Source organism: Equus caballus, chromosome 9 (assembly GCF_041296265.1).
Source record: "Equus caballus isolate H_3958 breed thoroughbred chromosome 9, TB-T2T, whole genome shotgun sequence".
In the NCBI taxonomy this organism is placed as follows: domain Eukaryota; kingdom Metazoa; phylum Chordata; class Mammalia; order Perissodactyla; family Equidae; genus Equus; species Equus caballus.
Genome location: NC_091692.1, coordinates 79523238 through 79584185, shown reverse-complemented (window position 1 = coordinate 79584185; position 60948 = coordinate 79523238). Strand labels below are relative to the sequence as shown.

Sequence of the window (60948 nt, the reverse complement as noted above, 5' to 3'; positions counted from 1 at the left end):
AGAATTTTGGAAAACTTTATTTGCCACCATGACCGTGACAGCTTCTCAATATTTGAAGACTCTTTGGATGAGACTGGTGGTGATTTTAATGATTGTGAGTTTTTTTAATGAAATATATCAACATTCGGAAAATCTGCCTAACTTAGTAATCAATACAAATGATACAGGACATTAAAATGCATGAATGGTTGTAAAAGATGCATTTAAAGTATAAGATAAAGAGATTTTAAGTAACAGAGTACAAAAAGCTCATTCCTATTGTTTTAGATCCACCATTACAACTTAAGTTTAAAAAAACTACTATTTGTCAAGTTTTGACATAGTATCACAGAAGACTATCTAAAAAGACTATTAAAATACTTCTCTATTTCCCAATTATGTATCTGTTTGAAGCCAGATTTTCTTTATATACTTCAATCAAAACAATAGAATGATGAAGCAGCTATGAGAATCCAACTGTCTTATATTAAGCCAGATAGTGGAGATTTGCAAAAATGGAAAACAATGCCACATTTCACAAAAATGGTGACAAGTCCTTGCGTTTATTATTATTTTAAATTAATTAATAAATATTTTAAAACTTTTTTGGTCAGCTTTTATTTCTAATATGGTCTATTGATAGATATAACCCATATAAACACGTTTTTTGAAGTCCTCAACAATTTTTAAGAGCGTATAGAGGGACTTCACACCAAAAAGTTTGAGAACCATTTACACAGAGAAGTATGAAGGTACTGAATCCTTCTTCTGGAAACTTGGTCTCTCAGACAGGTGAACACTTGTTCTGTGTTGTGGGAAGGAGGTTAGCAAGAGCATGCTGCAGACTCACGTTGACTCAGGTCAAGCTCCTACCTCTGAAGTTCTTCGCTATGTTGTCTTGGATAGTTGAAACCATAACAAGCGTAGGTTGGAGAAGTATGTCTTAGGATGTCAAAACCTGAAACATCTGTCATCTTCTGATCCAAACAGCTTATGTTTAAAATAGAAAGGTAAAATTGAAATTGACAATCGTATGTTATTCAATTGGTTGAAACAAGCTATAGCTTGTTGGTGAAACTGAATCTCCCGTCTCCAAATATGATGCTTATTAATCAATACTAGATGGCTAGTAGCCGTAATTCAGGCCTGGAATCCAGAAAGGAATTTTGGTTAAACGTAAAGGTTTGGGGTGTATTCATGGGCACATAGAATAATTCAATCTATGAGAGACAGTGAGGGGACAGTAGGAAGCTGAAGTAGGTCAAACAAATGAGCCCAGGATGAAACTCCAGTTAATGCCTATCAAGAATAATATAACAAATAGAAAACCAGGAGAAGGGTACTAATGTTTTTGAATAGCGACAATGGTTAAATTAGGAAACGCTAAGTTACATTAGGAAGCTCTACCTAAGAGTAGAGCTTAGGCACTCTACTAATCTCCTAACATAGTTTCACACGTTCTATCATCATAACAACTTTGTAAAGCAGGTATTTTCTCCATTTATCAACTAGGAAATAAAGGTCTAGAGAGGTAAAATATGCTTCCAGGAACACACAAACAATCCCGCATCAAAGGTGGGATTTGAATTTATTCAATCTCTTATTCTGGATGCCCTGCCTAAGAAAATCTGATTGATACAGTATTCTGCTTCACCCCTGAATTTAAATGTAAACTTTCACCTCTAGCCTCTTTCCCATTCTCTTGGGGGATGGGGGAGAAACTGACAGAAATGCACGGATATGTAATTAGCTTTTACATTCATCCGCAGTGAGGAAATATTTTGCTTTTGCTTTATGGGCCATGAATTACAAGTTCAAGGGAACAAACAACAAATGTGTTTTTGATTAATAAAGAAACACAGTTTTACTAAATGTTTTCACTGCTTGAACCATTAGCACAGGAACAGTTAAGCACTACTAAGCAATAATCAGCAAGCCTGCATTACATATAATATTCATGGAAGTTTAGAGTGGATGTTAAGTGCCCCTGTGGGGTCCCACAGCCAGACACTTGACACTCCATGATGTCCACCCTCCCCCTAAATCAGTTTAATCCACATTATATGTAAGAGTACATCAGTTAGACAATATATTTTAAATTACAGGTTAGCATTTAAAAACTACCGTACAACTAAAAATCAAGAAGCAGGAGTCTGATTAAGTGGATGAAATTGTGCTCTGAAACTTAAGCCAGTTTCTCAAGAGTTGAACCACCTAAGGCAGGGTTCAAACAAAGGCTGAAGCCCTGAAGGTTTGTAGGGGAGAATTAGTAAGTGGGTTTCCCAGAGCAGTGTGAAGTCATCAGGCAAGGTAATGCTTCCCAGAGGTGTAACCGCTGTGGGGGGGTCGGGGGGCGGAAACGCGTAGTACTTTGCAGGTCGGCCCCCGGGGACCGGGCTGGCTGACTACCTAGTATTGCAATAAAATTCTTGCCCTCAAATCACATCCCCCAACACTACACCCTGCGCGACGTGTTGAAAAGCATCGCTCCCAGTTTACTCGACTTTTCTGTTTTGACCTGTTCATTATTGTCCCAGATATGTAATAAGGAGCAGGAACCCAGTTTTCAAGGCCTATCGAGCGCGAAAGAAGTCCAACCTCAGAGGAACCCTGGAAGAAAAAAAGAAAGAAAAGAAAAGAAATCTCTTTACCCTATAATAATTTCAGCGGAATCTCCCCAAACCAAATTAATTTATAAACTCTCTCATTTTTTCCTAAACAGTGCCACCTACTGTCCATTTTAAGTCACCAGGAGGCTTGTTGGCGAGGACCAGAGAGAAATAAATGGAAAAAAAGAAAGTAACCAAGAAAACTCTTCCCAGCCTTGGGGCTTTGGAAGAAAGATGAGAAAGGGCCATCTCGAAGCAAAAATAAGCATTTTGACTCGTTATCTTCTTAAAAGGCTCTCAAGAAAGCAAAAGTCATGTAAGCCATTCCCTTAGAAATGGCTCTTTTAAGCGCGCTACTTTCGAGTCCTCCAGAGGACGATTTTTATTTTATTATATTTTATTTATAATGCGTGGCGTTTGCTTATTTCTACGGTAGGGGACTAGGTTTAAAAACAGCACAATATTTTTCTACTTTTTCCGCCCACCCAATGTGGAAACTTCTGTGTAAGGGGGACTTTGACACTTGACATCAGCTCAGAAACTTCTGAGTTGGCGGGAAGTAAGGGTTAACAAGTGGTAGACCAGTCGCCGACTTTTTAGAGCCGGCTTTCGGAGGCTCCAGGTGTACGTAAACACACACACACACACACACACACACACACACACACACACACACACCGCCCAGCTCTTTCTCCTCCAGGCGGTTACTTAGCCTAAGGGCACCATTTGGCCTTCACGCAAATTACTTAGCACGGAGAGTTTATCGCGAAGAGGAAATCCCTGTAACTCCGAGAGGAGTTGGGATGTCTACAAAGCGTGGCCCCGGGGCTTCACCCCTGGAGGAAAGGAGGGAATCAGGTGGTGGCCAGCATGCGGGCACTGAGTTTCTCTGCACACGTTAGCAATCAAGTTAATTGAATTCATTGGCGTTTAGAACCGGCCTCTAGCTCAGAGAGAGCTTTGAATGGCCAATTTCTCTTTCTCCCTCTCCCCCTCCCCGCCTCCCGCCCGCCCCCCCCCGCCCCCCCGCCCGCGCTCCCAGTTCCCTCCCCTCCGGTTCCCCAGTCCGCACCTCCTTCTCCACTCCCCTCACCCCCCACTCCCTCCTCCGCCCTATTAAAAGACCCACCAGCTCACTTGTTAAGACCCCCTTAAGTTGGAGGAGGCAGAAAGGCAACAACAGCGAGCAAGGAGAAGTCAAGACGTCTGGAAAGAATTACCCAGTCCTGGCTTCCAGCAGCCCATTGAAGCAGGGTCTTGAACCAGCCCCAGCCAAAGACTTTCTCCCGATTCTGCGCTTCCTGGGTTCTGCAGAGTCTTCACCGGGCTTTTTTTGATACGAAAAAGAGAAGAGACTTTCCGGTATCCGGGGAGGGGGGACTGGAGCAAAGAAAAAAATAAACAGTTAATTTATTTTTAAAGCATACATTTTTCTTTTGAGAATTAGAAGACTGCTGTGCAACGGAAATATTAAAAAGAACAGCAGTGAAATTTCCTTTGAAAGTGGGGGAGAACCAAACATTTAAGACTCCCCCACCCTTTTTAAATGTTGTTTTTAAATTTTTTATTTTTTTTGGCCGGTCGTCTCAAATTCATCTGATCTCTTATTACCTCAATTTTGGAAACTGCCCGCCACCGACCCTCCGGGACCACACAGACAGGCTGAGGACAACTTTATGACCAAGAGCTGAACAAGGTACGTTACATGGGCGCGTTTTGGTGAAGGAGGAGGGTCCTCGAATAGGCCAGGGAGAAAGGAGAAATTATCCACATAAGTGTTAAATTTTTAAGTCAGTTTTTGACAGCCAAGTTTGAGGTCTGAAAATTTCCAACAGACTGAAAATCAGGGGATATTTCAGATCACTGTCAGGCTTAGCAATATAGCTCTGTCTTTTCCCATCCCTGTGGCGCTCTCCAGAAATCCGCTGCCTTTCTGGGAACACAGGTAACCTCTCTGCCTGGGAAAGCCTGCACGTCCCGGGATGTACTTTTCCACTCTGCATCTTCCGGAGGCGCAGAGGGGCTCCGGAGTTAGGAAACAAGAATTTCTGCAGTGTAGGGAAAATCCATGTCGCACAGCCTCTCCCATCCCCTCTACCTTCCCATCCCTTCCCTTCTTTTTTCCCTTAGGCTCTATGTAAGGAGGAAAACCCTGGAAGAGCCCACCGCGTTTTACTTCTAAGTGAGAAGCCCGCTTCTCACTTGGAATGCAAAGGGTTAAAGCGAGCCAGGCTCCCAGCTCCGCGGAGCTAGGACCCCAGAGAAGGAGGGTCCTTCGCCACCTCCTTGCAGCTACCGGCCTCGCTGGGCCACTCCCCCTCTTTCCCCGGCCTCCCCTCCTTTGCACTCTCTGCAACCTATTAAAGCGTCAGGCTGCGTCTGTCCGGGCTCAGCCAGGCTCCGGAAGCCTTACTCGGGCCAGGGGTCCCTAACGCTGGCAGTGGCACACGCAGACCCGAGCGGGAGGCGGGCGCGCATCCCTCCTCTCCGCACCCGGCCCGCCCGCGCCGCCCGGGGGCCGGCCGTGCGTGGGGACCGCGCGCTGCCTCCCGGCAGCTGCAACGTCCCGAGAGCCAATTCCGACGTGGCACCGAGCACGCTGGCGCTTCTTTCCGCAGCTGCATCGTGGGGCACGGCCGGGTGGGGGTTTGGGGACGCCGTCCCGAGGGCCTAGCCTGGGGCTGGGGGCGGGGGTTCGTGAGAATCGGGTGAAGGTGGGAGGCGAGCCAGAGGCTGGGTTGGGGTGGATAATCAACACCTTGGGCGGAATTCGTCACGCTGGTTCCCGCCCAGCGTGAGCTAGGGCTCCGAAATGGGTCCCTGTGAACAGGAGGGCGGGTCTGAAAGGAGGGTCTGTGTGAGGGCGAGAACGGGGAGGCGAGAGAGGCTTTTTCCCCAGGCCAAGGAAACGCGGCCGAGGGGAAACGGCGCTGAAAGGATAATTAAGGCTGGAAAGAGGCACTGGGAGCTGAGAGGCGGTGCCTGGGCAGGAGGGTTTACAAGACCTGGGTCCTATTACATAGCCTTAGGTGCCAGCTTCCCCTGCGCCACTCCCTCCATCCCCTAAACGCCCGCGCTGTGTACTTGGACTCACCGACCCTGCGCGCCTCCGGGGCGAGCGAGCTGCCACAGTTGTGTTCCCAGAAGGTGTGCGTAGGAGCCCTGTCTGCCCCTCCCTGCCCAATTCCCCACCCTTGCGGGACCGTTGCTGCCGGGTGTCTCCGGAACAGCTGCCCAGAAACGCTCCTCCAACCCACGTGGCTGGCCTGGGATTGCCTTTGACGTCACACCCAGGGGGGAGGTGTGACGCAATAGATCGGGAAGCCCTGATTGGCCGCGAAGGGCTTCCCCGAACTGGAGGCCTGAGTATATATAGACTCTTAGCTCAGTGTTAAGAGTCAAGCAAAGGAAGTTTGTAGTTGGGCTTCGCTGAAGAAATGAGGCGGCTGGTAAGAGGGGAACAGCTCCACTGCCCGTTGTAGAGTTCAAGGGTTTTTCCTCAGATTTCTCACTGCCGTGAAGGCGTATGATAATGTACCTTTGGAAGTGTTAAACGGGATTATGATTTTTTAAAAGTCATTTTAACAAAGTTTGTAAAGGTCCACACGTAGTCAAACACATGCCAATAATGGCAGATTTAAAATTAAAATGTGTATTTATATTGAATTGGCTAGAACAAATATTTACGCCCGTCAAACTATTTTTAGATACAATTTTAAATTTTACAGAATAAGGTTGAAAAGAACTTTTAAATTCTAAACTTTGTCTTTTCATTCCAATGTGTGCAACTTGACTCATTCATTATACTAGTTTTCACTGCGTTTTTCTAGAGGCTTATTAAGATTACTCATACAGATGAGGTACTGTTTTTGGAATACCCAGACACTCCATCAAAGGTTTTCCTAGTATTTTGGTTATTCTTTTACATTTTCAATAAAAGTTGAAACTCTTTAAAGTACAGATTTTTGTATGTATACTATGTTGTGTATGCATTAGCAATTTTGGCACAAATAATTCAGAATTCTAGGTAGACATTTCTGGATTATAGCATTGTAATCAGGATACCATCACACCTATTCTCTTTTTATTATTTATATATTACCTGAATTGGGTGAATAGAAAAATATATAGTAGATGTATTGACAAATGTATTTGCTCTGGGTTGCTTGTATTGTACCTAGAGCTGAATCCTTACTTGACCAGACAAAGTTACTCAGCATATAAAAATGCAAGATCTTAAATTATTGACTAGAATCAAATTTAAATGTCACTCTTCACAAAGCAAAGATGATAGATAGTTATCTTCCTGGAAAACAGAAATTGTGCAAGAAACGGGTAAGAGACTGTTAGTAGAAAGTAAATCACATTGGAACTGATCAATTTTGTTAGTTCTGTAGACTAGAGCCCCACAATATTGAATTTCATAAATACCTTTTCACACATTTTCCAACTAAGATCTCTTCTAAAACAATTTTTTCTTAAATTTTTAAGTACATTGAGTCATTTATTTTCCAGTATGGAAACTGTGGGGAAAGCCCTTGTCTATGGATCAATGTGGAGGTCCCTTTTGGCAAAGTTATATTACACAGGTACATTTTAAATCTATGAACAAGGAGTTTGTTACATTGTTAGCTCCCTGACTTTCAGATAATGAGAGAGTGATGAATTAGTGTATTTGGAGAATAGAGCATAAACCCCACTGTTCCTTTCTGGGTTCTCTTTTTTTATCCATGCACACCCAGGCTGTGTTTCACTGAGAGGCTGCAAGGACAGAGCCAGTGGCAGCTGGTATGACAGCTGAATGGGGGGACAGCTCCCTGTAGGAAAATCATTTCCATCACCCAGCTTGGTTTTAATCCTTTCCTCTCTGCCAGCAGTCTGCATAGAATAAGCGTCATCCTACCGCACATACCTTAAATTATTCAAGGATGTTTTGGATGTCGTCTATGTGGAGTTCGTACATATACCACCTTGCTCACGATCTAGAAAAATGTTACTGATATATGAGTCAAAATAAATATGAGGTCATTCTTAAATATTTCTTTAAATAAAGAGATTTATGAATATATGCCTCAAATGCATACATCTTTACTGCAGATTATTAAAAAATAAATAAACTGCAGTCACATCTTAATGGTATCCATCATAGAAAAACTGTACTCAAAGAAGTCTTTAAAAAACTTTAGTGTAAGGCAAAATGTGATTTGGCCCATAAAAAGAGTAAAATAATAGCTACTGTTTATTACATGTCTAATATGTATCAGACACTGAGTTAGATACTTTACATACATTATATCGATCTTCCCTTCAAAGAAAAATTTATAAATAAGGGAACTTTGCTTCAGGAAGGCTAAGCAACTCACAGAAAGTCACAGTGTTAGTAGGGAATGTGTGTGGAATGTAATCCAAGAATTCTTGAATATAATGCCCTTGAACCAGATTATGCTGCAGCTGGATTGGTCAAGTTTCATGGGGGCTCAAAGTGAGGAGAAATCACATCTGATTGAGAGATTGGGAAAGATTTCATGAAGAGACTTGGCACTTGTGGTTCATAAAGCGACATAGGGTTTTGACCTGTAGAAATAGTGCCCAAGAGCTGATGGAGGAACATGTGGAACTAAGATTCCATGCCACATCTTTTTGTAATTTTCCCCTTTGCCACCTGAACTTTAGGATGATGAAGTTCAGGAACCAGTAGTGCAGTTGGGAGAATTGGCATCCTAGGAGTAATTGATCAATATTGATGGTGCAAATGAAGAGGAATCTGAAACCTGAAGCTGTGGATCCAGACACAGCTAGGGTGACAGGACCTTTGAAAGGCTTATTGCCTAACCCTGCAAGCTTGGCTCCAGGCTCTCTGCTAGGATAATGGCAGTGGGGCTGGAGAGAAAAAGGCCAACTTCAAAAAAGCAGGACAGGAAGAGGAGATCAGAAGGGGACAAGGGGAGGGTCATATGATCTAATGTGTCCCAGAGGGTAATGTGCTCTAAAGAGACGACTATTGGGAGGGTTCATCTGGGTACTTCAATCTTGGATTTCTAGTGGAGGGCAGCAGCAGAGGCTATACACATATGCAATGAGATGATGAAAGCTTTCTTACACTTTAACCTGGTGATTGCCAAACTTTGTTGCAATTAGAATGGCTTAAGGAGGTTTGAAAGCTCCTGATGCCCTAGTAGCACTCCATACCAATGAACTCTCAATGTTGTAGGAGTCACACATCAGTAATTTTTACAGATCCCCAGGTAATTGAAATGTACAGCAAAATTTGGGAACCACTACTTTTTTTTTTAATTAATGAGGAAGGTTTGCGCTGAGCTAATATCTATTGTCAATCTTCCTCTTTTATTTATTTATTTATTTGTTTGTTTGTTTGAGGAAGATTCGCCCTGAGCTAACATCTGTGCCAATTTTCCTCTACTTTGCATGTGGGATGCCTCCACAGTGTGGCTGATGAGTGGAGTAGGTCTGCGCCCCAGATCTGAACCCATGAACCCCAAAGTGGAGTGCGCCACCAAAGTGGAGTGCACGGGACTTTAACCACTCTGCCATGCAGGCGGACCCAAGGAACCACTACTTTTTAACCTTTTGCTCACCGCACTTTCCAAATCCCCTATTAGCAAGCAAATGGCTACAAGCAGAATATATCTTATTACAAAGAAGCAGGGTCCCATATTTCTTGCTAGTGTCACCTGCCTAAGTTTATATTCCTACTTCTATTCATTCTACATAAAATTTGAGGTTTAGTCCCCCTTCCTCCATGCAACATGAGTTTAGGGGTAAAGAAAACCTATGTTCCAGAACTAGTTCTGCTATTTATTAAATGTGATCTTGAGCAATGCATTCACTAAACAAACACTCTTTAAATATCTCCTCTTGGCCTTTGTGCCTTTAGATATTGGCTACAAGTTAAAAAGACACTGACCTGGTCTTCAGTGGACTTTAGAATATAATGAGGAAGAGAGACAAGTGCACTTTATAACTTAAGTTACTCCCCCTTCATGTTCAGAAGCCATTAATATCCCATTGAAGCTGGGATAAATATGTATATTCCTTACCTAGTTAGAGTAACCCTACAAAAAGATATTATTCCCTTTTGGCAAATGAGGAAATGAGGCAATGAGGCTCAGAGAGTAGATTCCAAAAGCAATTTATTCTTTGTACTCGTCCTTCAGATGACTGTGATGAAGAGCATGCCCACATTGCGACCTACATTCATCCTTCTTATAGACACTCAGATATGGGTGGTAGGAAGATTAAAATTAATAAAGTCTCAAGTTTACTCCTAAAATTGTGAAGTTCAGAGATATTTATTGTCCTAGGACACATAGCTCATTCATAGAACCCTCAAGTGGTCTGTCTAAAGTCAGACAGCTAATATGAGGCAGAACTTGAGCTTGACTCTATTTCTTCCCAGGCCAGCTGTACTTTCCACTATGCCACTTATCCCTGGATAACTAACAAACAATGGGTTAAAGAGAAGGAGAGTCAGGCTGATGAGATGGTTACTGGCAGGGTAGTAACTGGCAGAGAGCTAACATCAGTGAGCTCTAACTGTTGATAATTTCTTTCTAGGTACTTAAATGCATTCCCTCTTTTAATCTCAAAATCTGTTTTGTGAAGTCAATATGATTAGCTCCATTTTATACATGAAGAAAGTGAAGATAGCAAGTAATATGTAACTTGTTCAAGCTTACCCAACCATTGAAAGGAAGAGCCAGGAGTCTATCCCAGTTTAGTCTGGTTCCAGAGGCCAATACATGTGCACATGCTTGCCCATGCATATATGTGCACACACAGGTCATTGGAACCAAAAAACAAAGCAGTGTATAGATCAATGGATGATAAATACTGTAAGAGTGCTAGAGTTCAAGTTGATAACAGATGATCTCATTATCCCTCATGCCTCAAACTTGACCGCTGAACTCATAAGATTGCTCGGATTGCAACTCACAATTTCTGGAAATGCTCTGGGGGACCAATTTGCCTTTTCTGACTTTGTTATCCAAAGGTCCTCTAGAGCTGGTCTGGTACTCCCCACAACTATTACATTTAGATAGCAGGGCAAGAAACTATGGAAATGGTTTTTAAAAAAGAAAGAGAAAAATGCTGGATGAGGAGTACCCTGAAGGGCTCAGCCTCTGCAGCAAAGATAGGGGAGGGCCCTGTGCTCTGTCAGTTAGCATTGACTACTTGAGTCCAAATGGACTTACTCGTTTATTCAGAATGTATTTATTGAATACCTACTATGTGCCAGACCCTGGTTTTTTTTTCTTCTTTTGATACAGGAATACACAGTTGGTCAAGACACACAATCAATGGTCCCTGTGGCCACAGAGTGCACATAGTGCTACTTAGACAGATGGAGTCAGGGGAGAGAGAGTGGCAGGGAGTGAAGAGAGGGCAGGGCGGAGGGGTTACTTTAGAAGGGAGTGGTAAGCTAACACTTCTCAGAAGATGTCTCACTTGACCTAATCTCTGCAGCCTTTCCCAGATGCTGACTCAACTAATTCGAATTCACTTCAGCTTCTCCCAGATCCAAAATGGAAGGACCACTTTATGAAAGCTATGGGAGCTCAGTTCTTGGCACAGAGCTAGGGCAGTGAGAGAGCTGTTGTTCTCTTATCCAGCATTTGCCTTCTGGTTAATACAGGAAGTCAGGGGGAAGGAAAAGGCTCTGATACCCAATGACCTATGGGGTCCCACTTGGGGTCTATGAGCTAAGAGCAAGGCTTATATCTGCTCTGTAGGGGGCACCAGTGGATATGGGAGTCCCTTTCTTATGATAACACAGAATTTGGGGGGACTACCAGCTTCCTTTGAGACAACCTCATTCCACATCCCTTTTGGCTCTACCCACATAGGAAAGCATATGAGCCCAGAAATATTCTCTGACTAGTGGATGGTCTTGTATCTGTACCTGAGTGAGTGTCAATTCCTCATTTTCCATGATAGCAGGAAGACAGTTTTCAAAGTTCTTTTTTTTCAAAGATTTCATTTTTCCTCTTTCTCCCAAAGCCTCCCGGTACATAGCTGTGTATTTTTAGTTGTGGGTCCTTCCAGTTTTGGCATGTGGGATGCTGCCTCAGCATGGCCAGATGAGCGGTGCCATGTCCGTGCCCAGGACTTGAACCAGCGAAACTCTGGGCCACCAAAGCGGAGCATGCGAACTTAACCATTTGGCCACTGGGCCAGCCCCCTCAAAGTTCTTTTCTAAGCTTTCTTTACACAATGTGTTTTATTAGCCAGAAAGAAAAGGAAGCTGCTTATTTTGGCATGAGGGTTTGAATCTATTCAACAAATGTTTACTGAGACTACTCTAATCACCTGGCATTATGCCACCATGTGGATCCTACTCCTGGTTTTGTGACTTTGGGCAAGTTCCTTAAATACTCAGTCTTGCTTTCCTCCTCATATGGATATGTTATTTGTAACATGAAATTAACAATATATTTACCACGTAAGTTATTGAGATTAAATAGGATTGTGCTATTCAACAAAACAAACAAAACTTACCCCATTACTTGGAACCTAATAAATGATGAATAAATCTTAGTTCACATAAGAATGAGGCCCATGATGATGTTGGTGAATAAAGTTACATCCATTCGTTCCGCAAACATTTACCGAAGACAGCCGAAAGCCAGGCAATGTTTTAAGGCCTTGGGGAACATTAGTGAAAATAGATTAAAAAAGAAATTCTGTTGACTTTTTGGAGCTTACATTATGGTGCATTAAGCTATTCTTTAATAGTCGGTTTGGCCTAGAATTCTGTGAAGTTTAGTACATAGTGAATAATTGGTATCAAGTCCATTAGCAACTTAAAAATCAATTAATAGGCTGAAGTCTGATACTGGGCAAAGAAATCCAAGTTTTATGTTGTAAATATTTATGGAAGGTAAATTTCTAAATCATCTTTCTATGTAGCAGTAAGCTTTCATGATCTAGGATGGAACTAACCATATTTTCCCATTTAACAGTAAAACCATATGTCTGACAAGGAGGGTTTGCTTATGAAACAGTCTTTGAATTGGGGATTGTCTCAGAAAGTCTTACACATATGGTGCCCATATCTATGAAATCGCCCAGGGGAAATTAGAAAAAACACATCCTGTGTGTCACTCCCTGAGATCAATGTGTTCCCTCAGTAAAGCTGGCTCTGCGATGTGCCTTTTGCCCTTTGGCCTGTATTGAGATGCTGCGTGTGTCACACTGGGCAATAATGCGGTACCTCACAGAAACAGAAAGGTTCAATTCGAGCCACGTTGCTGCAGTTCACCAGCAACTTTTCCCAGGCTTCAAAAGGACATTCTGTAGACTCCTATGATGTAAGAGGGTGTTCCCACTTCAGCTGTGGTCAGCAGATGCTATGCGGACACTCTCTGTATCCACGTGTGCTGATAAAAGCAAGGAAAATGTGAATAATGGAAAAGAATGGCAGGCAGTTCTTTTGCTGGCTATGGAGATTTTAAACACAAGCGAAACACACACTTAAGCTTCTCCCTGGCAGAGTGTAGTCCCCTTGAAATTTTTCACTCTTGTGAGAATGACTCATGTCTTGGAAATGACGAGTTCCAAGTCTGGTGCTCCCAGCACCTTTAGGCATTGGTTAATGTACCCTTCGGGAGTTTTCAGCATCCCGTCAGCTGTTTTAATTAATGAGGGATGCGGTGCTCTCTTGCCTTTCACTGAAAACTCAACATTTTACTCTTCCCCAGCACTATTCTCCCAGCAGCTTGGACTTTCCATTTGTGTTGTGATTACCTTTATCAGGCTCACATGTTCCATATTATGGTGTCCTATAAAGTGCTAGAAGTGGAACAAACATTTGTTTTTTGTTTGTTTAGCTTCCTTGTTAGCTGATACTTTGCATTGTGTTTCTGGTTTTTTTAAATACTTTCACAAATGCTTTGCTTTTGCTCCTCCCTGCAGCCCCATGAGGGGTCATTGACAAGTACTATCATCTCCAGTTAACAAAGGAAAATAATGCCCATAAGCTGGAATCTCAGTCTCCAGGCTGCTTTGTTTTACCTAGGTTGTGTTAGTTAGAGTGAACTAAACTCAAAATGCATAATGGACAAACAAATGAACAAAAACTCAGAAATTATTTCTTCCTAACAGGAGAGTCCAAGGCAAATATCCTGGGTTGGTGGCTGGCTGCCTTTCATGTGGCAGTTCAAGGACCAAGCGCCCTCTATCTTTGGGCTCTGCAATCCCCTAGGACCGTGTTGATATGAGCATCATGACTGTGGAAGGAAAAGAGAGACTGCAAGAGGCCCACTCCCTCTTTTAAAAGTCCCAGTTGGGAGTGGCCCACCTCAGATTTCCAAAGGCTGGAATATCACGGCCACATCAAGCAGTCTGTGCTCAGGAGAGGAAACACAATTGACAAACAGCCACACTGAATTTTCCCAAAAGTATAATGCATATCCACTCAGGACCACCTCAGTGCATGACTATAGGGACTAGAATGTGCATAGTGGCTCTTGTTGCTGAGTGACGTGATGCCCACAGAAGTAGTAACAGCCAAGATAACCCTAGGTGTTATGTGGACATTCAATTTTAAGTCTTAGTGTGGAATAGGAAAATATAAATAACATATCCAGCAAGAGATTTTGCAGAGATAATTGCTCACCCTGAGTTTCTATTTAAAATAAACTTATGTAGCTTTCAAAAACTAGTTGAATTAAAGAAAAAGATTAAGTATTAATTATACATAAGTATGACGAAACCGTGAAGTTAATGTGAGTGATTACAGATGGGGATAGTGCTTTTATACCCATTATCCCCCTTATTATAGTTCAGCCTTGGAAGAGGAGGAAAATGTGCTTTGGGGGAAAAAACTGTGATATTGTGATTTATAATAAGAAATATATATTTGATCTTCGTCCCCGTCGCTGTTTCTGGCTCAGAGCTCCTAAAACCCTTGGAATTTCCTAAGTGAAGGGAGCGATAGAGGTATCTTTGGGTTGTATTAATGAAGTGACTTTTGGAAAGCATCTAAGGATGTAGGCTGGTTGCCAGTGGAGCCAACCATGTACTTAGAGGCCTGGAACTTCCAGTTTCACCTCCAGACCTCCAGGGATGGGAAAAGGGTGGAGATTCAGTTCAGTTGCCATGGCCAATAATTTAATCTATCATGCCTACGTAATGAAGCCCCTAAAAAAATCCTAAAAGGTGAGGGTTCGTAGAGCTTCTGGGTTGGTGAATAGGTGGAGGTGCTGGGAAAGTGGTCATTCAGAGAGAGCCTGGAAGTTCTATGCCCTTTCCCGTACCTTGCCCTGTGCATCTCTTCCATCTGGTTGCTCCTGAGCTATATCCTTTTATAATAAACCAGTAATCTAATGAGTAAATGGGTTTCCTGAGTTCCATGAGCAACTCTAGCAAATTAATCGAACCCGAGGAGGGGGTCTTGGGAACCTCTGATTGACAGCCATTGGTCCGAAGCATGGGTAACAACCTGAGCTTATGATTGGTGTCTAAAGTTGGAGCGAGCAGTCTTGTAGGACTGAACCCTTAACCTGCGGAATCTGACTCTGTCTCCCGGCAGATAGTTTTCAGAACTGAGTCAAATTGTAGGGCACACAGCGGGTGTTCCGGAGAATTGTTTGTTGGATGTGTGGGAAACCCCCTCCCCCCTACACATTGGAATTGGGTCTAGGAAGCCAAAAAGCAAAGCAAAATAAAATAGGTCTGTCAGGTACCTCTTCTATGCTTAGCATTGGAGATGCTTTAGGAAATAGAGAAAAATGGTCCTCCTGTGCTCTAGTTGCTCTAAGCCTTATTCAAGAGATACACAAATCGTAGGGAGGACTACAAAATTGGCTATTGTTAAGAGCCGGAATGTATTTCGGGTCTGATGTGGTAAGGCTTTTAAGAAGATGGAAAACTTACTTGTTGAAATTAAGCATGATGCTGTTTCTTCTTTAATTTATGATTTATTTCTACAACACTTATTGTGGGCTTATTGTGTTCCAGGAAGTTTCCTGATCCCCAGGAGCTAACCATCTGGTGTTAGTGATAGTGGATGGAGGAGACAGCCGTCTGAACAAAGGAATGCAATTCAGAATTACAGGGCCTTTGATAGATGTCTGTGCAGAATACCTAGGCACAAACAATGTTTAATGTCAACAGAGACTTTGGAAATAATTGGGTCTGAACTCCCTCATTTAACACATTAAAAAAACTGAGGCGCAGAGAGGTAAAGTGACTTGCTCAAGGTCACACAGCTAGTTGATGGAAGAACTAGTATTAGAATCCAAGTATTCTGATCTCCAACCTCAGCTGGCTGCATGGATAGCGTGTGAGCTGAGTGATGTGCATTGAAAATGAGATGAAAGTACACAGGAGAAATTTAGCAAAATCTCCTGTGGGTTTTTCACTGGTTGGTATTGGAAGTGAGAGGCCAGCATGGTGTAGAAAGAAAAATTGCCTTGCTCACTAGGAAACTTATGTTCTATGCCTAGCAATAACTGCATACATAGAGTGCATCTTTAGACATAGGCTCTAACACACTAAACATAGTGCATCCATGGATTTATTTAATGTATTATGGTTTTCAATAGTACCTTGCACCATCATCTCATTTTATTCTTGAAGCAGCCCTCTGAGGGGTGCCAGAAGGGCATCCCTAATCTTCTTTTGCAGATGAGCAAACTGAGGTGCAGAAAGTCACACAGTTAGTTAAGTGAGAAACACAGCGTTAGAACTCCCGAACACTTCTAGTCCAATAGTCTCCCCATGACACCATGTATATACAAGTATGGAACAAGAGTGGTTAACTGAGAGTATTATTTGATTATATTACAGATGCATTGTGAGAGGTTTATATGTATCCTGAGAATAATTGGAACCACACTTTTTGGAGTCTCTCTCCTCCTTGGAATCACAGCTGCTTATATTGTTGGCTACCAATTTATCCAAACAGATAATTACTATTTCTCTTTTGGACTATATGGTGCCTTTTTAGCATCACACCTCATCATCCAAAGCCTGTTTGCCTTTTTGGAGCATCGAAAAATGAAAAAATCCCTAGAAACCCCCATTAAGTTGAACAAAACTGTTGCTCTTTGCATCGCTGCGTATCAAGAAGATCCAGACTACTTACGGAAATGCTTGCAATCTGTGAAAAGGCTAACCTACCCTGGGATTAAAGTTGTCATGGTCATAGATGGGAACTCAGAAGATGATCTTTACATGATGGACATCTTCAGTGAAGTCATGGGCAGGGACAAATCAGCCACTTACATCTGGAAGAACAACTTCCACGAGAAGGGTCCTGGTGAGACGGATGAGTCACATAAAGAAAGCTCTCAACATGTTACCCAATTGGTCTTGTCCAACAAAAGTATTTGCATCATGCAAAAATGGGGTGGAAAAAGAGAAGTCATGTACACGGCCTTCAGAGCACTGGGACGAAGTGTGGATTATGTGCAGGTAGGTTTCCGAATTCCTGCCAGGGCAAACATACATTTAAATAAAGCCGCTTTTGTATCTCTCCAGTCATATGTTATAGCCCATCCTTGTCCGTCCTGAACACAGTACTCCTTTCAGTTCATTTGAAAACAGCATGACTGTTGAAAGCACATTTTGAAAGAGAGAAAAAAAAAGTCGTTTAACACTGTTAAGGCTATCTATGAAAATGCTTAACTTGTGCAGTGTTGTTGGTTGGAACTCAAGATTATTTTGAACAGGAGACCCTTCCTTCCCTTCTCTCCCCCTCCCTTACCTTCTCTGCCCCCTGGGTTCTGCCAAGTTAAATCCAACATCATTTTCCACACTCTTAAAATCTCCAGCCTTGTAAGAAAATAGTGTCTGCTGAGCAGAAGGGTCTTGAAAAAATCTGTAGGCTCAAGCGAAGACTATAAAGTGTTTTTTACGGAGACCAGGCAAAACGGGGATGGTGAGAACAATTTTCATTTAAAATGGCAAGGAACCCAAGACTGAGACACAGAGAGAAAGAACAGGAAAATGAAAAAGGGAGAGGAAAAAAAACAACCGTCCCAGAGCAAAACCCAAGTAATGTTTATTTCTCTCCCCAAACACCATTACCTCACTCACTGCAACTTGACCTTTGAAAGCATTTGTGATGGTGTTTGCTTACATGAAAATTAGACAGGCTGTGTCTCTCATTAATCCTCTGACTGCTCACTCCAGGGTTTCTCCTCTCCTAGTTCTTATTGAGGTTTTCTTCTTTAGAACATTTGTAGGGTCCCTGTGAATTTTCTAGTGGTAATTTTCTGCAGACGCTTTAGTTAGATTTTGGCTATGATGATATTGAGAAGGGAGAAATTACTCTGGTTAAAAAATCTACTGAGACACTCTGCCTTTTCTCTTAAGAGTGAGATCCTACTTTTCAGACGATCTGTTATATATTTTAGGGGCCTTTATTGATGCAGAATCATGCCCAACGGGTCTCTCTGTGTAACGGGATGGGAATGAGCACTGGCTTCAAAGTCAGCTGACATAGATTCTGATCTAGGTATGACTAGCTGGTTGACCTTGAGCAGGACCACCTCCCTGAGCCTCAGTTTACTGGATGGAATAAACCAATCTCACAAGGGGTTTGAGATAATTATTTCAAAAAAAGTCTCCAAAGAGTACAAAAGTTATGAAGGTAGCAAAAGTTGTTAATGATGGTATTGTTAATATCATTAAAATGTTTGCTGTTAATGTTATTGTTATTTATTATATGATAATTTAGTCTTACTTGAAAATTACAGTACACGTCAATTGCCACCGCAGGGTTAATTTTGGTTAATATCTGAAGAGTTTTGAGGCATTTCTTCAGTTGATACAAGTCTGCATATTATTCTTCCTTCTGGGCAGTTGATAGAGTTTCACCCCCAAGTTTCTCCTAATTTCTAGAACTTGCACAATTAAGGTGGTTTCGGTTAACTCAGGACATTTTTACATATTTGCATCATGCAACTTCAGGCCCAGGATGAAATGACCCTTTTAAAGGAGGGGATGACTGGGGAACTTACAGAAGTTTTGAAGAATGAAGCTCTGGGCCTAAAATGGGAAAACATCTGTTTTGATATTTTGCCTTTAATTCTAGCTAAAACAATTCCTTTGTTTGCCATTTCTAATCAAGATGTCATTGTGTGGATTTTCTTTCTTCTTCTTTTTTTGAAACCTGTTTCTCCCAAGCCCCCTTCTCTCATGATTCTTGTTTTGAATTATTTTTGTCTCCTTGACAACTTGACATCGTGCCTGTCCAGGAAAAAGTAATACAAAATATGAAACATTAGAGTAGGCTCCCTGCTAGAGCCCTAATCAGGCTTGAGAACTTTCCTTCCTTCAGGCTGATGCCTCCAGATATACTGATCTGAGCAGCAGCTACCGCTGTGCCCCGAATCCCCCTAGGATTCCCAGTTTATTCTAAGTGCTCAAACAAGGATAAAAAACGTGTGTTGACATTCTGAAACCAGGTAATTCCATCCTGCCATCCTTCATCAAACTCCCCAATATTTAACCATGCGTACCCTATAAAAATGGAAATATCATAAGGTTCAAACTAATATACTGTCTCCTTCCATTCTGACTGACCTAGGGTCCTAGAGTTGCGGAGCAGAAGCCACAGAAAGACAAAGGAGAGAAGGGGGGTCGAGGATCATGGCTACTAAGTATTACAAGTGATTGAAGATGGAGTTGAGGTTGCTTAGGGAAGGAGGGAAGCAAAGTCCAGGTGCTGATATGCAAGAGAAAATGGGGGCTGGGGGAAGAAATTGACCATCTGCTCACATACTTGCTAACTTGGCTGGAGAACGCTGCTTAACTGTGCAGAGAAATGGCCAAAATGATTGGTTTCCAGTTGCAGCTGGGTCTTGGACAGTGGTCAGCACTCTCTTCACTTGATCGTGAATAGATATCTTGCTTATTGCTGTCATGACCTATTATTTCATACCTTCACCACTCTCCCAGCACCCTCCCCCAAACCCTCTCTGCTTAACTGCTAACAGATGACCTTGCCTCCTATGAAAGAGAAAAATCAAGAGTACTGGTTCTGAATGCTGCCAAGATCTTCTTCACTTTCTCCTGCTTACAGTTTCAAGGGTACCCAACTTTACTTCCTATTTCAAGGTTGACCTTTCCACCTACCCTCCTGGGCTTTGTGAATTGCCTTCCTTTGGTCTCCCCCAGAACAAGGCTTTATCAACTACCACCTCTCCCTCTCTCAGCCTTCATCTCTAGTCTTCTCTACTGACTACTGTCTTAGCCTTAAAAGCCATTCAAATAATTAGTGCTGACATGGAATATAAAGGGAAGCTTTAGGAAAAATCCAGTCTGGTAGTAAATTCATCTATGATGCTAGTGACTGCTTTCAGAGATAGAGAAGATAAAAAAGCAGCAGAAGAAAAATACAAGATGAGAGAAGAAGGGAATGAGAAATAAAGATGAGAATGAGGAAGATTTTCTTGATTTTGTATCAAAGTAGTTTTCTGGAGAAACTTTTTTTAAAGAAGGACAGATTCTGACCTGTCTGAATATGGCTTAAGGTAGGGCAAAAGTCTTTCTTACCTTTTCAAATTTTCTTTTTTGAGCAAGATTAACCCTGAGCTAACTACTGCCAATCCTCCTCTTTTTGCTGAGGAAGACTGGCCCTGAGCTAACATCCATGCCCATCTTCCTCTACTTTATACGTGGGATGCCTACCACAGCATGGCTTTTGCCAAGCGGTGCCATGTCCACACCCAAGCCCGAACCAGCAAACCCCGGGCCTCCAAGAAGTGGAACGTGCGAACTTAACCACTGCACCACTGGGCCAGCCCCACAAAATGTTTTTATATTAGCTTTTTTATTTACTGAATAACACATTTTTATGGTAGTATGTTTAAAAAATATAGGAAAGCACAATGAGCAAAATTAAAATCATCTGCAGCAAAGACAGACCCATAGACTATGAAATTTAATACTTTCTAATGTAGACCTTTCTATTTTTCCCTTATTTTTAAAACAATTTTGGGATTATATTTACTTTTTTATATCTTTTTTTTTTTGGTGAGGAAGATTGGCCCTGAGCTAACATCTGTTACCAATCTTCCTCTTTTTGCTTGAAGAAGATTGTTGCTGAGGTAACATCCATGCCAATCTTCCTCCGTTTTTTATGTGAGATGCCCCCACAGCATGGCTTGATGAGAAGTGTGTAGGTCTGCACCCGGGTTGCCAGGATCCAAACTTGTGAAACCTGAGCCATGGAAGCAGAGTGCACGAACTTAACCACTATGCCACTGGGCTGGTGCCTTGTATCTTTTTTCTCAATATCTGAAGACTTTTAAAGTATCCTTTGATATCTAGATTTTATAATTGCTTTATTCATATCTCCTGTTACCAAACATGGACATTACAACATAAGTGGCCCCCAGTCTATGTGACAAAGGAAATAAACAATATCCCCTGATGTGTGCGTTAGGGATTTCCCAGGTAGAAAATATAAAATAAGTATGAACGTTTTCTAAAAGGGAAGATTGTAGGAGGCAATTTTATATTAAATTAATTGGACAGCATCCAAGGTATTCAAGATTCTTTGAGTAGGAGAAAAGTAAGACTAAATCACTCATAATAGTGGAGTTGACCCTCATAATTCATGGATTCTGTATTTGTAAATTACCCCACTCACTAAAACGAATTTGTAACCCCCAATTTAATACTCATAGTGCTTTTTGATCATGTATGGATGTGTAAAGTGGCAAAAGATTTGCCCCATGTGCATGTTCCCAGCTGACGTTGAACAAGACCATGCTTTGCCTTCTTGTTTCAGCTTTTATGCTCCAAACAGTAACTTCTTCATAGGCTATTTACTATGTTTTTCACATTTTTATGCTTTTTGTTGGTGGTGTAGCTGTTTAAATGGCCCCCAAGGATAGTGCTGAAGTGCTCTCTAATGTTTCTAAGCATCAGAAGGCCATAATTGTCTTATGGAGAAAACATGTTTGTTAGCTGAGCTTGTTCAGGCAGGCTTTATAGTGCTGTTGGCTGTGAATTCAGTTAATGACTCAAAATATATCTATAAAATAAGGCATATTTAAACAGAAATACAAATAAACTAGGGTTAGGTATTGATCAGGAGATAAAAATGTTGTGACCAGAGGCTCAGAGGAACATAACCATGTATTTCTGCTAGAAGCAATTTTTTGATATTTGCTAATTCAGTGTTCACAGAAACTTTGTAGAACAGGCCTACCATGAATAATGAGAATTGACTGTATATGACATTTGATTGGTTCCTGTTCTGTGTAGGAAGCCTCAGCTACTGAGATATTCTGAGGGCCCATGTTGAGGAAGTTATATGTCTCTTTGTATCCTTCATTTTAGAGGATAAGATGAAGAGCACATTGAAATAGGAATGGGGAAATCTGAATTCTAGATTCAACTCTGTTGTTCCCTTGCAGTGGGTCTCAACTGGTAGAACAGATGATCTCTGAGATTACTCCCAGCTCAGAACCCTAACTCAGTACTGTTTTAATTTCTCTGACATTTTCTTTCTAGCAACAAACCTAGGCTGTGGAAGAGTGTAATCAAAAAAAAAAAAAAAAAAGAAAAGAAAAGAAAGAGGGGTATCAGAATTTTATTTTTATTAATTAGTTACTATCATATTTCTCACTTTCATTTTTAATCTACCTTTCCCCCTAAAGTTGGGTTCTTGGATCACTTAAACCCTGATTTAAGTGCCATCATCATAGGATTTCCTGATTCCCTCTTTAGAATGAGGATTCCAACCATTTGGAATAAACATGTTTCGTGGCCTTAGAGGTGACAACCTTTGGTTTTCCACTTCTGCAGCTGGCTTGTCACTTTTGCTTTGTACCTTTTATAACTTTCATTCGAGTGTAAGCCTTCCTAAAAAGGAAAAGAGAATAACCAAATGACTCATTTTATTTTATTTTATTTTTTTGAAGTCATGATAGTTTATAACATTGTGAAATTTCAGTTGTACATTATTATTTGTCAGTCAGCATACATATGAGCCCCTTTACCCCTTATGTGCACCCCCCACATCCTTTCCCTCTAATAACCACTAATCTGTTCTCTTTGTCCATGTGTTAGTTTATCTTCCACATATGAGTGAAATCATACACTGTTTGTCTTTCTCTGTCTGACTTATTTCACTTAACATAATACCCTCAAGGTCTATCCATGTTGTTGTGAATGGGATGATTTTGTCTTTTTTTATGACTGAGTCATATTCTGTTATGTGTGTGTATATATATATATATATATATATATATATATATATATATATATAAACCACATCTTTATCCAGTCACTGGGCACTTGGGTTGCTTCCACATCTTGGCTGTTGTGAATAATGCTACAAGGAACATAGGGGTGCATGTGTCTCTTTAAATTGTTGATTTCAAGTTCTTTGGATAAATACGCAGTAATGGGATAGCTAGAAAATGACTCCTTTTTTAATCTTAATGTTTTGAAGAGATTCTAAGTTGACCAACGTCAAGAATTATTTTATAACAATTTGGGTAGTTCATTCTACCCAGGAAGGCATAGATCTTCCTAATTCCTTTTGAAAAGAGCAACAAAAAAAGGCCAAATTGCTTAGCTGCCTGTAATGTAGAGGCTTTCCATTGGCTAGATTTGAGATCTCATGCCATAAACCAAATTACTATAAGAGAGGATCATCTCGCCGTTGCCCATCCCTCTCCCAAAAAAAGATTACCTTTTTTTCTTTGAGGGTATTTTTCCCCCCCTGGAATGGTTTTACTGATTAATTTCAAAGGGTCTTTATAGCTCTAAAATTCTTGGATTTTATGGTTTTGTATTTGCCACTCCCATCATTTGCCATTTTGTATTTACCACTTAATCTGAGGTTGGTAAACTTAGCTATATGCTTACTTGTAAATTCCGTTTATCCAGAATCCAAGTAACTAGAAAATCAAGAATTTTTTTTTAAATGAAAGTATCATGCAATGTTAATAAAGTCCTAGAAGTTTGTCTTACTATAATTAATGACCGTACATGATAAGATTTTGATTGTCTTTTTTGGTTATATGAGACATTTTGAATTGTGTGCAATACTCCATTTTTGTGAAGCTTATTTTCTGTCCTAATTCTTTGGTTTTTCCCCATCTGCTGCATGTATACAGTCGCACACAAATTGTCAGTGATATGTACTCTTTTTCACCAGACAATTTAGTTCTCAAGGTCTAGGTTAAAGAAATAAAATTCTGTCATATACATTTATGTGCTTCCCAAACTTTTCTGATTATATTGCTATTTTAAGTAGCATCACATTCAGCAGGTCAATGAAGAGATACCACCAAGTCAACATGCAACACCTTTGTAAGTTTCAGTGGGTCCAGGGTCCATCCTTTGCTGCATGATCATCTTTCACACATCATACTCCAGGGTACACTTCAGGCTATAAATGAATCGCAATCAACTGCAAACTGCTGTCTAATTTTTCTATTTCTTTGCCCTAGTAAACAATCCAATCTAAGGACTTTTACATTGCCTGCTCAAGAATTCACTTTGTTTAATTTAAATTTCTTGGATATTGGACGAGGCATTGGTTTTCCTCCTCTCTGAGTGAGTCATAGCTTGTTCATAGTAGTAATAATAAAGACCCCTTCTCATGGGACTAGAGTCCTCAGTTAGTGCCTCTGGTTTTGGTTTATCACGTCTTAGTATATATGTCTTCCTTTTATTGAGCATTTACTATGAGCTAGCCATTATTAAGTGGCTTACATATATTATCTAATTAACGTAACATTACAACAAATTTATGAAGTGAATATGATAGTCCATATTTCTCACCTAAGGGATGGAAGTTTAGGAAGGTGAGATAAGGAGCCTAAGGTCAAGAAGCAGGTCCAAGTTTATATAGCTGGTAAAGGGTCGATTGGGACTCAGATCTGTTTGACTCCAACATTTGCATAGTGCTTTCTTTTCCTTTCAGTAGTGTGTTTACTCTGGTATTGTACTGTCAGGAGTTCAGGGAGACTGGCACCATCTCATGTTTCCTAGGAAATAACTAAGTGTGAATTTTTTTTGTTCTGGACTACCCCTTTGCACTAGAGAAATGTCCCGGGGGGGAAAGGAGAGGGAATGGGACTTTCCATTTAGTTCATAGTTAAGTTGTGGCAGGGAAGCTGGTTTGTAGGGCCGTGACCAAGAGGAAATTCCACAGACTGTAGAAAAAAATAGTCTCACTGGGTCAAGGTTAAGATGAAGGGTCAAGGTTAAGAAAGGACAGCCTTCCAATCAGGAAAAGGGTGAAGGCAGTAGCAACAGAAGGGGTCTTGATTTATTTCCAATCTGTTTCCTTATTGAAGGTGGCCGGAGTAATTTCCTCTTGCTGTGTAGCTCTCAGTGCCCTTTGAAGTGGTATGGGGCAGGAGGAGAGGGGGCGGAATCCGCTAGTTAGTCTGAAAGAAAACACGTTAAAAAAACGTGTGAGACACGGAGACTTGGTGTTTTAGACCTGGGTCTTAGAATTTGAAAGGCATTTGGTAGAGTAAGTAACAATATTTTCAGAAGAGATTTTTATGTAAATTACAGTGAGGCAGATTAAGATCAGTGAGATACACTGTAATGGTCTTACAGTCTAATAACTTATGTAATAGACTATAGACCAATAGTCTGTACCTATCACAGATAGTTCCAGATACGTTTGAATTTGTTTGCTGTGATAAGAGATTCTCCATATGTCATCAATTCCTGTGTTCCTTTTAGAGATTCTCTCTACTAAGCCATCTATTTGTGAGAGTGATCATCATCATCCTTTAGCTATGGCTTTACTTAGGGAGCATAAAAATTTAAAGATTGTTACCTAATACTAATGAAGTACTTCTCCACAGTCCTTTGTAATTTACAAAGTGCTTTTATATGCAGTGTCTCACTCCAGTACCATGAGGATGGTAAATGGCTTGTTCAAGGTCATAGAAATAGTAGGATACTGGACTCAAAACTTAATTGAGGCTCCTTGATTCTGAGGGCATTTGTTCTTATAATAGGTAAGCATTGGCTAAAGAAAAAATATCTAGCTTATTACATTTTACGTTTTTTATGCAGTTACTGTTATTTAAAACACATGGAGATAGAGGGAACCTTTAAAAAATCTACTAGAATTAAAATTGGGGCTTAGAATGTATTTAATCTCAACTTTTTAATTTTTTTTAATTTTGTGAAAGAGAACCCTCCCCCTGCAACCAATTACTTTAGTCCCAGGGTTGGCAAACTTTGCTTGTAAAAGGCCTGATACTATATTTACTAAATATTAGGTTTTGCAGGCCATATGGTCTCTGTCGCAACTACCCAACTTTGGCTTTTTAGTGTGAAAGCAGCCGTAGAAAATATGAAAATGAATGAGCATGCCTGGGTTCCAATAAAACTTTATTTGTGGACGCTGAAATTTGAATTTTATACAGTTTCCATGTGTCACACAATATTCTTTTCTGATTTTTTTTCAACTATTTAAAAAGCTGAAAACCGTTTTTAGCCCACAGGCCATATCAAAACAGGTGGCATGCCAGACTTGCCTGCCACCACAGACTTGGTCTGTGGACCTTAGTTTGCCAACCCCTGTTTTAGAGGGGGAGGCGGGGGAGGGCGTTAACTCTTGGCTAGGATAGTGAAGGACGAGAGCAATGGTCTTGTGCACCTTAGTTGATGATTCTGTGGTTAAGCCTGAGGTGGCTGGTTCCTCCCAATTATGTCTTTTTGTCTTGACATTTTCCACTCATTTTAGTCAGAATTTGGTGACTTTACTTCATTTCCATATCTCCTAGTGAGAAATCTTATGCCCAGTGATCATGTGGTTTAAACAAATTACAGCGATACATTCTGTGTGGACAGAAGGAGGTTTTGATTTGTCCTCTAATTTTTCCTGTGTGCAATTCACGTCCTGTAGCTTTTCCCCATGTGAGGTTAAGCTCTCTGTGAACTGGTGTATGTCCCCCACAGCTTCTAGCCTAGAGCTAAATAGCCAACGTTCATGAAACTACATACTTGTTATTAATTGGTGACGAAACGACTAGAAATCCTGTTCCTACTATACTGATTTTAAGAGGGCCTAAAGTTACACTCTAATAAATAAATGCTATTAGGTCCATGAACATACATGCTTTTACAGACTGTCCTAGGTGGTGGCTTTCTAGTTGGCATTCTGTCAGCAAACAATATCCAGAAATTGAACTTCTGGAAAGCTCTTTACTCCCATATAGCAAACACCTTCCCAAGAGATTTCTGCGAGCTTTCCCTTCTGACACAGTTACACTCATCATGTGAACAATCTCTCTCAGAGAACTTCTGGCACTTTGCTGTTGGAAACTGGGAGGGGCAGGACCGATTTAAATATGCAGAACCTCAGACGTTTGGTTCAAGTTTATTCATTTCAAAGGGGCAGTTCCCTTGGCTTGTTTATGCTCACAAGCAGGCGGAGTTACTTGAACATTAATTCTGGATTGTCCCCTTCCTGTTGTTTTTAGTCTTATTTTAGCCTTCTGGTTTACCTTTCCGGGCTTGAGTCAACAGAGGTGGGTGTGGCCATAGACTTTCAGGATGTTTCATGCTAAAGGTGGGTTGACCTTCTGCCTTCACCTTTCTTTACCCTCCTGGTTGGCTGATAGCCATATACAAACCAGTGATAGACAAGGCATGGGAAAAGCAAAACATCGCTTTTGGAGTAATTTATTTAGGCTTCTGAGGTTTAGGACACAGCTACAAAGCCAAGTGTTCATAAAATCCTACTTTCTACAAAGAAAAACTAATGCCTAGCTTCAGCCTGAGATTTTTTTTTTTCTCTAAAATAAATGAGACCATGCTGGACCAAAATAGAATGCCAAACAACAAACAAACAGTAAATGGGTTCTTATTTAGAAAATGGATGCTTCCAAATAAGTAAAATGAGATTAAAAATTCAGAAGTTAACCCTAAAATTGCTATAATTAGTTAAATACAGAGAAGTGATAAGTTCGTGTTTTATAACTGGATACCCCAGATACTCTAAGTCGTAAGTTTGAATAATGCATTTAAGTTGCTGTTTTCACCAACATTCTATATTAATATATAATCTTTTCAGAAAAGAAAAAGCTATTGGTAAAATTGAGAGAGACACATTTTTTAGAATGTTGGAATTCCTTAGCTAATCCTATGAGGGAGTCATGCTACATATGTATAAGCTCCCCTTCAACTCTACAAATGATTTTTTTAGGTTTTTTTCCCCCATTCAAAAGTGGTGTATCAAATGCCTACAATTTTTATAAAGTAGTTTGGCGAACTGTAAAGATAATTACTTTTGATGTAAATAAGTAGGCTAAATCCTGACTAAATCCATCCTGTATAGCCAGACTTGATGGGAAAATAATGGGAATTGTAGATAACGCCCCAGTCTCTTCTAATCATGTCATTTATTGTTTGGATGGGGATGTGAAACTGGTTCATTACAGGTCAGCTCTGTTCGGTTTACATCTGCTGTGGCCTTGCTGCATTCTCCAGAAGGGAACACTATGTCTTATTAGTATTACTCAGGGAGAGGTGGCAGCACTGTTCCTACTTCTGATTTTCTTTGATCCTGTGGAAGAAGCTCCATCCACAGGTATAACCCACCTTAGTAGTAGTAAGTAAGTAGTAGTAACCTTGCGCTAAGGAGAAGTAACTTTTCCCAGCTGTCTTGCTCCTTCCTCCCTAAGAGAAATGACTTAATCTGATTGGTGAGTGTGGAAGGAGTAGCCCAGCTTCACCTTCCCCTCTTCTTCTGGGAGTGGGCTACCTCAAGGAACAGACATCTGCCATCCCTTTTGAAGGGGGTGCACTGTGTCTGCAGGAGGAGGCTGGCCCCACTTAGATACTAGGGAACATAATTATGAAGACCGACACTCCACAGATATAAGCCCCATTCTCTGCACCAGCTTTATGACTACACAGGTGATAGTTTAGTCTCTCATCCACCTTATTCTTCTGTTTCATTTTCCAAATGGTTCAGAAATCAAGCTGGAAAGAAAAGTACTGTTTATAACCCTACGCCCCTGGGCCTTCAATAGAAATGTCTGTCAGGAGTTCACAGTATTGACTAATAATTTTCTTGCAGTTGCAGTTGATTTGGTTTCAGAATTGCTTTTTTTTGACCCACATAAAGATTTTTAAGAACAGTAATTAGCATTTCTAGAATGGCTTAAGATAATTAAATCTGCTTTTATATACAAGGGGCTAGATGGATACTTAATACTCTAGGATAAAAAAGCGGTCTGAAGGTCATGCTAGTTCCCTTACTGCTGCAATGTCTCTGCCGAGCCCAGGTCATATGGACAGCTTGCTTCAGAACTATACAACCAGCTGTAGGAGAACTGCTTTCCTGTGTTTTATTCACCCTATTGAAATAGGGGGAAAAATCACTATTAAACATGTTTCCCTTTCAATACTGTCATAGAATTTTCCAAACATCATTCAGACCCGAAGGACAAATTGCCTAAAAGCTTTATTTAAGGTGACTGGAAAAAATAAAAATAAATATCTAGAGTGACCAACCCAGGATGTTTTCCAAGTCCTGGAAAACTAGGATGTTCCCTGAGATGTAAGACTTTCATTGCCAAAATTGGGACATTCCATGGCAAACTAGGACAAGCTGATCACCCTTTAAGACATACCTAGTACATCACTTTAGCTCTTCTAGTCAATGATGCCATTAACTTAAATATTGAGCTTGCTGAAAAACAAGCTCTTTGTATTGGCTGTGATATAACAACTTGGTCATCCCTGTGATACTTGCTTATTAAGGCCGTGACAATAAGGCTGAAGGCATAATGTATATGCCCAATTTTAACTGTATGGAACCCACTCATAGTTTTTCCTCTTCTTTGACTCATTTCTGTTTTCTTCTTTGCAGGTTTGTGATTCAGATACCATGCTTGACCCTGCCTCGTCTGTGGAGATGGTAAAAGTTTTAGAAGAAGACCCCATGGTTGGAGGTGTCGGAGGAGATGTCCAGGTGCATATGGCTTCACTTTTTGCATGAGTCACTTTTAGTAGCACTCTTACTCATTGATTCATTGAACATATATTTACCCACTTTACTGCCTTTTCCCCTAAATTGAAAGAATTTAGTATCTCTTTGCTTAATCCTGGGGTATAACCCATGTCTGTTGTGGCTGATAAGTTATGTACAATATAATGTGAATGTATAATGATTTCCACCATATCTTCTTGAGCCATAACTTAATGTTCTGGTAAAAAATATGATGTTGGAATCCATTTAGTTGCGAGGTTAAAAAAATGGAATTATGGCAGGGGATGGATTCTATATCTTATACTCATATATTTAAAATCAATCAATTTATTGATCATATTGATCATTTAAGACCAATATATGGTTGATCAAAAATCCAAATTGGAAATCAAAAGAAGAAAAGAGAAACAGTGACTCAAATTTGTACTAGTGAGAAAAGAAAACGAAAGATTCATTAATAGGTGGGTTTTCCAATTATTTCCCACTAATTACTCCTTATTTCCCATTATTTATTATAAATGAAGAAACAGTTAGTGAAACAATATTAATGAAGGCAATTTGAAATTTGTGGGATGGGAAAATAAATATGTGGAAGTATATGAAGATTAAAATGAGGTCTTTGCAAATGTATGATTAGATTTTAGCAAAAGATGAGAAGCACATAGAAATTCAACTTTAAAATTTAGGCATTATGTTGCTGTGTAATGCATTTTGTGCATTCATGGTGACAGAAGGCAAAGAAAATGCACTAGAATGGACGAAGAAATAACGTGCTGATAAAAAGGAAGCATGCAAAATCCAGATGAAAATTGAACAAAATTGAGACAGAGGAGAGAGTTTAGAAATGTTGCCAAGAAAAAACTGATACATTTCCATAGCCTTTATACAGATTATTATTTCGGGATTCAAGTTTTCGGGGGAGGCCAGAGCAAATCCTTTTTATCACTGGCATTGTATAAAGGAGGGGAGGTAGGAGCAGGAAAATTAGCAGAATTGGATGAGTTGGAAATTAACCAGAAGAGGAGAGAATAGGACTTCAAAACCTTCAAATCTTAGGTGGCAGGAAAGAGTGGGAGAAGAATTTAGGGGCTGAGAACTACAGCCTAAAAAAATCTCTATGTATCACATCCAACCAGAACAAAAAACGTAGCGAAAAGAGGATAGCAGATAATGAAGTAAAAGAAATATTTGTCATCATTCGCAACATGTGCACACAACTTATCAAATTAATCTAGTAGTACAGAATCAGAGAAAATAAAATCTAACCACGTCAAAAAGAGGAAGGAAGCCAAAACAGGAGGACAAAATAACAAACTACACTCTTCATAGTAACTTTATGATGATGTAGAGTTTGCTGGTATTTTTAGCTATGGTTTACCTTTTATTTACTTAGTTTTTCCTTCTTGCAGATTTTAAACAAGTACGATTCCTGGATCTCCTTCCTCAGCAGTGTGAGATACTGGATGGCTTTTAACATAGAAAGAGCCTGTCAGTCTTATTTTGGGTGCGTCCAGTGCATTAGTGGACCCCTGGGAATGTACAGAAACTCCTTGCTGCATGAATTCGTAGAAGACTGGTACAATCAGGAATTTATGGGCAGCCAATGTAGTTTTGGCGATGACCGGCATCTAACGAACCGAGTGCTGAGTCTGGGTTATGCAACAAAATACACAGCTCGATCCAAGTGCCTTACTGAAACACCTATAGAATATCTCAGATGGTTAAACCAGCAGACCCGTTGGAGCAAGTCCTACTTCCGAGAGTGGCTGTACAATGCGATGTGGTTTCATAAACATCACTTGTGGATGACCTACGAAGCGGTTATCACTGGATTCTTCCCTTTCTTTCTCATTGCCACAGTAATCCAGCTCTTCTACCGGGGTAAAATTTGGAATATCCTCCTCTTCTTGTTAACAGTCCAGTTAGTAGGTCTCATAAAGTCTTCCTTTGCCAGCTGCCTTAGAGGAAACATCGTCATGGTCTTCATGTCCCTCTACTCAGTGTTATACATGTCAAGTTTACTGCCCGCCAAAATGTTTGCTATTGCCACGATAAACAAAGCTGGGTGGGGCACATCTGGAAGGAAAACCATTGTTGTTAATTTCATAGGACTCATTCCAGTATCAGTGTGGTTTACAATCCTCCTGGGTGGAGTCATTTTCACCATTTATATGGAATCTAAAAAGCCATTCTCAGAATCCAAACAGACAGTTCTAATCGTTGGAACGTTGCTCTATGCATGCTATTGGGTCATGCTTTTGACGCTGTACGTGGTTCTCATCAACAAATGTGGCAGGCGGAAGAAGGGACAACAGTATGACATGGTGCTTGATGTATGACCTTACATTGTTTGACGTTTGCAGTCACACACACAGACACACACAAAACCTTAGTTCCTCTAGGGACTGTACAGCGTGGGGCATCAGACAATGCCACCAACGGAGACATATCACTGCTGCTGGGACTTGAACAAAGACATTTCTATGGGTTTATTTTGATTCTGCCAAAGTAAAATCATACATCAACAAGAAGAAACTCAGATTGAACCTGTTATTTCTATGAAAATGGGAAGAAATTTTTGTTTATGCACTTTTTCCTTACTGTACATCGCCTGTTTTTTCTATATACCTCACTGGCCATGCTTTATGTGGGTTATCATGGAAGAAAAGGATTTTGGAAACTCAAGGAAAAGTTCTTTCAATGTATACAACCTAACTTATGGACTGTGTTGATAGCTAATTTTTTTTAGAAAGGATTTTCTGTTTAACTTTACCAAATGAAATGCCAAAGGAAATTTTAAAGGCCATTGGCTGTGCTGTATTTTTATATAATTGTACTGTGTTTTAAAATTTTGTATGCCAATTTTTAAAACAAATTTTGCATATTCTATATTTTACTTCTCTGCCAAAATACACCTGTTCTTCTTCTTTTTTAAAAAATAATAATAGGTTCTGAAAAAATTCATACTTAAAAAAAAGAAAACCTACCCAAAATGTGAAGCTTGGTTGACTGATGTTGCTCATAATAGAAAAAATAAAAATGTTTCTCTCTCTCTCTCTCTCTTCCTTTTAAAATTGAATAGATTATTTCTGTGAAAAAGTATTCAAACTTTCAATATTTGATTTCTTTTCATTTCTTTCAGAAAAGGCCAATGTACCTGTCACACTTTGGGAATAGAAATACATACTTATGTGTACAAAAAATGAAAATCATTGAAAATCAAGGCCAAAGGGATAGAAAAGTGCAATTTTTTTCATAAGATTAGTCCTTGAGTTAAAACACTAGGCATCCAGCACTGGACAAAACATAAGTACCAAAGATGAATAATCTTTGGAGATTCTAGCAGTGTTTTCCCAGGCTAAGTAAAATGGAAAGTGGAAAAAACTGTGTATATGATTTGGAGATATTCAGTGTGGTTCATCATTTTGTTGTGTGGCCTGAATTCACCGGATCCTGTCAATATATTGAACAAGTTTTATCTGTCTTTTTCTTTTCAGCTTGCTAGTTCACTTTCCGTGTTTGTATGAGGTTGACGTGGTTGAGTTGGATAAATTATAATAAATATAAAGCACGTAGATTCAAAATTAACTTTTACTTTCTGGGGAGGACTTTTTCCAAATTATACAGATAATTTCTTCATCTCTCCTGTTCTTGGCCTACATAAATATGTTTACATAGTAGAAATGATATCAAGGTTTAATAAGTGTATCAAGAATTGGCACATAAAAAAATCGATGAACCAGGTGCCCTTAACCAGCTAATTAGCTACTCCAGAGCCTCAATTATTCAGTTTGGCTATTGACAGGATCCATCTTGTCTTGTAGCTGGTGCTGTGTAGACCTGTGTTAAAAACACAATTGAACACATAATTGTTACATACAAAGGACTGCGATGAAGCGGAGACATGTGGAGAAGCGTCCAGTCACGTGCTTTCTGCATGTCTGCTTCTTTTTCATGCAAACAACTGTGTTCCATCTATCCTGCCTAAGAAAAAGCTGCACATTCTACCTTTGGAATACAAAAAGGTACATAACATTCTGCAATGCAGACTCTCACTGATTGGAGAGCTTGTGGGGAACAAACACACCATGCCAATAAATGAGACTAAAACTTGAGTTTGCCTTTTTAACTATTTATGTTCTAAGTTAAGCTTTGATAACATTCAAATGTCAAATTCTCTCATTCTTATAAAAAGATTGAATTAATTGCCTGTATTTATTTTAGCAATTATTCAATGTATTTCCAGTATAGGATGTATAGTATAATTGATTTTTTTGTAAATAAAATATTTTTGATAAGATTATTGCCTTTTTTTCTAAGGGAAGGGGGAATTTTAAACAAAACAGAAAAGCTTTTTTTTTCCTGATTGTAATAGTATGGTTTTAAGAATGGGGTATATATATAAAAAAAACAAAACATGGTTGATCAAAGATAATAGAAGTCATTTAATGTTACTAATCATAGAGTAGAAATCCTCCACACTGGTGTCATTTGGAAATCTGGAAAACTGAGAGAGAGCAACAGAGAGGAAAGAGAGAGGAGAGTAACAGAGACTGCTCCAATTAACGTAAACATTGTCTCTAATCTTCTGTTACTTCTACTTTTCTTTGAAATCAGCCCAATTTTAGAAAAAAGTTGTTTTCTTATAGTAATTTATTATAGCAGAAAAAATCACAGATTTTTAGAAAAATCATACATTTGTTTATTATGCCATCATTTATAAATAATAACAAAACCTTAAAATAACTTAAAATCCAATAATGTGAGCAATAATTAGACAAATTATGGCATTTCCAAACAATGAAACATCATTAGCCACTAAACACAATGTTCTCAGAATATGAGGATGTTGGGGAAATGTTACATTAAAAATATAAAATCATTTTGTATAGTAACATCCCAATTTTGTAAAAACAAAAATGTTTAAAATGTGATTATTTCTAATACTGGGAATATGATCGATTTATATTCTGTATACATTTTTGTATTTTCCAAATACCATACTCATGTATTGCTTTTATAATCAGAAAAAGGACAATAAATATTGATTTTTCAAAAAAGTGGGTTGGGGCATCTAATAGCATTTCCTGGTTTGAGGAACTTTGATAGTAATTACTCCGTTTTACCACTTATCCCTCAAATTCATCTTATTTCCCAATTCTTTATTTTATTATTTGGTTCCTAAGAATCCTTCATTACTTTGGTACAGTTTCATTATAAAAAAAACTATACACACTGAACATTATTGCCACTCTAGACACCAGAAAAATGAGTGGTTCTAGTCCCCAAAATTCACTAATAAAGTCACTTGGTGCTATATTAGAGTTTGGCAACCTTTTAATGTAAAGAGCCAGATAGTATCTATTTTAGGCTTTGCCAGGCATATGGTCTGTCATGTCACTACTCAGCTCTGCTATGGTAACACAAAAGCATCTATAGGCAATATGTCGATGAATGTGTGTGGCTGTGTTCCGATGACACTTTATTTATAGACAGTGAACATGAAATTTGAATTTTATGTAATTTTCACACATTTCAAAATATTCTTCTTTTGATGTTTTTCAATCATTTAAAGATTTTAAAACTATTCTTGGCTCAGCAGCATTACCAAAACAGATGATGAGCTAGGTCTGGCCTGCAGGCCATGGTTTAATGACCCCTGTTCTTTAGGAATCTGTTGACTTATGTGTACCATTAAATACTCACAATCACATCCAATTTTTAAGCACATGCTATGTGTCAGGTACTGTCAGAAGCATGTTTTCTAGACCAACTATTTTAGTTCTCTTATCTTCTCCAAAGAAGATATATGGATGGCCAACAGGCATATGAAAAGGTGCTTAACATCATTAGCTATCAGGAAAATGCAAATCAAAACCACAGTGAGCTATCACCTCACTCCGGTCAGAATGGGGTTCTGTTATTATTGTAATTTTACAGGTAAGGAATCTGTGGCTCACTGCGGTTTGGAACTTTGAGAGCACAAAGCTAGTAAGCTGTGATGACAGAATTTAATTCCAGGCATTCTGATGTCAGATTAACCCTTTAAACCAGTTCTATTTAATATGCCCCATCCATTGTCCAGCAGCATCAGCATCACCAGGGAATTTGTTCGAAATAAAAATTCGCAGCCCTACCCTAGACCCACTGAATCAAATCTCAGGCTGGGCCCAGGAATCTGTGTTTAATAAGATCCCCAGATTTTACTCAGATTAAAGTTTCAGAAGCATTGCTCTAATCCAATATCTTGCATTGTTCCCCTCAGACTAAGTATAATTTCTATAACCGTCAAATCAAATATTTGTATTCCCTGAATTTTCTACTTTTAGTATCATATACGTGTTGGCAGATCTGTGGTTTTAATTAAGTTTACCGAATACCTGTTATGAGCAAGAAATCGAGAAGTATATATTTTCTCTATATGCAAAGAGCTTATAATAGAGTAAGAGGGATATGATAATCACCAAACATTTGATGCAAAATGGAATAACAGGGGTGTAAAGAGCAGCGTGGAATATAAAAAGAAGGAATAAAATGTACGGTTAGTTCTAAAGGTAGGCTTCAAAATAGCGTGGTATCGTGCGACTGTTAAGGATGTGCAAATTTGCATGGGAACCAAGGATTTCCAGAGGAAAGAAAGAATATGGGTAAAGAATAGAGGTGTGATTTTGATGTGTGATCTTTAAAAAGAATTAACAAGTTTAATTAAGGTGCGGGCTGTACTTAACTAGGAGTTGAGACTTTTAAATACAGAGAGTAAGTTTGAAGAGCGGTCGTAGAAGACCGCACTTCAACCGGGAGAAATAGTAGAATGAGGTGTTTAAACTAAGTTTCATAGATCACAGTACATGCACGTATTTTTGAATAGGGGGCTAACATTTTTGTAAACTGAACTTCTTTATGGTGGCTTGGATTTGAACATCCCACATAGACAATTACGTTTAGAGATACGATTTGGTGCCAGTGTGCTTATAATAAACTGGTGTTCTTCCGGGCACTTGACAACTTTCATCACATTCCTTTAGAATCTGCCTCGTTTCACACCCCCAGTTAATGACTGGCAGCACCTCCTGCCAGTTGCCCAAACCCTACCTTCTGCTTCTTTTATATGCCCTATAATCAGCTAGTCACCAAAACCATTTGATTCCACCTTTGCCATTCAAATTCACCTCTCATCCTGGTTAAGACGTTCTGTATCTCTTACCTGAACTATTAACAATACCTCCTAACTACCTCTCTTCTTCCCATTTCTGTTTTGTCCAATGGATTCCTACATTTCTGTCAAAATTATGCTTCTAAGGCCTAACGCTGAATACAAAGGGTTAATTTCATCTGTCAACAAGATAAAGACATTAAATCTCTAAGAGATGTTCAAGATTGATGATTATCTATTTGTATCCCCTCTTGCAGGCCTCCATAGCACTGTTTTTCAAGGTCCTCGTAAGCTAGATTTTGTTTTTTTTTTTTTTTTTTAAAAGATTGGCACCTGGGCTAACAACTGTTGCCAATCTTTTTTTTTTTTTTCTGCTTTATCTCCCCAACCCCTCCCTGTACATAGTTGTATATCTTAGTTGCAGGTCCTTCTAGTTGTGGGATGTGGGACGCTGCCTCAACGTGGCCTGACCAGCGGTGCCATGTCCGTGCCCAGGATCCGAACCCTGGACCGCCGCAGCGGAGTGCTCGAACCTAACCTCTCGGCCACGGAGCTGGCCCCAACTAGATTTTTTGCTCCCTCTTTCACATACTATACCCTTTTCCTTCACTTTTGTTCACATTTTGCTCTCAACCTGAAATGGCTTTTCCCCTCTCCCTGCACCCTTTATCTACTTGTTGAAATTCTTCTATAGCCTTCATTCAAGGTGTAATTTTACTACTCTCTCCTTCCCCAAATGCACCAACTTAAAGGCATCTATCACTCCACTTTGCTCTCCTAATATCTCATTTTACCTCTGCCATGTGGCCCAAGCTTTCTTCTGACCGTGTTATGAATATCAGTGCACATGATAATATCCTGGTAGATGAAAAGGTTTTGGGCTGAGGTTATGTTTTCATCATTTTTGAATCCTCTGTGGCGACTAGCACAGTCAGGTGTGCAATACTGTTTGATGAATAAGAAAATAAATACATGAGAGAACAAGGAAGGAAGGATGGACTCAAGTAATCATCGCCAGTGCAATCATTGCTTCCTCGGGGATGACTCCCGGGACTACCATGACCAGCTTCATTCCTCTATTACATTCTCTTATGGAATATCTTAGTGCTTATTTGTATTTCCATCTCTATGACTCCGTCTTTAGTATCTGTCTCCCTCATTAGAGGATAAGCTTAGTGGAAGAAGGAACTGTGTGAGATTGTATCATCAGAGCATCCTCTGATCTTAGTGCGTAGTTTGTCACTGGGTAGTCAGTCAGTATAAATGTGTGGACTGAGTAAGTGGGTGAGGGAATATTATTCCCAGTACAGGTTGAGAAATAGCTGTAGAGTCTGAGTTGTACAAAAAAACGTCAAATTCCTAGTTTTTCATTTGTAAAGAACTCCTTCACCTCCGGCTAGACTTATGACTTATGACAGGAAGAGAAGATAGAGATGGGGGAGGTTTCATCAGTTTAGAGACGAGAAAATCTATGGGCAGGAGGCTGTGTTTAGTTGTGAGAAAGCTGGAGTGGCAGTGCAGTAGAATTTCTATAATGAGGATGCACAGATCCCCACAAAAATTATATTTTAACTTACTTAGATATTAAATGCTACATTTCCTATTTCAGTTCGTGGTTCATATTTCCCTTGGCGTAATTTAGATAAGCATTGTTGACACATGTTCCTGTGTTATCTGGTTTCCTGAAATACAAAACCAGTCCTCTCATGGAGCAAGCATCTCTGATACTAAGTTTTGTCTTCAAAACAAAATATATATGTGTATTTGTGTCTGCTTAATAATTGCTTAAATGTAGCACATGTGAAGATGTCCCTATACATGCACATCATGTATATTTTTGGAGCCCCCTCTTGGCGTGGTTAATCATTACTTGTCACTTAAGACAACTCAGATATCACCTTCTCCAGAAACCTTCCCTGCCACCTCTATCCTATAGGACCTTACAGTCATGCTCCACATGATGATATTTTGGTCAATGATGGACCAAATATATGATGGTAGTCCCATATATTATTCTATATAGTCTAGGTGTGTAGTAGGTCGTACCATCTAGGTTTGTGTAAGTGCACTCTGATGTTCGCACAATGACGAATTCACCTAACGACGCATTTCTCAGAACGTGTTTCTGTCATTAAGCAACGCATGACTGTAGACTTACCTTTAACTGTCTCTCTTCCACAGATGGCATTGTATTACCATCATTTTGTTCTAGATTCTGAGGTCCCCACCACCTAGCATAGAGACTCTCAAACAGCAGGAACTCAATAAACATGAGTTGGGTGATGTTAAATGTGTTTCTATAGGAAAAAAATTATTTACAGAACAAGTCTGCATATAAATATATATCCTCACTTTATATGATTTCGTTCACTCATGCACTTACTTGATTTTCAAAAACATTTATTGGGTGTTTACTATATACCAGGCTTTGTCCTTGGAAGGAAGAACTGTTAATACAGTAAGGGCTTGCTATATCATTCTTCTGAGGTGTTGAAAGATCATCCATGAAATTAAAGGGTTCTATTCTCAGACATGCTTAGGAAACATCAGATTTCTTCACGGCAGAAATTCTCGGAAATCTTCAACGTGTTGATGAGCTTTACGAATCTGCAAGAGAGACCCATCACCTACAGAAATCGCTACACCTAGATGACTATGGCATTTTTTCCACAGGGATGTTTGTCGATATCTGGATTAACATTATTATCCTGTAGGACATAGTTTAGGCAACACTGGTGTATAATTCCTGACATCACAGTTTGAATTTGTTTTCACTCCAGATCTAGAAATAACACTCAGAGCTTAACCTCTTTATTACTTGAGTAATCAGCTCCATGTGTGGAGGCCACAGGGGTAGGAGGGAGGAGCCTTCAGGTTCATTTGGTTCAGTCCCTGAGCTATAGAAACAGCTCCTCCTAAAAGAGTTCAGTTTACCCACTGGCTGTCAGAAAGCTCTCCACCCTGTAGCATCGGCAAGCTTAAGTGACTTGTTTGAGTTCTGCTGTTCAGGACAACAAGGAGTTTAATCCTGATGGGTTGGGAAAATGTACACTGAGAGGTGAAACTAGTCTTTGAAACTCTTTGGCAATGTCTGAGAGCACTGGCTGGAAAGAAGCACAATTGCTTTATAAACTAAGGGAGAGGTTGCGTTTTATTCTCTATCTTGGATTGAGTTGATTGTTGAGTCACAAAATCAAAGGTCATCATTTTTTATTTTATTGAGCTCATAATAGTTTATAACACTGTGAAATTTCAGTTGTACATTTTAAGTTGTCCGTCACTATATATATGTGCCCCTTTACCTCTTACTCCCACCCTCCAATCCCCTTCCCCTCTAGTAACCACTAATCGGTGTTCTTTGTCAAATGCCATCATTTTTTAAGCAGATCTGGATAGAATCACAGTACACGTGTTCATTCTCAGAAAGAATAGAGGTAGGTACAAGTATGTTCTATAAGTACACATCCTGCCTCTTCAGCCAACACACGATGTGTTTCTTCAATTAGAAAACAAAAGATGTGGGGCTGGCCCAGTGGGCATAGTGGTTAAGTTTGTGCACTCCACTACAGTGGCCCGGGTGCACAAGTTCAGATCCTGGGTGCGGACCTACTCACCGCTTATCAAGCCATGCTGTGGCAGGCATCCCACATATAACGTAGAGGAAGATGGGCACGGATGTGAGCTCAGGGCCAATCTTCCTCAAAAAAAAAAAAGAAAGACAAAAATCATAACACATCAAAAATGGAGATTCTTAAGTTCTTGTCCTGAATTGAATTGTTGTCCTATTACCCACTTTGGAAGTGCATAAGGCCAGAACAGGTTTGGAGCTCTGACTCATGCTGTATTTGGACTTTGGTTGTAGATTGACTTCTATTCAAACTATGGCTCTGCTACTCTATCAACTGTGTAAACTTGAGAAAATTATTCCATTTCTTTGAGCCTTATTTTCCTCATCTGAGTAGTAACAGGAATGACGCCACCTCTCAGAGTTGTTTAATGAAGAGGGCATGTGAAAAGTGCCTAGGAAAAATACTTGCCACATAACAGGAGTTTAATAAAACTTTCTTGTCTTCCTCTCTCCTTCCTAAACAACAGACTTCATTAGTGTTCTTTTCTTCTTTTGTTTTCTTATTTTGTTCCTTCTTTGTTCATTCCTTCCTTCCTAAAATTTCTTTACTCAGCAAACCACTGGACCAAGGGCTGGGACATTTAACTCAAATATGGAGGAATTTTGCTTCTCAAAAATGCATTTTAATTTACCCATTTGTTGGCTTCTACACAGCCTTACGTTTTTCTCTAACAGTAGGTGGACTTCTGAAATAAAGCAGGTAAACTGTTATAATTGTCCAGCATGTTCTGACTCCCAGAAAAATACAACTCAATAGAGAGAACTTTGCATCTGACAAAATAAATGCTTTGGAATGTCAAAAATATGGTGGCTGGGCCAGGAGGAAGCACATGGTGTCATCCGATGGATTTGAGTCCTGGCTCCACGTGTTCTGGTTGCCTCTTTAGTGGACACCCTAATTTCTTCATTTGTGAAAGTATAAGAGCACCCCTACTACAAACCTCATAGGGCTGCTCTTGGGATCGATAAAAATAATACAAGGGAAAAGCCATCGAAAATTCAGACATAACTCCTTGGATTTGTGTTCCTGTTATTAGTTCTGAGTATTAGAAGAAGATATTCAGATTTTACCACAGCAGAGGCCAGACTCAAGCCCTGAGTCCTAAATGACACTTCTTTTCATCTTTATTGCTACCACCCCAGCCAGGCTCCCATCGTCTTGTGCCTACTCTCAGAGACATCCATCTGTCTTTCTTCCACTCTTGTTCCTTTATATTTCTCCATGGAACAGTCAGTGTGAGATCATGTCACTCGACTTCTTAGAAGCCCTCAAATGTCTTCTTATCTTAGGATACCATGCTCCACAAGGTACCACCTGATCTGCCTTCTGTTTGTTTCCTTCTCTTATTGAACTTCTTTGTTCCTTATTCTATTATACCACACACTGGCATTTTTTCTGTTCTTCCGCCAAGACAAGCTTGTTCCCACTTCAGGATCAATACCTGTTGCTATTTATTTTGCCTACAGCATGCTTCTCCAAGAACTTAGCATGGTTGGTTTCTTCTTGTCATTTAAGTTGCCTCCTCAGAGAGGCCTTTCCTGACCATCTAAAGTGACATCCTCATCTCCTAGTCACTTTCTATCACATTATCTGCAATTTTTCTCAAAGCATTTATCATTATCAGAAATCAGATACTTACATTTATTTTTACTTGAGTGTGGTCTGTCTCAGCACCCAGAGTCTAAATGAAATCCAGAAAGCAGAGATGAATTCTGCTTCTCAGAGCCTAGGACAGTGGTTGACATACACAGAACGTGCTTGGTGAATATGATCGAATACATGTATGTATAAAATAATGGTGCTAAATACTCAAGTTTTGCAAATCTTGTACCTGCTTACCCAAAATTGAAGCATAGGACAGGGTACAGAGGGCATCAAGATTTTAAAGATGGTTCATTTGTTATTCAAATTTTAAAAGTGTTTTTTTCTTTTTTCCCTCTCTGCTATTCATTCCCACAAATCCAGAACTTACCCTATAAGTTAGACTCAAGTAATACTTAAAAATGTATGGCTTGGTTATGTATAGACTGTGGAACTAGAACTTTCTTCCTTTCTTCTTTTTTTAAATGTTTTAATCAATATTACATGGATGTGTATTTAAGCACACAAACCAGGGTTTTAAAGTTTTCACTCTCTTTGATAGCGGGCAACATTTTTTATGTCTGAGGATCTGGGGGAGATAATTTAAGGGAGGGAAACACACTAATTCTCTACGTGCTGGTGACCACAGCCATTGCTTGCCCAATTTTGAGCCCCACCCAGGAGAAGTCCCACCGATTATAGCCAAGAATCTAGGCCCTGGATGGTGATTTGGGGCCAGTAACAGTTTTCCCCAAGTAGATTTTTGGCAGAAGAAACGTAGCTAGAGATTAAGGAGTGTAAAGAGAGCTGAAAGCTTCCATTGACCTTCCAGGACCATGACTGAGGCTGCTTATGTTGCTGTGACCCCATTAGATGGCGGTCTTCCAAACTGTTCAGAACATTACTGGGCATATGGAGCTGATGTCTCACTGTGTGGATAGAAGCCCAGCCTGGACAAGGTCCAATTAAGAAAGCATCTCCACTGGAATTAGACTATCTGGCAGGGGACAAATCCAATGATGCCATAGGTATTATCTATCTCTCCTTTCCACGCTTAAGTCATTTCCTTCATAGACCAGATAATGGGCAGTCTACAGAACTATGACTGGGAGAGACTCTGTGTATAAACACTGAAAACGTTTCTTTAGAGTTGATCTAACCCAGCTGAACTTCTGGAGTCAGATAAATGTGGGCCCTTGCAATGATAACCTCATCCTCTCTTTCCTTCTGCCATTGTAAATGAGAACATATGGACCAATTTTTTTACTCTAAACCCACTGATAAAATCGTTTTTTTATTCTGTTTAAACTAAGTTGACAGATATAAATGGTACAGTGGATAGAGGCTTAGATTTGGAGTAAAAATTAGTAGATAATCACTTTAATTTAACTAGTTCCTGTCCACATACTTCATTAATTTCTTTAAGCGTCACTCAACTTGTCACATCATCCAATAAGGCCCAAGGGAAATAACAACCCCCTCTGTGAAGCCTTTCTGGTAGTCACTAAATAAGACTCAGGGACTGCATCCTTTGTTTCCAAATGGCACTTGTAATGTCTAGTAATAGTGCCCTTAATATACTCTATTTAATTATTTAAACATTTCTCTCTAATAGGCTGTGATCTTCACAAGGAGAGGACTATATCCTATTCATCTTTGTAAACATATCTTACCAACAGGAAATGTTTATTGACTGAAGACTTTGTATTTGTTGATCAAGTGAGTGAATAATTGATCTTGTTATTTATTATAACTTAGTAAAAAATACAGAACCCTTCAGTCAATAACAAGTCAATATTGGTTGAGTGCCTACCAAATGTCAAGCAGTTTTGAATACATGATTTTATTTAATGTTAAACAAGCCTATAAATTAAGTATTAATAACTCCTCTTTATAGATGAGGGAATTGGGACTCAGAAGAATAAGTTTTTTCAAAGTCCATTAATACATGAAGGCAGAATTCAAAACAGATTTATATTCTTCAAGTCTGATGCTTTTTCCAGCTCTCTCATAACTTCTTTACAATTGTTTTCTTTTATAAATTATGACGGCATTAAGTTAAATCATATCTCAATAAACACATTTTTGCAGGGTGTTAAAATAATGGAGTCCATTTGTTACTTTGATTATCAAACAACAAAGATATCTGTCTATCTAACAATATGTGGCTTAGAGAGTCTAAAAGATTAATGCCTCTAGGACGAGAGTGGTAAAAAGCATAGATTTGGGGCTCAAGATGTGAATTAGAATCCCAGCTCTGTCATTTATAAGATGGGTGACTGGGTGACCCTCATCAGGTTGCATAGACTCAATGAGACTAAGTTTCCTCTTCTTTAAATAATCCTTTTCTTAAATGCAACAGAACAAGGCTGGCTAATCATAGCAGAGAAGGAATGTGCTGCATCTACTTATGAGAAAAGATCTGAGAATCAGGCAAAGAAAAGGGTAGAGACATAGCAGCTCTGGATAATTAAAGGACAATTTTCACCCTGATTCCTGCTCTTTCTCGCGCCCACCTCCCACAAGGAGGGAGCTTCAGCTGTTTCTGTCTTTGTGCTGCTCTCACTCAAGATTCAGATTCTCACAAGGGAGATTCTGATTGGTCCAGCTTAGGTCACATGACTACCCTTCAGCTAAGGTTGGGCAGAGCTCTTTGATAGTCATTGCCAGCATTTCTGTACACAGTATAAAGGATATAATTCTCCAAAAGGTAATAGAAGTCCTCTTCCAAAAAAACCCAGGAGTCCTCAAAACAGCAAACATCTGTGGAATGCCCTCACAGGGTTATTGTGAAGATTAAAAGTGTTTAAAAAATTTATAGCAGTACTGGGCTTGTAGTAAACATTCACAAATGTCTTAATCTTTTTAGTATCACGAACAGAGGCATCTTTATCTTAGAGAAATAAAATAGCATACTGGTTGGAGCAGACAGTCTAGATTTGAAACTTGGTAGTTTCGCTCATCACCTGTGTTAACTTTGGCAAGTTAAGTAACCTCTCTGTCTCACTTTCTGCATTTGTAAAAAGGTGTCATAAAAGCACTAAACTCAAGGCTTATGAAGGTTATTTCAATTTCTCACAATTCTAGATTCTGGGCTGGACTCAGTCGGGTGGTACTTCTGCTTCACACAGCGTCTCTTGGGTCTGGAGTCTTCAAGATGGTTTTTTCACTCACATATTTGTCGTCTCAGCCGCGATGGCTGGAACAAATCTACTCAAGTCTTGATCACAGTGATTTCTTGGATAGATTCTCTACTGAATCCCTGAAGTCACAATATTCTGCTTTGTTGGTTAACAAGGAATCCATAGGCTTTAGACATCAGATATTGAAGTATTCTTTTATGAAAGACTTGTGACTTCGACAATGTCATTTCCACAACAAGACAAGCTGGAGGAACGGCACCGTAACAGGGGCCAAATGTTTTTTCCATTGAATGTGCTTTAGATCTATAGAAACACTTGAATGGCTATTAGACCGAGACTCAAGGTTTGACTTTACAAAGAATTAAAAAGATATGTCAAGTCTGAAGAGTCTTAAGAGCAGGTGTTTACAATCACTCATTTGGGTCATAAGAGAACTTCCATAAGAGGCCTTGTTGAAGTTATGAAGTGTATCCTAATGAATGAGAATGGCAAATCTGGAAAGTTTATGCCCTTTAATAACCAAATTGAGTTGATCTGGGCTGAGATTATTTAGTACTGTCCATTTACCATATTTTCCAAACAAATATGATTATTTTCAGTGTCAGTTGTCTTGCTGTTATTTTAGACTATAATTAGTAAATTCAGTCATGTTTGAATGCCTGACACCCAGCACTGCTCCATGAATATTATGTTCCTTCTGTGTCCCTAACCCAATATATTATTGGAGCTCCTTTGGTTTCAAATTAGAGGAAACAAAACAGAGCTAATTTAACTAAAGAGGAAATTTATTTTGAAGGCATTGAGGAAGAAATTGTGATTGGATCTCCTCAGCTCAATATCCCCTCTCATCCGAGTAGATGTAGCTTGTGAAACAGTGTCACCCTTGTCGGTTGTGACCATGGAGAGCAGAATCAAGGAGAGAGGATGAGCAGACAATTTCATATGCATTATACGCATTGTCCCAGACTCTACCAGGAAACCCACAAGTCAATAACAACAAGAGTCTCTTGGTGAGCCCTCATGTACACGACTGCCGGAATGTCAACTTCCTCTGTCTTCTACTAACTCTTCTTCTTACAGCACTCCCAGTCCTTGCTGTCTGCCCAAGTCCGTTCCTTCTATAATGAGGTATGATGATGCTCTGTACACTGGGCATCCCCCTTGGGATACATCTGATGCTGTCCTCTTGCTCTGTTGCAGCTGCCGTCTTAACATGACTTCCATTGCTTTGCTCTTGCTGATGTTTCTTGTGGTCACCATTTTCACTGTTACTTGCATAATGCTTCTTATAGCGGACTTTTTCACTTGGTCTTCTGCTGCTCCTTTTTAATGGCCAAAGAGTGTAGGGGGCAACCCAAGAAGATTCAAAGTGCTTTTTACACCATCGTCCAGAACTGAGGCCTTTTGTTGGTGGTGATTTTTCCTAAAGTCTGGACCAGTACTGAGCATTTATAATATGTCTTACATCCAGTTCCTCAGGAAACAGACCTTAAGATGAAGACTTTTTGCAGATAGATGGTTTATTGGGGAATGCTTTTAAGAAAAACACCTGGAAGATAGTAAGGGAAGCACGAATAGGCAGAGGGAAAAGTTGAGCTAAGATGCAATTGAAACTAGGGCCTCAGCCTATCCCCAGGGGTTCTAGAAATGGAATGGCTCTCCAAGTTGTTCTAAATTTAGACAAAGGGGCCATGTTTTTGTTAACCTCACCCCATGCCCATATCAATTGAATGAAGGCTATTCTGGGGTAGAAGCTAGGAGAAAAGACTCAGTCTTGGGCAAAGCAGCTCACTTCAGCCTAGGGAAATTCCTGGGGAGTGACTCAACCAACAGCCAATACTACTGCTGACTAAGGGAATGAGCACCTCTGTTCTAAAGCAGGGAAATAGGTCTTGCCTCTACTATATTGTGCTCATTAAATGTGCAGATTCCCAGGTGGTTAGAGTTTCTGAGTCAATAGACCCCAGGTGGACCTTAGGAAGCTGTGCATCTTAACAACACCCCAGCCCAGGTGATGCTCAGATAGTTTGAATTTTTGTCTATGCCTTGGTAAAAATTGCTCCATTAAGTAATAAAGTCAACTTCTCACCTAAAAGAGCACTTCTCTTAATATTCTTCCCCTCTCCCCACCCTCAGTCAGAACTTTCCTCTGTTCATCAGCTCACCTTCTCCTCACAAGATTCCCCAGGACGGCTTTGTAGATTTAGGACTTCCCTAACATTTTAAAGTTCATAAGAACAAGGTCCATTTCATTTTCCCCTAAATTGCTTCTCAGCCATAATTTTCTGTACTTTTCTTTTCTCAAGAGGTTCTCTCATGATGCCAATCTCTCCAAAAGGCTACAGGCCTATCTCTCTGTAACCTTCAGTAAAATATATTTTATAGCCAAGATGGGTACAAAATTTCAGAGCCTCCTGGAGGTAGTTCATTAATACTCTTAGCTACACTTTATTAATGGAAATTTGGGTGAGAGGATACCCGCAACCCTGCTTTGTAAAAATGTGCTCTATTACTTAAAAGTAAAGTGTGGTGTCTCCAACTATTTCCGTTAAAGCCAAAATATGGAGGATTATTTGTGCCTATAAAGAACATTTTTGCTAGGAGCAGAAGTCCGGAGTCAAAAGCTTCTAGATGTAGGTGGGACTAGAGAGATTGTCTAGCCATTGTCATTCTTTATCCCCAGATCCTCTTGTATTCCAGAAGAATAAACTAAGAATTCTGAGGATTCTTGATTTTTAACAGGGAAGTAAAGCAAACTGGTGCCAGAGTCTGGACCTGAATTCAGGTTCCTGAAAATATAAACTCAAGAATCGTTTCCACCAAGCTAGGCAGGTGTAAATAAGGATAACTCAGAAGTGCAACAAACCAAATTTGGGCATGTCCCCTCATTATAGAGTAGGAGAATCCTTTATGGATCAAGACAGCTTAATCAATTCTTCTCTCTCTTACTTCAGAAAGAAGTCAAGAGATTCCTTTCCTAGACAAGATAAATCCTTTTTCTAAAGAGGAGTTGATGTTAGAGTCAATAAAAGCACGACTAGAATGACCTCCACTGGTTAGCCACAAAACATTTCTTTTTGGAACCAACTTTTTTTAAATTAAATCACATGCCATTGTAAGAAATAATACAGAGAGATCCTGTACCCTTTATCTGGATTTTCTCATTCCCCCGATGGTAACAACTTGCAAAACTATAGAACAATATCAGTATCAGGAAATTGACATTGATGCAATCCACCAGCCTTATTCAGGTCTTTCCAGTTTTGCTCATACTTGTGTGTGTGTGTGTGTGTGTGTGTATTTAGTTTTGTGGAATTTTACCACATGTAGGAGTTCGTGTGTCTACTACCCTAGTCAAGATACAGAGCGGTTTCATCACCACAAGAATCCTCATGTTTCCCTTTCATAACCACACTCATTTATACCTCCTCCACACACCACTTCCCCAAATCCTGGAAACCCATGGCTGCTGTGTAGAGAAGAGGCTGCAGAAGGGTGAGTACAGAAGCAGCATGACAAGTTACGAGGCTGTTGCAGCAACCCAGCTGGCAAGTGATGATGGTCAGACAAGGGTGTTTGTATCAGAGTGGGGGAAACTAGATTTTGAATAAACTTTGAAAGCAGAATTAGCAGTATTTCCTGGCATGTCGGATGAGGATTGTGAGAGAAAGACAGGAGTCAAGGATGATGCCAAGATTTTGTTATGAGTAACTAGAAGCATAGAGCTGCTATCAGCGGAGATGGGGAAGACTGCGGGTAGATTTGACTTTCGGGAGAAGCTCAGACATGTTGATTTTGAGATTTCTATTAGACATTCAGGTAGAGACATTTAGCGGGCAACTGGGGTTTAGGAAACAAGTCAAAGCTGGGAACATAAATTTTGGAGTTATCAGCATAAGGACTGTATTTAAAGCCATAGGACTAGATGAGATCACCAAAACAGTGAGTGTAGACAGAGAACAGAGAATTAAGGTCTGGGTCCCAGATTACTCTGTGTTAACAGGTCGGAGAAAAAAGAGCAATCAGTTAAGAAGGCTGAGATCTTGTTCCCCTTCCTGACTTAACTACATATTCAGTTCTCTACTTGATTACCTTCTTATTTACATACTTTCTACTTTTTTCATGTGTTTATTTCTTTCTTCCTGCAGAAGACTGAAATTTAGTTTAAGGAAAAGTGCTATGTTCTTTTTTTCCTGCCAGGGTATGTGTATCAGTCTGGGTTCAATCAAGAGAGAGAAACCACACAGTAACTTGAACAGGGAAAATTTAATGTAAATAATTATTAACTATGACCCAGACTGTAGTAATGAGCAATAGACTAGTAAGAACCAAATAAAATTGTAGGGAATTTGGAAATGGCAGACAACAGCCACTCCTTCTAAAGCTGAGATAGAGAGCCCAAGAAAGAACACACCTCTGCCTACCCAGCAGTCTGAGTTCTGGATCTTGTTGGAGAGGATGTGGCTGTGTCTCACCAAATGGTTAAATCACTGTGATGCCATGCTGCAGACTTGCTAGAAATCCCCATCCTAGAATTTGATGGAGATTTGTCCTCTAGGGTACTCTGGAAGGCTGTTCATAGGGAATATCTCTCCAAAGGCACTCCACCATGAAATCACACAATGGGCATGCCAGGGAAAGCTGCGAGATGATGGGTGTCACTGGCTAACATGTACTGTAGGAGCTGGGCACTGGAGAAGTTGTCTGAGTCCATGATGCAGGAGTCTGATGCTGGAGAAACCACACACACTATAACAGCCAATTGCCGGAGAAGTTGTCTGTGCTGCAGGAGTTGGGCACTGGAGAAGAGGCTCACTGAAGACATCCAACACTGGAGAAGTCCTGTGTAGGAACCTTCCACAATCAGGAAGCAAATTCCTTTCCTCCTGAAATGGCTGAGCCACAGCACCCTCTACCCACAAAGCTTAAATGTCATTTTAACTGGCAAAGGAAAAATAGTTCAAGGGCCCAGATACATTTCCACAGAGCAGGAAAAATATATGAAATTGGAGCTGATAGGCAATACATCAGTAACCAGTAGAGTATCTTATTCAGGGAGAATGCTGAGCACACCAATACTTAGGTGTTGATACCGACTGTTTAAAATTGACATTGAGAGATAGGAAAAGAAAGGAGGGGAAAGAAGTAGAAGGAAAGAAAAGATAAAGGAAGGTGGGAATTGAAGGAAGGGAACTGGAAGGTAGGTAAGAGAAAGGAGGAGATCCTTGGTCTTCAAGGCACAGATTGCTTACCAGTGTTAATGAGCAGGATTTCATAATAAAATTCCAAATATTCTGCTTTCATGTTCTTAAGTATTAACGTTATTGCTCTCTTATAGTCATATTTCTGAGTAATTGCCCTGATATTTTAGAATTTTAAAAGGTCCTATGAGATTGATCATTGGTTGGGAATCAGGAAGAGTTGGAAGAGCTTGCCTTTTCCTACCATGTTTCCTTGTTTATAATACTTCTTCCATGAGGTACGGAAGCTCCCTTCAGGAAGGAGGCACGAAAATACCAATCATAGAAACATAATCTCAGTGTCAAAAGAAACACTGGACAAGAATGAGTCTAACGTCTACATTTGAGGAAAAAACAAGCCCAGATGAGAAAAGAAACTTGTGGAGGGTATTTTATAATCATAGGTCTTTATCAATCATATGAAGAATTTGGGAATAAATGGTCTAATGAATGTGGTAACCTATAAAATCCTTTTTTTCATGCATGAGATTCTTCAAGTCAATGTGTGCCAAGTTGTTTCATGGGCCTGGATCATGGCTTGTGCACCCTGATGATGAGTCATATGTCAGGGGTGAGTACTTTAGAAGCAGTGCACAAAAATCCACCCTAGGCCTGGTATCTGAATAAAGAACCAAATGGTCTGTTCTCAGCCTAGGAGTTGTGGAAAGGGAGCCAGTGAAACCAAATGAGACATGATCTGAGGGAGGTAACAACACTATCTGCCTTACCTTCTGCAGACAGGACTTTCATTCATTCAGAGCTCACTGCTTAGGCAAAGGTGGTTCTTAAAGAAACCTAACCGTGTGTCTTCATTTTTGGGGGAAAAAAGCCCAAAATTAAAAAAAATCCAGGAGTCGTGTACTATGTACACAGCTTTCTGGAGGCTGTGCAGAGAACATGTCATTCTAGAATGCCTGAATGAGTACCTCGAGCTCCTGATAACAAAGAGGAGAGTCCCTGGCAACCTGGCCCCATTACAAATCTTGTGCTCAAACTTAGGCTCCCCCAGGGCTGGCCATGATGGTTTCCATTTAGGCCTGCTTGGGCCCCCCAAGTAGAAGGCTTGGAGATGGCTTCTGAATCAACTCTGTCATGCAATACTTGGGGTGCCAGATTTGAACAAAACAAACAAAGCAAAACAAGAAACACTCCTGAGTCCAGAAAAGCTTGGCTCAAATACATAATAAAAAATAACAAAAAGGAAAAAAGTGTGTTTGTTCTTAAAAAAATATGGAGCCAGTGCTTTTATTTATTATCAAACTTCAGTGTCAAACCTCACTCACAGCTGTTGCTAAATGCATCTGAGAAAGAGCTGGGAGGTGAGTGCCTAGGCTGCGATTATTGCAACACCCAGGCTGATTACCCAGGCAGGGCAGCCCGACTACTGGCTCTCTCTGACAGAGACCAGATTCCACATTCAGCTTAGTAATTTTAGCTACCCTGGAGGTCCAACCTCTACTCTCAACCCACACTCAGAACAGGCTGTCCTCAGGCTTCGTCTACTGAACCCAAGAGGAAAGGGAAGGCAAAGAGGAATTCTTTTCTTTTCCTTTAAAACTCCAGCTGGGCTCAGGCTTCAAAAGGCAAATGAGAGATTCCCATATCCCTACTCTTGACCTTTTCTGCAATTCAATCTCCAGGATTTGAAGGGTTTTAAATCAGGGTGTCTCCACCCTGTTTGGAGGGCGTCATGGAAATCGCCAAAAAAAGTTGTATTTCACTCCATCCTGTGGGGATGTGGCATGAGCTCCTATCATCTGGGCCAGTCCCCGGCCCTTGGGTTTAGGTGGCATTGTGCCAGCTCTCCGATGGTTGAGGGGTTTAGTGATTCCACTCTATTTAGATGTAGAGTGCAGAGCTTTTCAATGCAAGCTGCAGAGTCGGATTGCCTGTGGTCAAATCTCAGTGCCACTGTTTAAAAATTGCACAAGCTCAGTCTGGTCAGTTAAAGCCCAAGGCTGTTTCCCCATCTAATGGATAGAGATAAGAAAATAGCAACCATTTGTTGAATTCTTATGCTATGAAATATGTTCAAAGCACTATATGCTTTCAACTTATGTAATCGTCATAATATTCCCACGAGGCAGGGACTCTTACCACAATCGTCACCCCCATTTTATCGAGAATAATAGAGCATAGAGTGATTAAATAACATGCCCCAGGTGGCAGGCCAGCACCCAGTGGACAAGGATTTAAACCCAGAAAGTTTACCTCCAGTGACTAAGTGCTGAATTACCATGGGGTGTTGCCTCTCCAACTCCAAGAATAGTGCCTAACTCAAAGAGTTATAGTGGTGTTAAACAAGCTCTACATGAACAGGGTTTAGCACAGCTCCTGGACCACAGTAAACACTTAATAAATGCTAGCTGTAATTATTATTGATGAGCGTGAGGACAATATGACAGTTAGGAGAATGTGATGATGGTAACGATGATAAGTTGGAGAAGATATATATCCATCTTTCTCAAATGTATGTCACCTTCTTGAAGGCAGGAATCTAGGATAGTAGAGTTTCTCAACACCTTGAACTGACAGAAATAGAATGAAGTAAGTGATCACCTCTTTAAAAATAAAGCCCCACTTCGGGCCCCTCCATCCCTGGGTGATAGTGTAAAAGGGAAGGGAAGAAGAAAAAAAGGAAAAGAATCAAAACAAGAATGTCTCTATCCTCTTTCCCCAAATTTGACCTAAACCTGAGACCCTGTACTAGGTTATCCCTATAACAAATTTGCTGGGTGGGTATTATTTTGGTTTTACCAATTAAGAAATCTGAGGGGCCGGCCCCATGGCCGAGTGGTTGAGTTCACGCTCTCCAGTTCGGCGGCCCAGGGTTTTGCCGGTTTGGATCCTGGGCGTGGATATGGTACCACTCATCAAGCCATGCTGAGGCGGCATCCACATGCCACAACTAGAGGCACTCACAACTACAATATGCAACTATGTACTGGGGGGCTTTGGGGAGGAAAAATAAAAGAAAATTGGCAACAGTTGTTAGCTCAGGTGCCAATCTTTAAAAAGAAAAAAAAACAAAACAGAAAGAAATTTGAGCATTAGGGAAGCAAAGAAATCTGTTGAGATATCACAAACCAGAGAATCTCTGAGCCGGAGTTTAATCCAGGACCATGTGGTAATCTGTAATTATTTGTGGAAAAGAAGTGAAATAAACTGCATAGAGTCTTCAAGGTAAGAGCCATCCCTGCCTCTTCACATCATTTTGTCATTCGACAAGCATTTTTTGAGCATGTCATAGATACGAGGCCTGGGCTGCCTGATGGCCTCCACAGGCCCTGCACAGAGGGCCTTCAGAAAGTGTCTGGTCACTTGAAAGCAGGGCTCCAGAGCTATTATAGCAGGAGGCAGCTGTCCAGGAAGATATTAAATAAGGACATGGACTCATAATTCCAAACAATTTGGAATCTGTTGTTTTAAATACCCCTTAGCTCCTCTTTAGTTCTCTGTAGGTAAAAATAGCTCAGTTGCCAAGAAGCCTATGAGTGGTGGTAAGTTCTCACTAAACAGATGCACAAATTTGTTGTTAAATGAAACTCTAAAAGTTTGGGGGTTTTTTGGTGAGGAAGACTGGCTCTGAGCTAACATGGTGCCCATCTTCCTCTATTTTTTGTATGGCACAGCATGGCTCAATGAGCAGTGCATAGGTCCGCACCTGGGATCAGAATGCGAGAACCCTGGGCTGCTGAAGCAGAGCGCACGAACCCAACCACTATGCCACCGGGCCAGCCCCTAAAAGATTGCTTTTTAAACCTTCAACTTATATTTGCACAACATAATACAAGTCCATGGTCATATCCTAAAAATGTGTTTTCATGATTAAATAATACAGATTAAGAGAACACACTGATCACAAAAATTTAGGAACTAAATAATGTCCCGGTCAATCTCATCTCAGAGTCATGGCCTCCCACATTCACCCAGAGACTGTAGGTCAACACAGGCTGAGAAAATTGTTTTTGTTGCCTGTCCAAGGTACACAATTTATAGAAGTTTATAGTTTATAGATTTTAGAATCACGGGTTTTTATGGGTTGAATTGTGTCCCCTCAAAAAGATATGTTGACTTGCTAACCCTCAGTACTTCAGAAAATGTGACCTTGTTTGGAAATAGGGTCATTGCAGATATAATTAAGTTAAGATGAGGCCATTCTGGAGTGGGGTGGGCCCTTGATCCAATATAACTGGTGTCCTTATAAAAAGAGGAGAAGGACACAGGGACAAGATGGCCATACAACTACAGAGGCAGAGATTACAGTCTACAATCCAAGAAAGCCAAGAATTGCAAGCAACCATGAGAAGCTGGAAAGAGGCAAGAAGCATTCTCTCCCAGAGCCACTAGAGAGAGCGTGGTCCTGCCAACACCTTGATTTCAGATTTCTAGCCTCCAGAACTGAGAGAGAACATATTTCTATTGTTTTAAGCCACTCAGTTTTTGCTAACTTGTTACAGCAGCCCTAGGATTAATGAATACATAGGTCATTCTGATAATAAAGCCTGACATAATTTAAGAAAGAAGAAAAATCTGCCTTGGGCTAGAGATTATCCAACATCTTATAAATCTTACTAGTTTGCCTTATTTATTTAATAAGCATTTGCATTCCCAGTGCTTAACAAGTGTTCAGTGAGTAAATGAATGAATGAATGAGCACGTCTACTTACGCCGATATCTCCATCTTGATGCTCTCCCTCCCCCGCCCACCGTTCCCCATGCCCAGAAGACTTTGCTGATCCTTCCTGCCACACTTTGCAACTTTTTCAGGACATCATCACTTTGTCTCCTTGTGAGGAAGGTCTACTTTGCTAGACTTTGAATTCTCCAGAATGATTGACAGTGCTTTGTATGAAACAAGCACTCAATTGCCCGGTAAATATCCGTTAGATTGAACTGAGCTGGTGAAACTTGCACTGCTGCCTTCATTTTTACCTTCTCAGTAAAGTCTGTCCCAAGCTCTGCTTCATAATTTGCCTGGTTATATTATCTTTATCCCACACCTTGAAGATTAAGATGTTTAGGACAACTGCCGCAGTCCCTTCAGCAAGCCGATGAACAACTGGTAACATTTTACTTCATTATTTTGCTGAATTTTTAAAAGAAATATCAGAAATTGCCATATTTTACCATTAAATACATTAGTATGTATCTATAAGAAGTAAGGACATTTTCTTCCTTAATGACAAATTATTATCACACTCATTAAAACTTATTATTAATTTTATTAATTAATCATCTAACGCCATCCTAGTTCATATCATCTTTTTATTCATATAAGCTAACATGGTCTTAGTTCATGTTCAGCTTTCCCTAGTTATTTCAAAATGTGTTTCACATCTGTTCTATTCGAGCTGATCCAATTGAGTTCCATTTATTGGCATTTGGTTGTTCGGTCTTTTAAGTAAATTTTCATTTAGACAATGAGCCAGCCCTAGTGGTCTAGTGGTTTAGATTCAGTGTTCTCACCACCATAGCCCAGGGTTCGTTTTCTGGTCAGGGAACCACACCACCCATCTGCCAGTTGTCATACTGTGGCAGCTGCGTGTTGCTGTGATGCTAAAATGCTATGCCACCGGTATTTCAAATAGGAACAGGGTCACTCCTGAGTGGGCGGGTTTTAGCAGAGTTTCCACTAAGACAGACTAGGAAGAAGGACCTGGCCACCCACTTCCAAAAAATTGGTCATGAAAACCCTGTGAATAGTAGCAGAGCATTGTCTGGTAGAGTGCCAGAAGGGAAGAGGATGACACAAAGGGACTGGGCAGGGTTGTGCTCTGCTGTACTCTGGGTCATAGGAGTTGGAATTGACTCCACAGCACTCACAACAACAAAATTTAGACAACTGCTCCATCGCCCTGGCTGCTTTTTTCATAACATGATGTTAACTCCAGATGACGGATTTGGAGAGTCAGTACAAATATTGTTTCATCTATATGTTCAAAATCTGTGCATAGTAAAAAGTTTTAACAAATGATCAAGGTCAAAATGGATCATAGATTTAAATGTGAAATATAAAACTGTAAAACTTTTAGAGGATGACATCCGAAAAAATCTTCAGGCCTTAGGGCTTTGCAAAGCGTTCTTAGATATGATCTCAAATCACCATCATTAAGGGAAAAAATTATTAATTGAATTTCATCAAAAGCAAAAACTTTTTCTCTGAGAAAGACCCTACTAAAAGGATGAATAGACAAGTAACAGACTGGAAGAAAATATCTGTAAACCTCATATCTAACAAAGGACTAGTATATACAGTACATGAAGAATACACAATACTCAATAGTAAGAAAATTAAAAATCCAACTAGAAAATGAGAGAAAAACACGAATAAAAGAGGATGTATTTCACCAAAAAGGATATGACAAATACACACATGAAAACTGGTTTGATATTGCTTGCCATTAAGGAAATGCAAATTAAGACCATGATGAGATATCACCCCATACTCTCAAGAAGAACTAAAAGCTGGTGAGGATGCACAGAAACTGGATAACTCACACTTAATTGATGGGGATATAAAATCATCCAGCTACTTTGGGAAACCATTTGGCAGTTTCCTAAAAAACAAAAACTAAAACTAAACATATACTTGCCATATAACCAAGCAATCATACTCCTGGATATTTATTCCAGAGAAATGGAAAAAAGTACGTCCGTGCAAAAACTGGTACATGAATATTCATAGTAGCTTTATTCAAAATAGCCAAAAACTAGAAACAAGCCAAATGTCCTTCAATGAGTAAATGATTAAACAGTCATACATCTACAGCATGCAATAGTATTCAGCAACAAAAGGAATCAACTATTGATGCATGTAATAACCTTTGATGGATCTCAAAGGAATTATGCTGAGTGGAAAAAGTCATTCTCAAAAGGTCATATGCTACATTATTCCATTTATATAACATTCTCTAAGTGACAAAATTATGGAGATAGAGACCAAAGTAGTAGTTGCAGGTGTGTGGGATGGTAGGGTTGAGGAGTGGGTGTGATTATAAAGGGCTTGAGGAGACCTCTGTTGTGATGGAATAGCTCAGTGTCTTGATTGCAGTGATTACATGTATGTACACATGTGATAAATATGACATAGAACTATATATGCATATTGTAGCAATGTCAACTTCCTGGTTATCGTATTTTACCATAGTTACGTACGATGTAACCATTGAGAAAATGGGGCAAAGAGTACATGGGACTTGTCTGTAGGATCTTTGCAACTTTGTGTGAATCTATACTTATTTCAAAACAAAAACTTAAAATTAATCTAAAAATAGCTGGTTGCATTCCAGGTGGTTTCTGGACTCCACGCATGATCATTCTTCTCCTCACAGTCACAGAAACTTGGATTCAGCGCTTCTTTTCCTGGAACTTTGCCTTTCAGTCTGATCTGTCTCTTCAGTTCCCTCTCTGCAGCATTAACAATGGATGACCTTCCTGCCGTGATCACAACGGCACAGCACTTCTCAAATCAGAATTACCAAGAGGGCCTGTTAGAGCAGGAATTCCAGGCCCCAGCCCCAGATATGCTGATTCAGGAGGCCTGGGAGAGGCCAATAATCGACATTTCTAACATGTCCTCAGGTGATGCTGATCCTGATCAGGACTGCCTTACTATCACTGGCATAGTGTTTTGAGTATGAGGCTGATAGTCAAGACACTTTGGAACCTAGCCTCCACCCTGTACGATGTTGTAGGGGCACTAGCCTGCGTGCCCTTTAACAGCCATGAGTCCTTCTGGTCCCTTTTGGGCAGGAAGCCCAGCTGCTGGGATCTGTAACAATCCAGGGCCTGGCCAGCCCGGATCTTACGCTATCTCACTCAAAGAACATCACGTCTTAAAGGAACCCAGAGCCCCTCCATGTGAGCTACAGTTCCTGGGAACACTGGCTGTACCAGGAACACTGCACCAGGGACAGCCATTCTTGGCAAGCACATAGGTTTTGTGCCCCCTGCCTATATAAACAAGCCCCTCCCCACTCACAGTCTTGGGTGCATGCTTCTGTCCAGCTGGTAGCCACTGGACACTCCCTGTAAGTAACTCCAAGTAAACCCATATGTCTTGTTTACTCTCACTGGGTCTTCAGTCTCTCTGCAACCTATCCCACACTGCTTTCCCAACTGGGCATGCGGCCAGAGAGATATTCATCAAGACAATCTCTCTGAGCCTTGGTTTCCTAAAAGGTTAGGTATTTGGCTTACAGGATTATTGTGAAACAAATGAGATATGGCAAGCTATTGAAATAAGTGAAGTGAGGGCTAAGGTCACAAAGGGCTAATGCCACAGACAGGGGCACTCAGGTCTAAGAGCCAGATCTCCTAAATCTCAGCTGAGGGCCCTTTCCACCACACCAATCGTTGTGTAACTCGCTTCAGAATCCTGATTATCTTATGCAACTGGCTCTTGTAATCTTAGCTAATCACCCCACACAGTGAAACCTCGTTCAGAAACTTCCCACTAATTCAGTTCTACTTTGTCGCATGATCCCGCCTCAAAAACCTACAGGGGGAAACGTGAATCTGGGGCCATTGCTAGACGTGTATTGGCATGTACATTGTGTAACTTTACAACACTACATGCAGCTTTAAAAAAAAAATTCCCTAGTTGAAACTTATGTAACGGACCATAAATCAGGAGACCTGGGTTTTCTAGGTCTAAGCTCTTCTACGAAAGGCTCTCTGACCCTGAGCAAAGCACCTCTCCTTCCTTGTCCTGTAGAATAAGACATTTGACGAGCTGTCTCTAATGGAGCTGCAAGCACTAAGATTCTGAGTCTGATTTTACCAAAGAGATTTTTTTAAAAGATTATTTCTTCCATCTTCCCCTTACCTTGCTCATTAATAGCAGCAGTGAGGAGCAGGGGAAAAAAGCATGGTCTCGGAGTATTCCGGTTCAAATTCTGGTTCCGCCAACTATCAACAATGCAGTCTTGTTCAACTGACATAATTTCTATGGACTTAGTTTCCTCCTCTACAAAATAAATATAATAATATCTACTTCATAATTTAATTACCAGGATTAAACGTTATAATACATAAAGAAAGTTACCAGTGTAAAGCAAGGTAGCATTCTCTGATCCTTCGACATTCCCTCTTCCTATTTTTTCCTCTGTCACCCTTCCTTCCTTTTGTCTTATGTCTTCACCCCTAGAATTTTGTTTTATGTATATGACCTTGATATACATTTTCTGGGTACTAAGAGAAGAAGGCACTGTTCATTAATTCAACAAATATTTAACTAGTACCTAACATATGGCTAGGAAATTCTGAGATCCAGAGGAAGTATTCTTAAAGAATAATTTCCTATTTTTCGCAGTCCAAACTCCTTGCTACAACTGATTCTTGAATTTATTGCTGTATTCTCTATCTTCTTTATGTAGCCACAGCCTAACAACCTCAGCATCTGAGATGAGAGGCCAACCCAAAATCAGGAAAGTAAATAGATACCGTTTGAGTTTTCGAAGCAATTTTATATTCATTATCTCATTTGTTCCTCCTAAAAACAATGCTATGAGTATGCTATCAAGGGTTTTAGCTCCATTTTACAATTAAGAAAACTGAAGCACAAAGAGATCAGGTCTCACCCTTCAGCTTTATATGGGTTTTCTTTTTTGCCAAATTATTCATTTCTGTTTCAGAGACTAGCTAGCAGTTAGCCAAATTGCTTCCTTTCTTTCTGCGTAGACAGTATTTCCCACTGGTCCTTGCACTTAGGTGTGATCACATATTTAAGTTATGGTCAATGAAATGTAAGTGGAAATGTGTTGAATGCCACTACTGGATCTGGTTCTAAAGAGCCTCCAGTAAGATCTGCCATGCATTATATATTCCTATTTGTTACAGCAACTAACATCACCCTAACTTACAATCATTTCCCATCACTCCTATATCTCCGTTTCTCCCTTTCTGCAAAACTTCTGTTCCTATGCTTTCCTCTCTCATGATATTTTCCTTCCAGGAAATGCACCAACCTTCTATCTATCCTTCAAGGCTCACATTGTGAGAGCACTATGTGCTCCATACCTTTCCAAAAAGGTGTGGATAGAGCCTTTCAAGCGCTCTTTCTCTAAATATGCATAGCATCAACAACCAGCATTACACATTGTGCTACTTGATTAAACTGGAGAATATTGGTCATGTATTATGGGTTTCACTCAAATCAGGTTGTCTTAGCTTACACATACGTCATGATACCCTATAAGGTATTTAATGTACAGTAAGAATTTAATAAATTTCTGCTGATTAGTTGAAAGTTACTGGTTTGATAAACAAAATTGAAAATACCTATTTCCTCAATATTTATTAATATTCAATGATTTATTGAGCACCTATTATGAGTTTGGCATCTCTCTGGAAACTAAGACCAAAGTAAGCACACTACCTCATTTGTCTTCCCTTCAGAGTAAGTATCCTTTCACTTTTTCCACCCGAGAGCTTTCCTCCTAGAGTTGGCTGTTTTCTATGCATTGGCAAGGGATATTTATATGGTTTGTTGAATAGACTAAGTCTTAAATCCAGACAATTTGATGGTGAAATCCCAGCTTCCTCACTTACTTTCTGTGCTACTTGGGACAATATCCTTATTCTCTCTGTACCTTGAGATTTGCCACTACAAAACAACAGAGGTCATGTATAACTTGCAAGGTTGTCAT

General features: G+C 40.0%; 1 protein-coding gene across 1 annotated transcript; it reads left to right on the top strand.

Annotated features, from left to right (window-relative positions):
• The first annotated feature begins 3851 nt into the window (after positions 1-3851).
• Positions 3852-32584, top strand: HAS2 (hyaluronan synthase 2). Its single transcript, NM_001081801.2, is given in 4 exon segments — positions 3852-4284; positions 16398-17024; positions 29431-29532; positions 30960-32584. Coding segments are annotated over 3 exon segments (1659 nt in total). The 5' UTR covers positions 3852-4284; the 3' UTR covers positions 31890-32584.
• The last annotated feature ends 28364 nt before the right edge of the window (positions 32585-60948 follow it).